Genomic DNA, 66469 nt, shown 5'->3' on the forward strand with positions numbered 1-66469 from the left:
ATCCAACATAGCAGCTGTGATTCCAAATTAGATAAACAGCACAATCAAAATGATTCATGAAAATTCCCAATCCAACAATATTCATTATTGAACAATCAGGGGGGGAAATGCTTTATAATTAATTATTCATTTATAATGGCTGCTAGAGGGAATGTTGTTGGTTCTGTTTATTTGATGTGTTTACTTGTTTTACGCTGCAGGGCAGCGCATAATATTGTCTCTAGGAGGACAATAAGTTTCAGTCCAATTCACCAACCCACTATGCAGAATAGCCCCCTCTCGAGTGTGTTAAGTATACTGCACTATTAATATTTATTTGCGCTTTTATTTCGGGCTTGCAATAGAATGTCTTCTTTAGTCTACTGTGGTATTACAGTACTGAAATAAAGATATTCTGTATTTTTTGAAGGACATAACTATTATAAGCGGAACCACATCAATGTCCACGATTTACCTGGGGAAATATTACACGCTTATTTCGAGGAGAGGACAACAAAAACTCTACTACACAAAAGCGCGATATGCCAGAGATACAAAGTCACTTCGTGACTGTCTAAAAGTAAACCACGTGTAAAGACGTTCGCATGGTTGTAAGACACTCCAGAGTAAAGACAGAGGAGGAACTCGAGAAATACTAAACAAAGAAGTCCAACCAAAAACCAAGAAGTAGATCGTCACAGAATCTGCCCATTCCCGCATAATCTCGCCTCTCATTGGTCAGGACTCAGCGGCCGTTCACGCCAATTGGCGAGCTCGGCCGTCGTTCAGGACGCTTCTTGGCCGTCCAGGGTTCCGCTGCGACGGGATCAGAAGACGCAAATCAAGTGAAAGAAATCTTCTGACAGGAGAAAAGTTCATGCTGGAGTTCTCAAAGACCTCCGAGGGCCTCATGAAGGTAAGAAGTCACGCTGACAGCGTTTTCTGTGTTTGCGGTATGAAGTTGTACACGATAGTTTGCAGTTTTGCACCGAGACTTTTTGTCTAAAGAAGGGAAAAAAGAAAAAAAAAACCATAAAGCTTCAGCAGAGAGGGTACAGGCCGAGCCGTTTGACGTGTTTCCATTTGTGAAAAAAAAGTTTAAGACTAAATATTTTTCCTAAAAAACAAAACAAAACAAACGACTTTTCAGCTCGTCATCATCATCTTGAGCTTCAGATGACCGACTGATCTTTGATAATGCTGCTCTCTGTTGCAGCGGCTCCAGTTGTTAAACGACTCTTAAATCACAGAAGAGCATACGCCGGTCTTACAACACACAGCTGCTTAACTCGATGTAGTTCTTATTTTAAAACTATATCACCGCATGCAGGGAGGAAGCTAAGTGAGGAAGGAAGCTAAGTGGCCTGTGCAGAAATTAGGTTGGCTAACAAATCCAATTTAGTATCTAGACATGCTGCAGGAAATTCAGGAGACCTCTCGAGCTTTATTTCCCTCTAGCTGACCTCCATCTCACGTTAGTTTGTGTGGTTTCAGACTGCAAGTAGGAATCTATGCGAAACTTTTATCTTTGACTAAGTATGAAATCATCTGTCAGATGAGGTTGAGTGGCTTTTGATCTGACTTCGTGTAGTTTCATGTAAAATAAATTGCTGTCTGGCATACTTTGGATAGTGTCAGTATGACAACTGGGATTTGGAAGCTTAGAAATCCTTCTTGGATTTAAAAAAAAAAAAGAAAAAAAGGGGGTATTTAAAGAACTTTGGCTACTAGGGTGAAAGAGGGTTTTTTCGCCCTATATACTACATACAAAAACACAAGAAGATACAAAACAAAGGCCTCTTTGCTCCAATGTTTGTTTGCAGCGAAAGTAACTGTGTGTTTTAACGAGTTTACAGTGTTGCAGACGAGGCACATGGCTATCCTGGCTTAAAACAACCACGGATAAAAAGATTATGGACACAGGGCTTTCGTCATCGGAAGTAGAGCAAGGAGAACTTGTGGGAATATTTGCATTTCCCATGCTACCACCCTTTGTTTGTATACACTAATAATTGCCAACTGTAGCTCAGGGGGATTAGGCAGAACAATTTTAAAATGTTGAGGGTCTAGAAAAGTACAGTGGCACATGCAGGCTCCTGTTGGTCCAGACTCTTCTCATAACACAGTGCACACACTTCTCACAGTGATTATGGTGGCCTGTGAAATTAGCAAGCGGGCCTGTAAACCAAAACCGAGGGAGATGTGTGTGCTGTAGTTTAATTAGCTTTTTACCCATGTGGTTAGGCCACAGGCCATGAGTTCTTCTAACGGCACAACTAAAACACTGTGCCTTCTTTGTGCGAGGACGCTGCTGCAGACGGTAAATGCAGTTCAGCAGGGTCATTTCGTTTTAATTTCTGCATACTTGTTCTCCTGTTAGGCGTCGTGTAAATGCTAAGGTTTCAAGAATGCTATTCATCTTCAGGCTTCTGTGCAACTTGCGCTGTAGAAGACTGGGAAATATTGTGGCTTTTTCCCCCCTTTTTTTAAGATATCTCGTGATGACTTTGTGATGTGGGATGGTGTGGTGACCACAAACTGCTCAGATCAGAGTGAATGCTTGTTCAGGTGTTGATTACAGTCTGGTGACAGCAAAGAGTGAGATTTTTTTAGATGCTTCAGCCACTTAACAGAAAGAATATTTCAGTTATTCAAGCTTGAGCGTGCATGACTGTTATTAGGTAGTCAGTTGGTGGAGTGTTCATCCATCCCAGACGTCCCATGTGATGATTCTGGTCTATAAAGGATCGTCAGTGCAGTGCCATCAACAGCTTTGATCTCATTTCAAAGAGAGGCCTGCTTGCATTCACTTGGGCAGAGCGTGGTTGGATGTTTGAGATGTGGACACCGCAGGGCTTGTCAGCAGTACCAACACAGCTGTGAGAACAGAGACACTACAAAGAGACCACATAACTTTAACAACAAAAAAATAACCAACTGCCATAATGTCCAATTATGATGGGAACACACAGCTGGGAAACAAAGTGATGTGAAAGTTAAGTTACTCTGAGATTATCTGGTCTCTATCTACGGTCTCTTATTTGAGATCCGTGTGCTCTGATCAACACGTCCATGTTAGTGAGCAACCTTAGAAACACAGAAATTGCGCTGTTGCTAAATATTTATTGCATTTTACTAGAGAAAGTCACTGTACCTTTAAGCTATATCCAAACTAATGATCGGGTTTCCTCAAATATAAGACCGAAAAGATTTTGTATATGTTTTGCACACTAAGTCTGCTTTGTAAAATGACCCTATCCCAATATAATCACCACTAATCCACAGAAAGCTCATAAATCAGTGGGTTAGATCAGATGGCTGTCTGGATCTCTGATTTTGGGAGAATTGGAAAACATTAAGCTTTATTTGACAATGAAATGAAAGACCGAGTAACTGCAGTATTGTTATGGGAAAAAAGCAAGATTAATACTTTCCATGTGATTTTTCTTCAGTAGTAGAGTAATAATTACGCAATGTATAAATCACAATGAGCAACAAAAAACAGGCTTTCTCTTTTTATGTCTTGCCTTTACAGTCCAAACTGAACATGGAGAGTCTGAGCAAGCCAGAGTTGTTGATGCTTTTCAGCATCCTGGAGGGAGAGCTGGAGGCCCGGGATCTTGTCATTGAAGCCCTAAAGGTACCCGTCATCAGAGCTGGGAACGTTGTCGTGTTATTATAAATTCTCTGCACAAAATGTCTTTTTAATGTAAAACATTCACACCCGAGGCTGAAAAGTGGCTATTCAACGCTCGTGGTTTTGGCAGTAAATCAGTGTTCAGAATGAATTCAGCAATGACAGGCTTTCACAGCAGCAATTAATTTATCCATAGAAATATCTCAAATAACTCCTGCATGCAGCCATCGCTGTTCATTTATACTGTCTGCTTAAAGGGTCATTTTGGTTTTATTTCTAACCGGTGTATTTATCCATTCATCTGGATATTATGGATCTTGGATCATGCTAAGTTTTCACTTTTGACCTTGGTGTAGAGACGTGGAAACATGAGGAGTAGCACGTATATTACCACAGCGTTCATGCATTAGAAATCTTCATCCAGAATAATGTTATAACTATAAACCCATTATAATAACCACTGTTCAAGGCTCTAGATATTAATCTGTTGATACGTAGTTGGGGTGTGACTCATTTCCATTTCCCCGTCTTTGTTTGTTATTTAGAAAAACTACTACTAAAATCTTTCTACTACAGACAGGAGGACTTGATCCAAATTAGGTTGTCACAAAAAATGTGAGTGCATTTTTAGTTCAGTCTTTACCTGAACGATCTTTAAACATTAACGCTTTCATCAGATTAGCAAAAGCTGATTAGCATGAGCAAGTACTTCAAGTACAATTAAATAATGAACTGATATAATGAGCTGGCTCTGCAGTGAGTCTCTTATCCTACAAATGAACTCCAAGTAAAACTTCACTAATTTATTCTCATGCTTGTCTGTGCAGACCCCTAAAAGTCAAAATCAGAATCTTAAAGTGGAGTGACGTTAATGGGGAGCCATTGCAAATGAACTACCAATGATGTGATATGCTAATACTTAGAAGACGTAATCATGATGTCCTGCATAACCTGCAGACGTTCCAGGGAAGCTTTGTTAAGACAAGTGAGCAATGAATTGCACTAATCCAGATGTTATGAAATATAAGCATGAATAACAATTTCCAGTTCAGAGCATGACACAATGGAACTCAACTTGGCAATATTTCTTAAGCGATAAAACTAAGAGCAAAACAGAAATGAATGCGAGAATTCCAGAGTGAAAAAGGAGTCAAAGTTACCCCACGGTTCCTAAATGAAAATTCAGCGATAGTGACAAGGAAATCTAGAGTTTCCATTACTTTAGACACATTCTGTCCAGCGCACAATCAAGAACTTCTGTTCTTTCTTCATTAAGTTGGAGAAAATTGTCATCAGCCATCCAACTTTTAATAGAATTCTAAGTACATATGCAAGATCATAACATTAGATATATCTTATGCCTTAAAAGAGTTAAACAGCAGAATGTCATCTGTGTAGAAGTGATAAGAAATATCCTTAAAAGTGATCAAAATGTGGTGAAGAGGGAGGAGATGTAACAGAAAAAGGAAAGATCAGGACTTTGTGGTACGCTGTAGGCAGGATGAATGGAAGAGAATCTGACCTTAGAAGTGGCCTCTGAAAAGGATGGTAAAGACAGATAGCAAGAGAAGCACTCCAAAGCATGCCCTGATATATCCATCCAGTATCTCAGCCTATCTTTATTTATCAGCAAATCATCTTTCAAAAGAGGAGAGAGGGATTTGTCCATTAGTTAATGTACATAAGTGGTAGCCCAAGTAAAGAGTTATATGTAGCCTACAAAACATTTCTCCTTGCATGTCATCTAGATTTTTAGTAGCATACAGTTTGCTGTACAAGGCTATTTTCTGTGACCGTTAAGCTAAACCTTCTGAGTTTGCCTAATCTGAGAACTACTCTCTGTGTCTGAGAGAATGGACTAAATCTTTCCGGGCATTGTTTACGTATACCATACACTGGAGTGAATAGATGAACCAGTGAACAGTGCACATGCACTCACTTTGAACTTGCTGTTGCAGAGTTTAGACTGTCAGTTTGACGCAGAGCCACCAGCTCGGACGTTAAAATGCCTTAGGCTGGCCAATCCTTTCAATTAAAGGATTGGCAGGCTATTTTCCCCATTCTGTGTCCTTTTGCTGTACCAGCAGGCTCACATGCTTTCTCATGCTTTCTGTAAATTTTTATGTTATATTAAGGATCTATTGTATTTTATTTAGATATATTTTTTAAATATAATAATAAGTGTTGTTTTTGACGCAAAATCACAAATGCATGATAAATAGCGGTTAAGCAACTTCATGATGCAACATTTCTGCAAAAGATGGCTTTGCCTTTTTCAAATTTTTTAATGCTTTGCATACTTCATTCCTGCCAGTAATGTTTGCGTCTTACAGCCCTTACGCACTTGGAATTCTAGTCATTTTCGTGTTGTAAAATGTGCCATTGAAAGAACAAACTTGAGAGGAGGCAGCTTGTGGAACACTGCTGAATGTTCATGTGTTGTGTCTAGACCACATTCCTACATCTCCTCAGGGATCTGGCCATCTAAGGCAAGAAGAGTTACAGCACACTGGGTGCCTGATGACTCACTGTGAGCATGAGTAGGAGTGAACAAATAAACATTGGCCTTAACTGGAGGGAGCTTGAAGTGAATATGGCTATGCTGCCCTCATCTACACAAATTCTTAACCCATTCATCCCTTCAGTTGGACCAGTCTGACAGTTTTATGGTACTTTAATAATTATGCGATCACTAAGTTATGGGTAAAAAAAATTTGTTTTTTCAAGGAAAAAAATCAGTATTAGTCACGCAGCCTTTAATTCCAGTCATATGCAGTTAGGATTTTTAATCATCCAGCGCTGCAGGGTTCTAGTTTTTCTAAATGAGTTTGCTAAAGTGAAAACACAAGTTCATACCTTTCTTTTGTTCTGCTCTTGAAACATGGCACCTTGGGTCTTGTCCTAACATGAAAAGCGGATTGTTATCAGAGAAATAGCACCCCCATAACCAGATCTTCCATTGTTGTTGCATGGATTTATGAATGGCAGTTTGTCTGTTAGATAAATGTTGTAACTGCCGTTGAAGGGACTGTCATAAACAACAAAAAAACACCCAAAAGTTATGTGCAAAGTTCTCAGGCATTTAATTCTCTCATTTTATCTACATAAACGAGGTTGACATTTTGGGCTTTTGCTTGTCCACTGTGGATAGATTGCAACAAAATGTGATTCCCCATAAAAATTGAGTTTGAGTTTGTCTAATATTTGTACTTTATAAGAGTAACTTGTATCCATTGCTCGTTGCAGATATTAGCAAGTCTGCCAGCAGTAATTGGAGAAGTAAGGCCACTCATGTTGGTTTTATCTGATGTGTCAGTGCCACACTGTCACCGTCATGTGAGAGGTGTTTAGCTTTAACACAATTTTCCATAGTAATAAAACAGACGCAGATAAACTGTATCACATGCGTGATAAACTCTTCACATATTTGCTTTTAAAAGTATAAAAACTGTCAAGTTTCATCTGTTGTCTACTTTCTCTGTGTTTTTTCCAAATCTTTTATCAGTGATTTTCTACAGGACATTGTATTGTATGGCAAGTACAGGATGTGAGGTTAATGGCGTGTTTCTTCTGTGGTACTCTATATTTAATTATGCAGAACTATCAGTGGCATTCTAACTATCTGCTGCATTTTTCCCCTTGTGACTCACTTTTGCAGCTGCTCACACTGTGGCTTTCAAAAGGAAGTGAGTCTCTGGCAACGCTTATATTTGGCACACAAAACCCTGCAGTGATCCAGTAGTCCCTTTGGTTTGGGAAAGGAATATGAGTCTTTATGTTCAAAAGGGACTCGGATATGGAAATTAGCCTTTAATTAACTGTCAGGTTCACATGGCGTGGCAGACAAGAGCTTCCAAATGAAGCTACTTCAAAATCTTACCTTGTGCTGTGTTTAGGTGCTGAAATAGGAAAGAGCACTTTTGTTTGTTGGGCTGCGATGCATCAGCTGATTAGATTCGCTATCAGATAACATAACATATTTTGCACTTCAGTGATGGATAGTGGTTTTAGATAGCCTTTTCCTTACCATAGAATGCTAATGACATGCATTAACAACATCTGACATACAGTATACAGGATTCCAGGGTGGAAAGTTATTCATAACTTTTTATTTTATCAATCTTGTCACTAACACTGCATAGCAGAAAGACTTGAGGCATATGTCAGCAAAAGATAAGCTGGATTTGAACCAACGTAGCCATGGCAAAAAGACAGCTTCCCAAGAAAAAGCACCCACAGGTTGCCAGGAACTGTTGCCAACTGACAAAGGCGTAAATAATGAAACTAGACTGTGATGCATAACAACCATGCCCTGAGTGTTTATGGGTGTTGTACATGTACTGTATGATGCGATGAATACTGTGGTAGGTGTGGGCGCTAAGTATGAAGTAGCATGAGGAATTGGGTTTTTTTCCCTTTACAGAGAAGCGATGCAGAGGAAAACAAACTCTCTCTGTGCTGAGGAAGTACACATCTGTCTGTGCACTGAAGGGCTGTGGAGGGAGAGAGAGAAGCACAGTCTGTGTTTATGAGTAAACATTTGTGTAACGAGGGGGTGCTGAGAATTTATCAAAAAAAAAAATCCTGACAATTTAAAGGCCCGTTATCCACGTATATTAAAGTGTAAACAGTGCAGGCTGAATAATTAGACATAAACAAGGAAAGAAATGAAAACTTTTTTTTAGTTATGTATATGTTTCTAAGTAGCTTTCTCCTCTGTAAGGAATGACTTATAAATCTAGTCTTATTTTCCCTTTAAGTGTCATTTTATATGACTGACTTAGGCAAGAATGGAAACTCCCATATAAGGTTTTTTTAGTCTTGGCCTGTAAAGTGACACATCAGAGCAGACAGTCACTGACGGGAACAGGAGTGGGCTGTGGGCCAGCTCTGCAGACAGATTTCGCTTTTCAGACTTCTCTTTAAAATTAGGTGATGTATGTTATTTTTAGCCCCAGTATAAACATTATTTGCTCCCTATAATATAGTCGGTACAAGAACAACAGAGTAGATGTCCTGCATAGCACAAAAGTCTGCTTCTGAGTTCCTGAATGGTGATTGGGCTTTCGATAGTGCCCACATTTGAGAGGCATTTTTGAATTCTCTCGGGCAACCCGTGTTTTCCTGTTTCACCCTCCATTCTGTTTGATCCGCCTTCACACCGTCCTCAGCGGACTAGATCAAATAACAGCTGCGAAGCCTCGCAGCCTTGTCCTGCTCGCTTTGTGCCAAATGAGCCAACATTGAGGATTGAGAAAACGATAGCCGTAAAGCTTCTGATCTCTCGTGAAATTATGTTTGAACTTTGATTTTCTGTCTAAAGCCATTGGTGAACACTCCCGGTGTTTTTCTGGAAACAACTAAGTGAACTTGAAGAACTTCCTAAAAGCAGTTAGAGTTTGATCTGACACTGTCATTTTAGTTCTATAGAATTGAGTACAGCATTATAAAGGATCTTGGTGTTTTTCAGCTCACGTTTTCTCCCCGCTCGATTAGCAAATGTCTATTTTGTTTTGTGAAATTTCATTTATGGCAGAATCTCTCCACAACTACTAATGGCTAATGGCACTTTTGTATCAATTATATTCTGCCCGAGGAAGCTTATGATGTGCTCATGCAATAGTCAATTTATTAAGCTCGGTAGTTATCCACCATGATGGCTAATCTGTCAGCCACAGTGGGCTTTTTATACCACGGGACTCCTTAATAAATGCTGCCAGTGAACTGCAGCAAGATGCAAAGATTTTAATTACTTATTTTGCTTTTCTTACAGGCTTTGTAAAAGAATGGATGACTATTGCTCTGCAGGCCTTTCCACACTTTGACAACACTTTAAACCTTTCAAGTAATCTTGGTATCAGTCTTCAGGAGCTCTGTCCTCACCCTGCCAGAGCTGATACCGCTTTCTTTAATCTCTTCATCCTCTTTTGTTGAAACCTCACTAAGACACTGCTGGCTCTGCTACAGCCCTCCTCTCCCGCTCTCTCTTTTTCACTTACTTTCTCTCTCTACCTCCCTCTGCAGTACCTCTTCAGGGCAGGCCTAAAGACATCTTCTAAACCTGAAATGTGTGGCTGCTATTGTTCCTCCTTTGTCATGAGTTAAACAGAACAGGTCTCCCTTGGCCGAGGCCCAGTCTGGTGCAGCTGTCCTGCTAAAGATAGACCGACACGCGGACCATCTGTTGCTCTTTTTCCTGTTAGTGTTTTGTTTTTTAAACATCTCCTTCTCCATCTCTCTTTTTCTCTCTTCCCCTAAGTACTGCTTCTTTACATCTTTACCATCAGTATTAGAAATGATAATCATGGTGTGCTGAAAACGGCGTTTGATTTCCTCTTTTCATGGAAGGGAAGAGATAGCAGCATGTGTTAATGTCATAGCTGCCAGAGATTAAAGCTATTAAATCATTTCATAATCACACTCTGTGCTGTGGATTGATACTGTCTGCTTAAATTAATTGAGATATCTTTTTTACCGACCAAGAGAAGCATTATATACTACAGTGGAATTCTGTTCATGAGATTGTTCTTTAGTACGGAGGCATTTTGACGCAACCAGGTAAAATGCACGAAGATTAATATTCATTCAATTTTGCAAGTATTTATTCATAAACAGAACTATTTTGACGTGATGATGGTACTAGATGAACATCAACCCCATGGTGGGTCTATTGGAGAACTTAAGAAACCGTTCATGAACACAAGAGATGTCAGCTGATAAAATTGGCTATCATATAGGGCTGTGCGATATGACCAAAATCTCATATCCCGATATAAGAATTCTATCGTCGATAACTATATAAATCACAAAAATGTAACATTTTCTTTAAATTATGTGAATCTCGGGCAGCTCGACTTGCGGGAAGTGTTTCCAGCTGCGCGTCATGTAGCTGGAGTCGAGTGTTTTAACCGATGCATGAAACGATACATTTTTAGGCATAAGTTGTAACGGCCGCCGTTTTCTTTGTGAGTATTTATTACACGGCGTGCTGCGGGGAAAAGCCTGTTCTAACGTTTGAGTCTAAGGTTTATTTTTTAGCACCTGGTGGCTCTTTTCTTTTTTACTTCTCATCCGTAAATAATCTGCTCTTTCATGTGATTCAGTTTATTTTGAAAAGTCTCAACAGGATCTTGAGCTTTATTGTGAAAGGTTTATGTGGAACATAAACAAGCGCACACGCGATGCTTTTACCGTCGTTGTTGCTAACCACAACACATAAAAACAGGCACTTGTCCATCTGTAGTGTGGTTATATTAAATATAAGAGAAAGAGAGAACTTTAAGAAATTAATATAGCCACTACAGTGACCATCAAAACGATGAAAAAATATTGCCGTTAAGTTTATTGTGTGACACCACGAAACAAACGATAGCGTAAAATGAACCATACACGTTTTTATATCGTCATTGGATATATATCGTTATATGAACAGCCCTACTGTCATACATATTCTGGTGTTGGCATATGTGTCATCCAGTATCATATAGCCTAATGCAGAAGTAGTGCTCAGGGTCAAGTGAATATCTTACGATACAGCGGTGCAGAGTCAGATATTATCTTCACAGTAGGTTAATGACTCTTGTTAAATACATGCCTGGACAGTTAAAGAATAACTTATAAAGAATAATCTATACTCTGTACGTCCTGTGTGCATATCAAGTTCAGGTTTTATTGATCACTTCAAAAGACCTGTTGCCACTAGTGTTTCAATCTTTTCTCCCTGCTTCTCTTCCTTAAAAATGGTTTCTTGACAGCCACCTTTCCTTTGAGACTTTTCTGATGAGATTTCGGCGAACAATAGATGGATCAACTTAAAGGCCAGATGCGTCTCTTAGATTATGTGTCAGGTCTCTTGTCTTTTTTTTCTTCCTCCAAATGTCTTAAGGACATGACTTTCAGATATTTGGTGTAGATAGTTTTTTAGGCCTGTTGCTTCTTTCTTTGTCATCCAATCGTTCAGTCTCCACAAATCTTTAAAGGAAACACTGCACGAAAACCCGAGATATGCTACATTTTCTGATAATGGCGCTTTGGTTAATATCGTTAATATTGTTGGCACAAAAACACAGTTTTATGCCTGTAAAACTGTTATCTTTGGCATTTTTTGCACATTCATTTAAAGTGGTGGTAACAAATGTTTGTGTTTTTGTGACAGTCTGCTAATAACGGAGGGCCTAAAGATACAATTTAAAATTCGTTCTTTGTTAATTTGTCTGTTATGCATACATGGAGCACTGGCTCATTACTTCAGTTAGGTTCCCTTGGAATGATTCATAGGTTAATTCAATTCAATTTTATTTATATAGCACCAAATCACAACAAAAGTTGCCTCAAGGTGCTTCATAGATACAGAGAAAAACCCAACAATCATATGACCCCCTATGAGCAAGCTCTTTGGCAACAGTGGGAAGGAAAAACTCCCTTTTAAAAGGAAGAAACCTCCAGCAGGACCAGGCTCAGGGAGGGGCGGGGCCATCTACTGCAACCGGTTGGGGTGAGAGAAGGAAGACAAGATAAAGACATGCTGTGGAAGAGAGACAGGGATTAATAACAGATATGATTCAATGCAGAGAGGTCTATTAATACATAGTGAGTGAGAAAGGTGACTGGAAAGGAAAAACTCAATGCATCATGGGAATCCCCCGGCAGCCTACGTCTATTGCAGCATAACTAAGGGAGGATTCAGGGTCACCTGGTCCAGCCCTAACTATATGCTTTAGCAAAAAGGAAAGTTTTAAGCCTAATCTTAAAAGTAGAGATAGTGTCTGTCTCCTGAATCCAAACTGGAAGCTGGTTCCACAGAAGAGGGGCCTGAAAACTGAAGGCTCTGCCTCCCATTCTACTTTTAAATACTCTAGGAACAACAACATGTACCAAGTTTCGTTGCCCTCCATTCTAAAAAGGCAATAATAGCTAAGATTCTGATCAGTCTGAGAAGCCAGAAAACTGATACAGTTGCTACAGCCCAGTTACAAACATTGTGTGGAAAAAGGCTGACTCCTCTCTCTCTCTCTCTCCGCCCCCCCTGCAGGCACAGCGTAAAGAGCTATTCATTCAGGAGCGCTATGGAAGGTACAACCTCAGTGACCCCTTCCAGGCTTTGCAGAGAGACAGTGAGGCTGTGGGGGGCCAGGACAAAGAGGCTGGCTGTTCTTCCTCCACCTCCAACCCTCTAGTGGTCCTCAAACTGGTGGTGAGCCACTGCAGGAGAATGCAGGAGAAGATGCTGGCCCAGCTGGCTGCAGCTGAGAGCAGGCACAGAAGGGTGGGTGGACATGTCGTCCTTAATCAGAAGCGCTGGTAATGAGATGATTTGGAGGGGAAAAAAGTTAAAAGTAATCCTCAGCGTTTGAGAAAGAAAACATAAATGAGGCAGTAGCCAGTGAAGTGCTGGCTTGTAATGCACTGTGAATAAAGAGGGTTTTTAAAATAGCTTTTTATGAGTTTTTGTGACTTTTCATAATGCAAATATTCAGTCAAATGATTTATATTTATATTATTTATTATATTTACTGTTGTTTATTATTTATTTATAACTAAAAAAGTTGCATATTCAAAAGATTTTATTTTTCTGTAAAATACCGCGTATGCAGTACCTCCAAAGCCCACCAGGCCAGGAGGCCGCTGCCCCATTTAACTTGTTTAACTGTTTTAGAGATAATCAGTATTAATGTTATTTTTTAGCAGGCCAAACTCAGATTTTGTCTCCCTGCTGTGTTTCCTTCAGGTCATTGCAGACCTGGAGGAGGAAAAGAGGAAGCATGCAGAGGATACAGCGGAGGGAGATGATGTCACTTATATCCTGGAAAAGGAGAGGGAGCGCTTACAACAACAGGTGCCTTCTCACTGATGACTCATCAAATATTTGTCCAAAATGTGCTAAATCAGTAATTTTCAGATGTTTAAGCAGCCATAGTGTGTTTATGAAAATCAGTGTATTTTCAGATTTTTTTTTTTTAATTTATTTTTTCTTCTTTGTGTTGCTAGCTGGAATTTGAGAGGAGTCAGGTCCGCCGGCTGGAGAAAGAACAGCGGCGCATTACTGACCAGTTAGAGGACGAGCGGGCTCAGCACAAACAGCTCTCCTGTGCTTTGGCCAAAGAGTGCAAGTGGGCCAGTGCCAGAGCTCTGGAGGAGGGACACCGACTGAGCGAACTGAGCCGTAAACTCGAAAAGGTATAAAAACATTTGGAACCCCATCATTGCCTAGCACCTGTATGTGCTTAGGCATATTCGATTTTTGATTTTCTTTTTCTGATGTAGGAAAAAGAGACTTGTCAGTCTCTTAGAAAAGAACTGGAGGATGAGAAGACAAAAGCTCTGAGGATGGAGGCGAGAGTGGAGGAGCAGCTGGCTGAGTTTGACACAGAGCGTGAACAGCTCCGCTCACGACTGAAGAAGGAGGAAGCTCACTGTTGTCAGCTACAGCATCAGGTTTGCACAGTCATCACTATGGAGGATGCACATTTGGCAAAATTTCTAATTTCATATAAACTTACTCCAGCAGGGGAATCTTAGTGCAGAGTCACATTTCTGCATATCTTTTTATTTTTCTTGTAATCAGGTAGAAGAGCTCAAGAGGAAGCTGGAGGAAGTGAACACAATGAAGGAAACTAGAGGAGCCATTACAGCTCCAACTGAGCCAGGAGAAAAGGAGTGGGCCACAAACGTTCCTCCGGGAAAGTCATTAGTAGACTCTGTTAAGGTTGAGGACATAGAGGAGGACAGAAACAAGCCACCTTCACAGGCAAACGGTCATCATTGTCCAGCAGAGACTAACGGGCATCATGACCCACAGAATGGAAATGAAAATCCTCCAATTCAGACCCAAACATCGTTCTCTCCCTCCACTGCTGTTTCTCCAACTCTTCCTTGTTCCTCCCCCTGCGCCTCACCCGTTCTTGCCAAACGGCCACCAACCAGCCCAAATCAAGAAAGCTTTCAGTCTCCCTACCAAGCCGGGATCAATCAACGTTTCCATGCTGCTCGCCACAAGTTTCAGGGTACCCCTGACCCAGAGCCGCAGTCCCAGGCTGTGCAGCCTGCTCTTCCTCTCTTGCCGAAGGACCCCTTTCCTGCGGCCGTCACCTCGTCGCCAGAGGCCAACCCGGTCAAGCAGATTGCCCGCAGCACAGTTACTCAAGTCCTGTCACGTTTCACCACCGCCCAGCAAAGTGCTACGGCGAAGCTCGCCACATCGAACAACTCACCCTTTGGTACAGACTACCGCAGCCTGGCAGCACCTTTGTCTCCAATCATTGGAAGGGCTGCAGGGATGGTTCCCCAAGGAATAAAATCGCCCACCATTCCCAGGGCAGAGCGGGGCAACCCTCCACCAATCCCTCCTAAGAAGCCTGGTCTAGCCCAGGCCCCTTCTTCTCCAGCTGCAGTGCCCAGGTCTCCCAGCCATTTCTCTGATAGTCCCCTCGCAGGAAGCTGTGGCCTCACCTCCAGCCAGGAAGGAGTTAAAGAACTGGACATGGTGGTTTCATCTAATTAACCGATCTGCTTGTGGCAACATTCACATTTCATAATAAGATATAGGTTTGTATATAACCAGAGTTTTATCATTTCCTTTTTTTAAACAAATGACCCCTCAAACACTGTTATGCTGTTTGTATTTATTAGATTTATTTGAAATACGTGCGAGGGCACTATTGTAGGAAGTAGATGAAGAGCTGGTAGTAATGAACAATTACAGCTGAGTTTAAGTTTCATAAGGTGCATATTATGTTGTTACGATGTATAATTTTTTAATAGTGTCTTTCTACTTATTTTGTCTCAAGTATGTCGCTTTTTATTGTAAGAATAATCATCAGTAACTTAACCTTTGACCAGTGTAGGCTACAGAGTCGTTTTAGTTTGCACTAGTGTTCTTTTTTTTTTTTTTTAATTAAAAACCCAGTAGTCCTTACTTATTACTGCATCTTATTTTAACACAACAAATAATCTGATTAGTGCCGTAATGTCATGTCATGTTTTGTTGTCTATTAATTTAATGATGTAGTTACAATAACTATGTAGACTCTGATGGTTATATGCAGGTGCTGTTGTAAAAACTGTTCTGATCATCATGTCTTTGTCCTTTATAACAAATCACTATAAGAAAAAAATGTAGCCAATCATAGCTTTGATTAATATCGCATCCTGCCATGCTGGGTATTCCTCTGTTTTTAATTATATTTTTTACAGTACTTTTTTGTTAGGCTGGAAAGTGGTATCTTTAATAAATATATCCTAAATTTTGTCATGCATTCATCTGTTTATTAGCCCTCCTACAGGAATTATAGTGTTTTAGGTATTATTGCCAATAACTTGTTTAAATAACATAAAAAAGGACATTCAGTTTGGTGTTTTATATATATATGATAAATCGTATTAATTCCTCACTTTTGATAAGGAAAAACCAGTGAGGTCAGATTTACTTAAGAAACAACTATAGCCTGTGGATATCATGGAGTCCAAAGTGTACCAAGAAAATAACCCTACACCCTTGCACCACCACCGGTCGCCTGAACTATTGATACAAGACAGGACGGTCCATTCTTTCATGTTGGTTAAGCCAAACTCTGACCGTACCACCCAAATGCTGCAGTACAAATTGGGACTCATCAGACCAGGCAATTTTTTTCCCAGTCTTCTACTGTACAATTTGGGTTAGCCAGAGTGTGAATTGTAATCTCAGTTTCCTGTGGTTAGCATGTAACAGGAGTGTTGCATGCTGTGGCCCTCTAATGCCATAGCCCTTCTGCTTCAAGATGTGACGCGCTGTGCAACCAAAGAATGCTTTTCCACATACCTTGGATGTAACAGATATTTCTTTCTTTTTTTTCCCAGACAATTATCTGAAAACTCTAGAGATGCATGTGTGGGAAATTGTAACCATTCAAACTCCCTCAAATCACCTTTCTTCCTCATTCTGATGCTCAGTTTGAACTTCAGCAAGCTGTACTGACCATGTCTACAAGCACTAGGTTGTTGCCATGTTATTGGCTGTTTATACTTATATTTGCATTAATTAGCACCGGTATACCAAACAAAGTAGTGAATGGATACTATATAAAACAAAAAAAATCCAAAATTGGACATGCGCTGCAACATAAAGCAGTACATAAAACACGATGCACCTCTTAAAAAAGCAGTTGTTGCAAAAATTGTTCAGGAACAGCCTGAGAAAAATGACATTGAGCCCAAGGTGCTGACCTGACCTCTAAATCCCTGAGATCCCAATCCAATCAGGCTTCATGCATACAGGCCCCACCCTGCCAAACCCCGAGGATCCGCTCCCAACATCTCAGTGTCAGGCAGCTCGCGTGACTGTGCACCAAGGGGTCAACTGTTTCAAAATTACATTTACAAGCTGCTGTCTGTGTTGACAATGCATGTAGCAAACCTTTAGTCCGATTAAACTACTTTAATAAACAGAGTTTTTAATGTCTATTTCCCATAAGACACTCGTCTGTATCAGTGCATCTTTATGTCTGTTATCTTTTTGATCATTCTGTTATTTGCTCTGTTGTTCTGTTGTCTTGAAGAAACGCGAGTGTGTTGTCTTGAGCAGGAAAAGAGGAAAAAATGTTGTTTTGTTTTGGGAATGATGTGCTTGAGAGCAAGCAAACATTGCATCAAATCAACTCTGAAAAACACAGTCTAACAATCCAACACAGTCCATCACAGTGAATAGAATTACTGGACTTAACTTCATATCATACAATATTACACAGGTAATTTTAAACGTTGTGGCTTCTTTTTATGTTTTCAATATTGTACTGCCAAACAGTGTCCACCAGAGGTCAGTGCTTGATAAGAAGCCACAGGTGCCTTTGCTGAGTTGTGAATGGAATCAGATTTTTAAATCAATTTCTATATTGTACTTTTACATAAATATGGCTGTAAAAAGCAAGTGTGTTTATCTGTGCATCTGTTTGTAATTTTACAGACTGAAAAATTGTTATTTCTCTACATGCATTAGAAATGACAGAAACCTCTGCGTGAAGGCCTTACATGCAAAATTTATCAAGTAAGTTCTGTGCTGACAATGAGAGTGAATCCATTAACATAAGATATTAGGTTAGTGTATTATTTGCTTCTTTTTTAAAAAAAATTTAGTCAGAGCAAGAAGCACCCATATCTTATGGAAATATATCTTAGATTGAAGGAAGGGTGTACTAAGAAGAGGATTTTTATATTTTGCTTTTGTTCCATTTCAAAAATGAATATGAGATCTTTGAATTAACTCAGCTGGTTGGTTTTTGTGCTCCTTGTTAAGAGAGTCAGTTAAGAGCAAGAAGCTAGATTGTTGCAATGACCTTTTATTAACCTTTTTTTTTATTATAAGTCCACACAAAATACAGAAAGAGGAGAAGCAGCAGACTAATAAATTGACAAGGTGTGCATTCTCTCTGACTCGATCACATTCTTAGTCCGAGTGTCCTAACAGTGAACACTCGCTAACTCGGCTCTTTTGATACACTAAATTACCCTCCTGGTTGCGGGCAAAGCAATGGGCGGTTAACAGGACAGGTCACCTCTCTTTTTTTTCAGTTCACCTAATTAACATTCCAGTGTAGGACAGCATAGCTGTACTCCACTTCTAACACAGACATGCACAGACACAGCAAAGCCCCATCCTTCTCCGCCTCCATAAACACGGGCTCAGGTTGATGAGCTGTGAGGGGTCACAGCTCATCAGCAGTCCGGGAAGCCATGCTGGCTGCTCACTCTGTCTCATACGCCACTGATGCCTTCAGCAGCAGGGCACAGAGTTCAAGAAATAGTCAGTAATTGAAAACGTTATGTGAGGACCCTGAAAATCTTGGTATTTAGCAAAATAAATATCAGTTACATTGTTTTGTAGTCTAGGTATGATAACTTCTAAAGTGAGTTTTCAGCAAGGTTATGCAGTTTTACCGATGTTAAGCCACAAAGGCAAAATATCAGCCTACCGAACTGATATTCAGGGACCAACTTGGTAGTCAGATTAACTGGGCTAGATACTGCACACTCTGCAAAATATACACTCTATTTCACTATATATAAATAAATGAACTTGAACTTGAAAAAGGATTGCTGCCAGCACATGCCTCTCCCTGGCATGCTTTATTACAATTTCAGACTAGGCATATGGTTGCAGTGTCATGTCGTGTGAATGAGATGATGAAACGGAGGTCAAGGAGGGAGCGCATAACCTGTCAGGAGCTAAACCACAAATTTACAGCCTCCTCATCTTGGAGTCAGACGTGTTCCAAGAAAGCACAGTACAACTGTCTGGCCGTTCATTTTATCGTCTGTATCGACGATGAGTGACAGCATTGGACCCCCCAAAATGTTGTAATCATTACGATCTACACACTCATCTGTGGTTGCAGTGGCCCAGTCACTTTCTCATTCTCCTGTTCCTTTTCTTTTCTTGATCTCATTTTCTCCATCCAAAATTATCCCGGGCCACGACACGAGCTGAGAATAGGAGCTCAAGCCCCCATATTGAGCCCCTTAAAGACCACAGCTGGAGCTGGCTCAAAGCGAGACAGGGGTAGAGGGAGGCCTGGATGATGAATGTTATCGCCACCATCACCTGCTCCCTGTAAAGCAATTTGTTATGGAGTTGTCACTGTAAAATAGCCTGTCCTGTGGTAAAGAAAGACAGGGTTACATGTAATGAGGATCATAGTATGGCCCTAAGGCCAGGTATGACATAACTGAAGGACAAACAGCTGGCCTATATGTTTGTCTATGACATAGGACGAGAAGAGAAAATGTGCAGTAATAGACGAGCCAGAGATTTTAAGCCTTCATTACTAAATTATTATTGTAAAGAATGCAATGTTATATCAGTAAAATTTATAATTACATACTTATACAATGATAAATAGTACTTTTAAGAAAAAACTTGGTAAATTCCCAGCTGAAAAACAGTTTGCATTCACATGTAAAACACACTATTACATTTCCTCTCTGTGCTGTGGTATTTTTAGGCAGCAGCATTGTTATTGACCTTTACTTACATCCCTAAATAACACCCTGGATTTGCACTGATTAAAATGACTTCACACACTCATACACATGACATCTTGGTCTGCCTACCTGCTGGATACACAAGACACTGATTTACTCACCTAAGTCGAAGGGATACAAGCCAGAAATGTCCTTGAGGTGGGTCAGATGTTTCCACATTACCCAGCTGATATTGGATCAGGACTGCTGGTATGAGCTGAACTACAAACATGCGCTCCAGAGGAATTACAAAGGGAGTTTCAAATGCTTGTACCAAAAAAGAACATTTTATTCTCCCACTGGGTTGCATGGCACAGAGGAAACTTTAGTAATTTATTAATCATTTTTCAGCAGAAGGGAATTATACTGAGCACTATGCCAAATTTTGGATAAACCGCAGAATACTGCAGGACGTGACAGTTCTAAAAATTGTTCAAGATCGACAATAAATCTACTTTTATTCACGTGGAGCTCAAATTAATAAAGAAGGAAATTTTTATTCTACATGTTCAGTTGTAACTGGAGGGAACTCTTGCAGCATCTGGGCTTTCAGTGTCTAAACGTATACTGGTGCATCTTTCATCCATGTGTACGCCTCTTACATGACCTTTGTTGTAAAAAAAAAAAAGGAGACGGGGAGGCAGAAGAGATATTTATCTGTGATTACTAAGAGAAACAAAAAGAATCAAAAATGACAAACATGAGGGAAGCCAAACAGTTCAACAATCAAATGTGTTCCTCTTCACAGGGAAGGCGTAGGTGGCCACAAACACACAGGCCACACGCTTTCAATACAAAGACACTCTAGCACTGGGGTTTTACTCTCCATCACCTTAAGTATTTCCAGGCCTAATTGCTGAGTGGAGTCAACTTTTAGCAGTTTGATTCAGTTTTATTTATACAGCACTAATTCGCAATAACAGTCACTTCAAGGCCCATTATATTGCAACATAGTGACCCTACAATATTAGAGAGAAAACAGCAACAATCAGATGATCCCGACTGAGCAAGCATTTGGATATAGTGGAAAAGACGAACAGAAGAAAACGCAAAATACACACAAACAGCAAAAGCACTGCTTGGGTGGTTCAGATCAGGTTTGGTGTAGATTGCAAGCTTGATGTCTTCTCTTATATGTATATATTATACACATACATGCATACAGTTTATTAAAACATATGCATAGGAGTGGCTTCGTGCAACGTACAGTAAACAAACAAAACAGAAGAATAAGAGCAAAATCTGGACCGGATCAGTATTGTGTAATCATCCTTTGCCTTTTACCTTATGAGTTCATACCTTTGCATGCATCTATTGGATTCTCTATTTGGGGAACTCTCTCCTCTGTTCTATAGATGCTGTTAAAGGTTATATTTACTGTAAAGCCAGATTTGCAAAGAGTTTTGCTGAACGTAATAAACAAACTGGCCACTTAATGACAAGTTTAATTTTGGACTGAAACTTCTGCATGTCAGCGATTGTAAATCTGTTTAAACATGTGTTCCTTTGCCAGGGACCACACAACCTAAAATCTTAAAAAAGATGAGACCAGTTACATTAGAGGAGCAGATGCAATGAGCCCTGGGAAGGATTATGTATTTCTGATCATGTGTAAACGCTTACACACTTGCATCATTACTGAGATCTGATTTTTCCAAACTAAACTTTCTCTCATATGACAGAAAGAGAAAACAGAGACAACCTTCTTACCGACCTTTTAATTAAATGAGCTAACGAACTGTGATGCAGGTGTAAATTAAAGAGTGGATTAATTGATTTGCCGGGAGAAGTCAGGCAGAACCTCCTTTCCTTCTGTCTGCAGATCTGCATACCGGTCTCTGTAATTTTTTGACAAAGGGCATTGGTGTGGTGAGAAGGGAGGGAGGGGAGGCGCAGACAGCTGACGCACTGAAGAGGAAAGCGCAGCGTTTCGGTGCGCATCTTCATTATCGGCAAGTGGGATGAAAGGTGAGCAGCGCCTGTCCCATCCACGCAGACACTTTTCCTATGTCAGGATCTGATTCGAGTGGCTTTTATCAGTTACGAAACTGATCATCGGCATTGGATTTTATAGTTTGCAACTTCTCACAGATTTAGTGAAGCCAGATTCGGAGCGCAACAGCTGAGGAGAAGACGTGAATCTACGCAAGATTGTCTGAAACGAAGGACTCATCCCGCTCACTTAAGTGCAATGTCCAAAGCTTATGGATGTAATGCTAGAAAATCAAGGCTGCATTATGACAGCGAATAACTGAGGGGTCTCAAAAGCACTTTTCCTCTTTCCTAACTTTTATTTCCACCAGATGATGGAGGACGCGCAGGCGTCAAGGACTTTCACGCCTTATTGCACAGCCAATACATGAAAAGAAGAAACATGATGACATCTACGGGCTTGTCGGAGAAAGCAATGAGGATCAGAAATGGGGCAGGAAACCACCATCACTCCAAACCCATCTCTAAAATATACTTCATCTTTATTTTGCTCCTGCTCATATTCACACCGATAGTGGATTCATCGTGGTGGTAAGTTTCACCACTGAGAGGAATTTGATGGTTCGTCCGATTGGTTGGTGTCACATACCAATCGAATATAAAGTACGACTTACAACAACGACAACAAGGGCAAAATTTCACCCAGAAAATATAGATAACGATTAGTTTTAATTAATTAAGTTTGCAGTTGAAAAAGTTATCTTACAGTGGATTTTATTGTTTAACCCTATGTATCCTTGTCCTTGGAGCTGTTACAGATTTAAAGATGAGAAATCCGTCTGTTTATATGTAATTTACACCTGCTTACTTCTCAGATTTTCTAGTAAAAGATCTACTTTGCTCACATGAACATCCACATCCATAAACGAAAAGAGCAGGCTGTGTATCCAAAGTTCATGAAGATTAATGATGTTGATGTGTGTGTTTGGGTGTGTGTGTATGGGGGGAAGGGGGCGTCTCCCCTATCCATCTATTTTGCCCAGAGTACACGGCAGGTGCAGGCGTTGGTGCATGAATAAATGCCCCTTGATGATTTCTCTTGAGGTTTTCAAGACCTAAAACATGCTGGAGACCCCCCACCCCCAGTCTCTCTCACCTGACATTGTTGTTCTCATATTTCAGGTGACACTTAACAGAAAACCTATTAAATGACTTTACATTTAACTAGCCAAGGGAAACCCCCCATTTTAAGATCTTACCCTACACTTCATAACAGTTAAGATCTAATTTATGAATTTATTTAAAGCTAAAACGCACCCATTGTAAATAATGCTATGTCTGGTAATTTCCCAAGAGAGCCGAAAGCACATATCATCCAATTTGCTCTTGAGTTTCCCTTTCAGGCAAATTCAGAGTAAACTGTGAATAAATCGTTGAGAAATTCCAAAGAAAAACGTAATTGATTCCTGCTTTTTTTAAAAAATCTTCCTTTGAATTGTTTAGGCCTATTTTTAACTATTGTAATAATTTATATAAGCACTGTGCGCCTTGCTGCACTTCTCTCTTCTTCTGTGTGTGTCCTCTTGGAGAGTCAGGGGTCCTTTGGCACAGCTGGTTTGTACAACACACAGTAAACACAAGCAGTGCTTCTGTTCTGCTATACTGCTCAGGCAGATAGTTGCATCTAGAATGGGACTGGGACAGCCATAAGAGGAGTGGAAACTACCTGCTATATCTGTTTCTGTCTCAGTGGCCAGGCAACACAAATGCGGCTGCGATTAGGGACTATAATGATATCCGGATGGAGAATAGAGTGTGTAGGCTTATAGATGGACTGGGGGGGGGGGAGTGCTCATTTGTACTGTAGATGACGGCCATGTCCTGTTGATAAGAGAACCCCCAGAGTCACAATGCAATCAGCATGTGATCACCCTTCTTAAGAGTTGTTACAAAGTTGGGGATTATTTGAAGAAAGCAGGAAGCAAATGCATTTCACTGAACGAGAGGAATGTAATAATCTCTTCAACATCCTGAATATCTGAGTCTTAAGAAGACAATGGGGATGAATGTGAAGAAAAGTAGGAACAGTATCAATAATTTAGATTCATCGAAAAACATTTTACACGGGGAGAAAAGTAGTAATAGTAAAGTTAACTGGCACAGAAGACAGAAAAAGAAAAACAGTTTGTCCTCTCTTTGTCTGAAGGCAATACAATCCACTTAGCAGCTTTACTATAGCTTACTTGATGTTTAATGTTCCATAAAACAAACCAAAGAACTGCTTTTGTCCTGGGGCAGTCTCGTGGTTTGCTTAGATACAACTTTGCAAAACTAAGACATGCTGCCTTGTCTTTTTAGAGAAGAGCCTTTCTCCTGGCAACTTTTCCAAACAAGCCATAATTTACTTGCTTTATTATTATTTATTTATCTGTAATTTCTTTGAGTATTGCACATGACATTGTGTTAACACAAACCTGAATGCTTCAGACCACACCTGCTAGGAGCACCTGGCTGTTTAATCTTTTAAATTTGTCAGTTTGTTAAATTTATGCTGGTAATTGTTTTCTTTTCTTTTTTATCTATTTCTTTTGCTAGTTTAAAATTCTCCATTAGTGGGAGAGCCTTTCCTATTTTTACACTAGCCACATTTGGGAATATTAAAACATTTTTTTTAAATATATAATGAATATTTTCTACCATACTGCTGTACCTCACTGAATGGCAACTGAATTAAATGTTGCTCAGGGGTTGCTCCTAGACTGCAGGCTGCACTTGAGAACCCTGTGATTACAAAGAAGGAGCACTGAGTACAGATGTCTGATAGTTAAAGGGCTTTTTTTAACATGAAAGCAGCAGTGATCAGTAGCAAGCTCCTTTGAGTCCATAGAATTTAATGAGCTCTTAAATGTTGGTTACCCATAATATAACCCAAAGATTTTTTGGGGGACCCTCTATATCTGGTAAACACTGGAATCTTCTTCACTCAGAGTTCCCAATTTCCCAATTTTTTACACATTTGATTAGAAATGTGAATTGTTTGAAGATGTAGTCAGACCAGATTTCACGCTGACAGCTTACATGTGTTGGCATTTAAAACAAGTGGCACACCAAAGGCCATGTAGGGTGGGCTTCACCCCATTACCCTAAATGCAGCAAACATACGTCTCTGTTATTTGTACTATTTCCACTATTTGTATATTTCTTGAAAATCAGATTGGACCTTAACCTCTTGCAAATCAGCTAGCTCAGCTAGCTACACAATTTTTTCTGTTTTTGTCTCGATGAAAACAGGAAGGCAAATTTGAAAGTAAACTCACTGGAAAAAGAAATCCTGGCACACAGTCTAGTGACAGCTGCAGGTGCACTACCACAGAGTGCGCTTTCAGTGGAATTGTCCTTGAATTTACCAACACTGTGTTCGATGGATCTGTGCGCAGGTACATCGGAGCTCTGGGTGCGCGGGTGATATGCGACAACATTCCCGGTCTTGTGAACAAGCAACGGCAGCTCTGCCAGCGGCACCCAGACCTGATGCAGTCCATCAGCGAGGGAGCCAAAGAGTGGATCAAAGAGTGCCAACATCAGTTCAGACACCACCGCTGGAACTGCAGCACGCTGGACCGGGACCACACTGTTTTTGGCAGGGTGATGCTCCGAAGTGAGTCTGAACATACATGGCTAAGGCTTCTATCTGTGTGGTTCTTTGTGCGTGACAGTGGTTGTTTATATCAGTGACACTCAAGTTAATCATCCTCATAAATGTCTCCTCTGTTATCAGATAAGCAGGGAATTAATAGGTGTCTTATTAAATCAACTTTACCCCGGAATGCAAACAGAAAGAGAAATTGTTGTGGGTTTTTTACCTTCTCAGGAATGAAGGAACATTGGGAAAGTGGATGTTCTCTGAAAACAAGTAGCAGATTGAGAGATCCACACTGGTGATGTATAAACAGTAATAGGAGATGTAAATATTTGGGTAGATGTTTCTGGCAGCCAGACAAAGCTTTACTCCCTGACATCTCGCCTGTGTTCTGCTTCATTGCGTGAGCAGGAATGAGAACAGGAGGAGGGTGGGACAGCCAGACCAAATAACCTCCAAAATCTCCTCTCATCTAAAATGAAAACACTGCTCAATGACTTAGAAAGCTGCCATCTGTGCAAATTAATAGGTGAAAGGAGAGTCGGCTGGTCTAATGTTATAGCTGACATGCTGCTACCACTGTCTGGACCATCCACCATAGATGGACTGATCTTGGTATGCCTACCTTGTAGAATTTGCAGAGAGATGACTGCTTTACTCACCAATAACACATGGCTCTGGGCACTAGAAGAACAGCTGAGAAAAACAAGTGCTATGACAACTTTTGAATAATGTCACATGTCAGATATAGGCAACATTAGGTCTCTCTTTACCAACAGTCGTAAGTTACTTCTTTAAATGATTGCAATTGCAACGCTCCCTTCCCCGTCTATCCAGGCAGCAGAGAGGCAGCATTTGTGTACGCCATCTCTTCAGCAGGAGTGGTCTACGCCATTACCAGGGCCTGCAGTCAGGGGGAAATGAAGATCTGCACCTGTGACAGTCAAAAACGAGGGCAAGACAGTGACGACAAAGGCAATTTTGACTGGGGCGGATGCAGCGACAACATCAACTATGGCATAAAATTTGCCAAAGCTTTCGTCGACGCCCGTGAGAGGATGGTGAAAGATGCTCGAGCCCTGATGAATCTGCACAACAACCGATGCGGTCGGATGGTCAGTGGAAACGTTTTTTATATTAATGTTTAAGCTTTATCTCTTAATGGAATTGTAAATTTAGACATATTTAGGAAGTAACAATGAAAACAACAGGCTTTTCAGGAACATTTTCAGGGGACGCTTTTATTGTTGTTTTTGTTAAACGTAACATTGACCTACAAATTTATTCAAACATAAAAAGGCACCCAACTCAAGCGATGAACCCTTTTTGTGTCTGCACACAAGAGATAGCTTAACAAAGACCCAATGAAGAAAAAAAAAAAGTAGAAATAAAAACCAAAAAAAGACGTGTCACAAAACCTGAGAGATACACATGGCCCTTCAACTCATCCGTCTTCTGTGAGTCATAGATTGGTCTCTCCAAGCTTAAAGTTGGTCATAATAAACATCGACTCTTAAAATCATTAGAAATTCTTTTTTGCCTAAAGATGTCTTCAACTACTAGGCTAGTTGACTTACTTGACTAGGAAGTAAATCTCTTAAGACTAAGAATCTGTTTATTGAGAATATTCCGCATTATCCCAGCATCTATTGATGATCCAGCATAATGCATATTAATATGATAACTCCATATGAGGGTCCCATAGCATTAAATTCTGCACTGTTCAAGTTATTGACATGGCTTTTTCAGTAAAGACGTCTCTGAAGGATAATGACGTAAAAGCTGTTACATTAAGAATATTTAGCTAACCGTTATGCTAGGAGAGCTTATTACACCTACATCTTCTCTTGTACAACATTGTTGGCTTGACACTGTGTCACCTTTGATCTCTGCTCCAGGCAGTGAAGCGCTTTATGAAGCTGGAGTGCAAGTGTCACGGGGTCAGTGGTTCCTGTTCTCTCAGAACCTGTTGGCTGGCTATGTCTGACTTCAGGCGAACTGGAGACTATCTTCGCAAGAAGTACAACACAGCCGTCGAGGTAACCATGAACCAAGATGGGACAGGATTTATTGTGGCTGACAAGGACTTTAAGGGAAGCACCAAGAATGAGTTAGTCTTTGTTGAGAACTCTCCAGATTACTGTCTCATGGACCGTGCAGCAGGTGAGACACACAAATAAGCTACAAAAATAAAACCCCTTGCTTTATATTGTGTACATCCACAGTCCTCAGTCAGAACAGCTTTGACTAGTTGAGGGATGGACAAGAGATCTCTGAGGGTGTTCATTGGTATTTGGCACCAGCATGTTGGCAGCAGATCATTTGGGTCCTGCAATTGCAGCAGGTGGGGGTTTCCGTGGATCTACTCTTCCCAGCATATTCAACAAATGTTCGATTACACTGTGGTGTCTGGAGGCCTGGTCAACACCCTGAGCTTTTTTCCAACACCAGCAGCTTTTGTAGTGTAGTGGGAAACACTGTCCTGCTGAAGGAGGCCACTGTCTTTGGGAAAACAACGTTTAGGCAGGTGATATGTGCCACTAGTGAGACTAGTGAAGTTTAAAAGAAGGGTTTTTATTATTATTATTGGCCAATGCTGATAATTCTTAAATAACTTGCTTGTGCTAACCTGCTAATTCTGTTTTTAACATGTCAAACTTTAGTAAAGTGCCACTGTTACACAAGAGTAATATTATTATGACAATCATTTATTATTACAGTAAAGAAATTGCCTTAAGGAGGGTCCTTTTAACTTCTGAGGAGTAGCATATTGATATGTTGTGTTTGTGGAAAACATCAGCAACTCACATTCTGAGATTCAGTGAAGTCCTTTTGAAGTTGTGCTTAAACAGTTTAATCATTTTTGTGTAAAATACTGTTATTATTATTTAATTTAAAATCATGAGTATGTTGTTATGGGATGGGGCAAATAGGACTGACTGCTTAACAAAATCTATGAGAATCAGAGACTCATTGACTGCAGGCTTGCATTCCTTCACAGCTTAAAGTTCAGTGATTTGACCTTTAACATCTCCTTTAATACCTAATGTTTGCTTTGCCTTGTTAGGCTCATCTCTTTCCTAAAGTCCAGCTCCTTCAGTAGAGCGTGAAGAACTTTGCTAACTCACTGTTAATATGTTAGGGACGATGGCATGTGCAGGGGACACGTTGGTTCTAACTTAACAGATTCTGTCACTCCTACCTGCGGTTAGCTTGGCCGCACCTTGACAACTGAGATGCAATGAAGGTGTGTTTGCTCAAAGGAAAAGCTGCCTTTCCTTGTTAAAAGGTGATCTTAAAAAGTAGCCGATGACCCTCCTCACCACTAATCTTCATTGTATAGGAATTCACAGCCTAAGGATACATGCAGGCTTATTTTTCAAATCTTTCCTTTGGTCAGCATTAAGCTCCACTCCCTAGAGCCTGAGGGGAAGATCTCCTCTTATCCTTTGTTCTCTAGACTTCTGGGATGCTTTGTTAATGGACCTGGCACCTGATCTTAGGCTTGGATTTTACACCTGAGTACATGAACACAATTGCATTTAGGTCTGAGACTATTCTGTTGGGAAGCTTATAGCCTGCTGAAGAGTGAGGGAAAGTGATATTTTGCTTTGGCAAAACAGTTTCAGTTTTCAGCATCAACATGAACATTGCCAATAATAACTTCTGCCAGCTTTCACTCCTGGGCATCCACGTAATCATGGAAAATTTTCAAAATGCTATTAAGCTGAGTTGGATGGCACAGTGCAGTGGATCTGTGTCTACCCCAGCTTCCTTCTGAGCACTGAGACATGCCTCTTAGGTTAAATTGGGATTCTAAATGGGTTTTAGGTGTGAACGCACAGGAGATAAAACACTTAGGTATATTGAAAAAAGTGCTCTATGGATACATGCGAAAAGGTGAATGTAGCTTATGGTGGAAAGACATTTGAGCGGTCAGTCAGACTATTTATTTGTGGTATAAATCGTTCAGTTCCCCAAGGGAATGCATAGACAGGAAACCCAGTATAGTTACTGGATGTGCACAATTAAAGTTCTATATTATGCCTACTTTAAAATAAGAAGCAACTTCTAATCAAGGAGCTGTACTTATCAGTGATTTAATAATGAAAGCACACAGAGGTATCACCCCTCTCTGTAGCTCTACAGGACACATCTTTGTTTCATGTTGATCAGCATCATTTCTGTCAGCAGCAGGTATTTCTGTTCCCTTAAATCTAATTGAATCTGCTGCATATTATCAGTCCAAATCAATTGTTTTTTCTAAAACAAAAAATAAAAGAGTCCCTGACCTTTAAAACTTTAACATATTACAGAAGTGTCATGAAATCCACTGCTTGTGTTAAGTTAAATTTTATATTAGCTGTTTAATATATGTAAACAAAAGTATCATACGTATAACAAACATTTGATTTCTTTCATCCTAACCTGTATTTCTTATAGTGATAACTATTTATTTTAATAGTCTGGCAGGGCGTGCACAGATGGCTGTCTTCTAATAAACTAACCCTTTTCCTGTCAGTTGCAGTACCAATATTCGTTGTATGCCAAAACAACATCTCTGGTCCTTTATTCTCATTATAGGCTCCTTGGGCACAGCAGGCAGAGTGTGCAACAAGTCCTCAAGAGGCATAGATGGCTGTGAAGTCATGTGCTGTGGGCGTGGCTACGACACCATGCGAGTCAAACGTGTCACTAAGTGTGAGTGCAAGTTCAAGTGGTGCTGCGCTGTGGAGTGCAAAGACTGTGAAAACGTAGTGGACGTTCACACCTGCAAACCCCACAAGCGACCCGACTGGCTGGACGTAACCTAGGAAGGAGAGCGGACAAATCAAACGTGCACCTGACTCATTAGCCTGTGCACTAATGACTCCATTCTAGTTGGGATCTTTTAACTATAATACCTCTGGCTTTTGATGCTTTTATACTTCACAAACATTTGTTAGGTGATAGTAAACTGGAAATTAGAACCAGTTACTGATCATGTGCTGCTTTAAAAAGTGTTTTAAAAAATAATGTGCGGAGCGTTTTTGAATCAGACTTTGAAACTTTGATGCAAAATGGCTTAATATTATATTCTGTTGTAAATGTACCCTTGGTTGAGGCAGATATATGAGCTACTGCCTGCTTCTTGTTTTATAGTATGTAAAAACTGTGTGCACATAAGAGATGAAAGAGATAATCACAGTAGTACTTTGTCTGCCGATCGCTCCTTCAAGGTTGCCTTGTACACCTCTGGACTGATTCCCATTCTATTAGAACACTCCCTTTTAGTGCACTCACACTCCACAGTGGCAAAACAGTGACCTTTAAATTTTTTAGTTAATTTTATGAAAAAAGATCCAAGTTGTTTAGAACCAAATCTAATGGGTAGGGTGAGTGGTCCAGATGTTACAGCAGACCTCTGCACATGATTACTTGGAAACTGGTGTTAGCCTGTGGTTTTTGCTTTTCCAAAACTTCCAAAACTTTTTTGATCCCACCGTGCACCCGAAACCACTGCTGCTAATTTGTGCAGCTATCACACTAAATAAATATAGCGCTTTCCAAGAGGTCTTTCTTAATTAAAGCCAGGTAATCACATTGTAAGGTCAAAGGAGCCACAAACAGAAGAGCAAGCAAAGACTTATCATTTACAGTGACAGCTCACTTTGTATACAAGGATTGTGGACACACCAACACATCAAAATAGCCTCACAAATTTTGGTCTGTTGTTTGAAAGATACTTGTACAGTATGCTAATATTTGACTGTAACAGATCTAACAAATCATTCAGCTTCATGGAAAAAAATTGTAATTTCTACCTCCGGTTCTTTGTTTTTGCTTCCATTACTACTGTGAACTTTAAACAAATTCCATAGGCCATGCTAATGCAGACAAGTGCACAGTAAAAAGAGAAATACAAAGCTTCTTTATTTTGGACGTAGTGACCCTCCAAAATTGTAAATTGCAGTGTCATACAACTGCATTATAATGAATACAAACTATTAAACCGGCCTTCCTGATATGTCACTGGAGCTGCAAATATTTTCAAAACTCAATATTAGTTTCCAGACTGATTTATCTTAAATAGAGCTTTTGTTTAACATTTGCCTTATCCTTATTACAAAGGCCAAAACAGCATATTTGTTCAGCCATCATATTGTGACAGAACATATTTATAATGCAATCTTATGCAACTGTGCTTTCAGTTCTTTGTGGACACACTCACTGGCTCTGGCCGGTTTTTAAGAAGTGAATTATTTCATGAAACAAAGCCAAGCCATTGCAAAAAGAGCACTGAAGTAGCTACAGACCTTGCATTTGGCTTTCTAACATCTGGCAGTGCAGCCAGACATAGTGTTAAGCCATTGGAGACACAACCCTCAGAGGAGTTTATAGATCTAAATGAATCTGACAACAAGCTGTGAAATGCTAAGAGTCAACAAATTGTTTCAACTCCACGTAATGAGAGGCACAGCCAAAATAAAGTGCTTTGGACAACAGCAAATGACACCAAGTCAAAAGTTAATTGCAAGCAAGAAAAAAAAACAGAAAAAAGCCAGTTTTGAATGTAAATGAAGAGTAATTTAGCTGTTTTTGAAAGATAAGAGGAAAACTGTTTCAGATTGTGGGCTCAGGCCTGGACCTGTGCTGTTCTGTTCATACTTTTAATTCCCAAGTTCTTTATAAGTTTTAACATGCTATATTCAATCCTACATCTGTAACCACAGGAGTTTCACTGATTTGGATTTATGGAGCGCCAGTGTCATAATTATGAGTTCATTTGGTTCTGTTCGGTCTACTATTAAAAGATGTCAACTTCCAGATGTTTTTCTTTTTCTTTTTTTTAATTCCAGGCAGAAAAACAGTAATAATAATCTTCTCAATTAAGCCTAAGGGCCTATAACCCACATGTATATATTTGGGTTTTAGGTATTCCCCTGGTCTCCTATTACAGTTATCATTACCTTAGCTATGGCGTGGACGGGATAAAAACAATGCAAATGACCAGTTTGGTTTTTTTTTTAAAGTTCATTGTTCAGTGTTAGACAAATATTTTTTTATTAGCATAACAAGACTGATGGTAGTCTTAGATAGCGTGATAAAAAGAATCACAAAATATCTTTAAATTGAAATATAACAATTTATTTAGTTTTTTTTTTTAAGTAATTTCTTGATCGACCAACTATTAAGCTGTATAAACAAAGAAATTTCTATTAATATATTGTTGATCTTCAAATTAGTCATAGTATCTGTGCTACTTTGTCCTCCAGTGTGGGTCACCCAGTTGAAGTCTGTAAAAATAAAAGGAGTGGCATTGCAGGCATTCACTGCCATCGCAGTGATATCAAATGGTTTAACAACATTTCAGAGCTAAAATGGTCTCAGGGGACAGTGTGGTCCACATGGATGCTTCACATTCATGGGAAGCAGAAGAAAGAAATTCCATAATCCGTACTCACAAACTGTAATGACTCAAGAACAATTTATTGCTATGCCACTTTTAAACCAAACATGTTTATTTTAGCCTTGCTTGACAAGTACTCCAGTCTAAGTCGTTGCACTCCGATCACATATACATCTGTGACTTGCCTATAGTAATATGAGAAACATGCTGATACGCATGCATGCTGAAACCGTTGCACTGTAGAGCGCTTTGGAAATGAAAATTATTTTTTAAATGAAATGTCCCAACAGTTTCAGTGTTGTTCTTGGAAAAGAAGATCACCCTTATGACCCCATCAGGAGTAATTAAGGGTTTTATGTGGACATGAAATTGGACTCGACTGTAGCTGCTATAGTTTATTACTTGCCAAGTGATATCTTACAGATTTGTTACTGGTAAAAGGAGTAAAATTTAGATATAAATCAAAATGTATGCATGTAAAGGCCAAGGAACAGACTCTTTAAAACACTTAGCCTTATTTCAAGTATCTACTTCACCACCAAATCTATAGTAACAAGCAAAAAACCAAACATTTCAGATTTTAGTGCCATTTTCAAGAAAACTTGAGTTGGGCAGCAGCTGTTACTGCAGCAGGAAGAGCCTGTGAATATTTTATAGCTGATGTGACACTTTTTTCCTCACAAAATACAATTTATCTTTTGGAACGAGTAAATCCACCATTAACCTGAATCAGCATTCACGATGCAAACAGTGCAAACAATGTCATCTTACATCCCAATCATACACTGCAGGCCATGGATAAATTGTTGAGGAGGTGCAGGAGGAGTATAAGCAGCAGTAAAGATTTAGGGTGAGGACATTCACATTCAATATGTGTGACAAAACCAGGTTTGCAATAAGACAAGTTTACTCTTGTAAAGCAAATAACATTAAACTAGTCTGATTTAAGTGTTATCTTTAGACCTCAGCATGCATTGCCATGTCAATTTCAGCATCGCCAGCAACCAATAATTAGCAAACAGCAAAAAAGCTGCGCTACTCTTAAGCAAATAACCATAGCAATACACATGAAAACAGTCAGTGGTTACTTATTTTGCCAATCAAAGAGACATAACCCGAAGGGTAAAGAAGGAACGGGATTACATGCTATTCGTCCAAGTGAAATTTTGAAAGATACGTATGTTAGGAAACACAGCAGTGCACTTACATTGGCTGAAGAAGTCCTCAGGAAACATCCCTTCCAGTTTTAACTGAATTCTGATATGGAACGCCAGGACTAAGGCCAGTCGATGAAACTGATAAATATCAGTTACTGCGGCAACATAGGATCAGATAGATTGAGCTAACAGTCAAATCATGTAATAAAAATCTAGATCACAGTTGTTTTCAGCAGAGCAAACCAGTGTGAAGTGTGACAGATGAAGTATATACTGTAATCAGTTATAGTCTATCACACGTGAGTGACAGGTTATGTCAAATGCAATGGACACGTTAGAATATTGGACCAATAGAACTGTTAGCGCTGTGCCATGTTGCTTATATAAACGCACTGGGTGGTCATGATGAAATATGCAAAACACCTCATAATGTCAGAATTTATAAGTTACAAAACCACATTTCACTTGGTGCTTTTTTGGAAAGGGTCGATGTGAACACAGTGAAACAGACCCATGGACAGACAAAACACATAAACTGTTGTGAGCAGTATGTTCTTTCACTCCCAGAAGCAGATTTTCAAGAGTCTTCAGTCCAACACATACTGTATGCAGCCTTCAGGGACATGCTTGGACTTGGCACAGATCCCACTCCACAAGAGTTTGTTCATTTATCATGCCGGTGACCTTACTAGATTGATAGTGGGGTATTAAAAACTCTTATTTAGTGGGTCAACTGTTTAAGGTATGCACTAAGGTCATGCATCACCACCATAAATGTATTCATTAAACAGTTTTCCACATGGATTTACCCCCCTCATTCAAGTTTTTAATTTTGTACTAACCGTACCGACTGTGGTCATAAATGTAAATGTTTCAACACAAATGCATTTTCCTTTTTTCTTTCTTACATATTTTTCCTGTCATCTTGACCTTGAATGGCTCTGCCACGAAGGTCCGTGAGCAATTCAAGTTTCGACATGCAGCATGAAACCACACTCTGGCACTCTGAGCAAACACTTGAGGTCCAGTCAACAGTCCTCAACAGACTTATTCATTACTGCTGCAAACCACTTAAGCGCGAGTGTATGGAGTATGATTATGGCATCAAAGGTTCAGCAGGAACATGCCACATTAAAGCATCTGCTGATGGTGGCAGAGTAGTATAATCATAATGCTGCGCAAAATGGCTCTTGGCTAAATATAGCAGTAGCTGGATGCCAGAGTAAGTGTCTTTCAATAAGACACTAGAGATTTAAAAAGATGGAGGAAAATGACATCAGCTGTGCAAAGGACCGCATTTATGTCTCATTTGATCAGCTAAGCCATTGGCCGTGCCTCTGTAAGCCGTTTTCAACAAATCATCAAAAAATAAAGCTTGCTTATAGAAAACACCGACTTTGCCTTGAACAGGGTAAATCTGGGGCCTTTTGCAACAAACTCAAATCAGAAATATGACAAAAGCACAGAAAGGTCAATGAAAGACTAATTTATTTTGTTTTGCTTTCAAACTCATCCACGCGTAGTTACAGTTGTTCACAGATCCTCCTGTCTTCAGCATACTGTTAAATTTCAGCTGCACACTAAAGATCCTTTGTGTGTCACACATTTAAATAGACAAATACTTAAGATCAAGGTAAAACACAGAATGCAGTCTAAGTAGTCAGAGTTTGGAGTAGGTCTGAATGATGTGTTTGTGTGTTCCCTTGCATAATAACCAGCATGCCCTTTTTTTGCTTTTGTTTTTCATTGTTATACTGATTCCATATAACATTTCTATAAAAATGACCCTTTAAGCATTTTTTTCCCAAACTGAGTCTATCATACTGCAGGTGTAATAAATACCAAACAGGCTTTTAATCACTACACAGTAGTTTAGCTATGTAATGATCTAAAAGGCACTTTTTAAAATTATTATAACATTTTCTTTCACGTAAGGTGGAAAGCTGTCACCGTGATGTCAGGATATCTGAGAAAAAACTGATACCTGAGATTTAAGAAAATTATTTAAGCAAATTTGTGGTTTTTAAAACTTTCTATATTACCTGTATACGTTTTCTATGAATTAAAAACAGGTACATTTGTTTCCTGTTGTTATGTTTCAATAAGATCTTTCAATGTTTAGCTCTAATAGAGCATATTTAATTTAATACAAAATAACAACCTTTCACAGAAGAAAACATTAGCTTAATTATACCAATTCAGACAGTCATCAAAATTTTAGTAAAATAAGGAAAAGGAAATTCTGCCCACTCTAAATGCATATCAGCAGGCAGTTGAAGTGACCAACTTGACATGTTTGCCTAATGATAGATCGTGAGGGTTATTGCCCCAAGTTGACCTTACACAGCATATTTAGAATTATTTTAATTTTTGTTATTGAAGATGTTAAATTGCCTATGCTGTGTGATTTTAAGTATGATTGCTGACCGCTGATGATCCTATTTACATTTTGATGATGCAGTGGTTACCCCAGAGATGTAGTGCTGAGATATTCAGCCTTAGCGACAATAGTTGAACTGCACAGGCATTGTATACACTGCAGTCCCTCTGAGGTTATAAATCCTGCCTCTGTTTTAGGAGGCCTCAGACGTTTAAATCTGCCCTGCTAGATGTATGTGAGGGTCAATATAGCCCACTGAAATGGCATCTTTTTGATTACACAAAGAAAAAGAATATGTTTTGTTTGCAAATGGGCAGGAGACCCTTTATGTACACATTTTTTCTTCCATACACAGGCAAAACCAAATTTTAATCTTTCTTTTTTTTAATCTGAATTTACTCAGGAGCTCCTCTCACCGAGGCATTCTGGATTATTGAAAAATGCTGGATTTCCCCATGCTAACAAAAGTGAATGACCCTATGAAACTGTTGCAAATGGTATTCACCAAATGTGTTCTTGGAAAAACTGACTATTGGAAGAGTGTGGGAGAGCATCTTAGAAGTAGTATTACTGTGTTGATACAACTTCAGCCAACATACGGTAATCAGTAACAATGCAGCAAGTGGGCACTAATGCTGAAGACAGGAGAGAAAACACTTTTTGTTCAAGGGTTTGGAGTGATATTGGTGTGTGTGTATGCATTGTGTCTGTGTTAGACGGGGTCAGATCCGAGTCAGCTGGTGCCAAAAACTGGACGGCATGAAGCTTTCCATCTTGTCTGCGAAGAAACCCAGGGGTGCAAAGAGTGTGCTGAAGAACTGAAAGTAAGAAAAGGCAGAATTGACTTCCGGTCAACGGTTTGTGAAATTTCTTCCATTTCAAATTAATATTACTACTTCATAACATATCTTTTTGAATTCCATTTAACATTGGACTTCAAAACTTTAAAAAAAAATGTATTATGTGTTTTTTTATATATACTTTGAGTTACATTCATTTAGAAAAGATTACAAAGTACTGCTGTTACACACAGTGAGAAAAGTACACAGATTTAAATAAAGTAAATAGAAACTACTGTCCTCTAGCTCACCCCTTTTAAAATGGCAACCTAACATAAAAAGAAAAGAAAAGAAAATTATATAAGAATTCTCCACAAGCCTGACTTTTATATGCTGGGATGTACAGTTGACTGCTTAGCTTTTTTTTCTCCCTATAAATCAAGCTGAAGTCATTCAGTGCTGCAAATGCAAAGCACAGCTTACAGTTTGGTGCAGTCAGAGTCAAAGGCGGAACATATTTGTACATTTCCTCAAGAAAGCAGCATCATCCAAGATTGATCATTTTACAAACTGCATTCGTGGAAAGATCACAGATGCATCACTACATTTAAGCAGTTTCTCTATAAACTTTATATTATCCATGATTTATGAGAGACACTTTCGGACAGCAGTATCAACAACAGTCACTCTTACAGCTTCACCATCTTCAAGTGAAAAAATGAAAAAAGTAAATAAACTACAGTATTTATTGCCGCTGGGAAAAGCTGCAGACTTACCCATAAAAAGTAAATAAAAGATTCTTAATAACCTTTGATAGTATGATTTGAGCAATAACAACAAAAGGCAAACGATAATAAAAAGCTACAATCAGAATTTATTATAATATAGAGATAAGACTGCAGAAATAATAACCTCTTTTAAGTATATTTTTTGGTGGCAGCTTTGAACCTTTATTGTTATAGGACAGTAGTGAGAAGACAGAAAGCTGAGGAGAGAGAACAGAGGGAAGGTATGCATTAAATGGCTCAGGGTGGATTCGAACCAGGGCTACTAAATGTACACTGACCACGTCCATCTCTTTATGACCACAGGTTATCCATCTTCCGATGGCTGCTTCCAGCAGCTTAATGCGCTATTTCACAAACCTCAAATCATGTCAAACTTTAATATCACAATGAGGTCTCAGTACTAAAATAGCCTCCACAGTCACCGGATCTCAGTCCAGTAGAGCACCTTTGGGATGTAGCTGAGAATCAGATCACGAATGTGCAGCCAACAAATCTGCAAAAACTGTGAGATCTTATCATCTCATCACGGACCACAATCTCTGAGGAATGTTTCAGGCACCTTGTTGAATCTATGCCACAAAGAATTACGTTATGATGCAATTTAAATGCTAGCTAATAATAATAGTTAGATGTCCTCTGAAATATTACAATATGAGGTCGTGCTAAAAGTGTGTTTGATACACTTAAAATCCAATTAGTAAAAGTGGGCGATCCACAGGTAAGAAAAACACGCGGACTGTCACGACCACCAAAATCCGCCGCGTTTTCCTGCTTTTAAGAGCAGCAGATTCATAGAAATCTGTTTTTCCTCAGAAGGCAGTGAGTACCTCTGTGTTCCTCCCTCATTGGTTTTCATGCACTCTATCTGAACATCTGAACATTACACAAACCAGACTAGCCGGACTGGCTGTAAAAGTCCAATCTGCACCCAATCTTTCCCATAACAAAAGGAACAGAACTAGATGTTCTCAGAGACTCGCTTCAAGACTAAAAGGCCCTAATAAACAGGCTGACCATAAACAAAAGATTAGCCAAAGTAAGAAGTTTGCCAAACTGGCTAAAACACATAACACAACACTTCTATAATACACAAACACAAAATGAAGCAGTGCAAGCATCCATACGTTCTAACCTTTAAGGCTGCATGTTTGCTGTGGCTTTAAACTTGTATTTTTCAGCTCTTCCCACTGATAGCTAAAGTTAGACTATAACTTGTTATCATAAACACTGACTTTACAAGCCTTCGACTCCCATGAGCCTCCAGTGTTGCTGACAGTGATAGAAGGCAGCAATTACCAAAGGAACTTAGAGGTTCGGGTTACCAATAACACCCATTAAAAAATGAGACCCAATGGTCAAAGCTAAAACTGGTCAGCCAATAACCCTGAAATCTGAGTCAAACTCATGATAACATTAAAAATTTCAGTGATAAGAAATCTATAAATTCAAACCAAACGTGTTTGAGATGAAACTGGGAAGTCAAGCAATACCACTTACTGCTTTGGCAAAGACACCCATTAGTTCAGGAAACTGATGTGTGAGCATGGCCAGCATGGCAGTGAAAGAGCAAAGGCCTGCTGTGAAGAGGATGAAGAAGGGAAGCTCTTTCTTTGGGTACACAGACACCTCGTGGAAAGCTGGAGAAAATCGAGACAAAAAGAGAAACAGTATCACAAGCAGGGCAGATGAACTTTTGTTTTAAAGAGACGAGGTTTTGAGTAGATTTAATGTACTTACAGGGCAGTAGTTCCCTATCTGCTGTTTCTGTGCATCCTGGGTACGGGTAAAAAAGGTGACCCTTCTCCAGTGGGTAGGGAATTATTCGGAAAGCTGCAGAATACAGTCGAAGGGGAAAAGCGGGACATTAAATCTGGATGAGTAACACACCACAAACTATGCTTAAGTGCAGCTATTTAAAACACAAATACGGAGCAATTTTCGGTAAACCATTTAAGTTGGATACAAGATACTGACATCCAGATAAAATATAACAATAATATTCTTCTTGTGATGATCTCATCCACTTATAGCAATGCGTATTTGTGGGTGTACTGTGAATACATGACTTATGACACAATGATAAAAAGAAAAAAAAAAAGACAGGGCAGCTGACTAGTAAAGCTTTACACCTGCAAGGCTGTAGGTTCAAAACCAAAAAGAGAAGTAGCTTTTCTAGTATAGTGTTTTCAAAGTACAGGCTAGGTTGGGTGACAGCTTACTAACATGAAAGAAAGCAAATGAGAACCTAAAACATTTATATCTGAAAAAATAACCATAAAAAGAAAGGTACATACTGCCCTCCCAGGTGCAGTGTAGTAGGTTTAAGGCTCCTTCTGCCCTCTTCCAGTGCTGCAGATGGAAGAAAGCGTATGCTACTGCCTCACTGTCACCCCTCTTCAAGATGTGCTCTGGAGGCAGGATCAAGCTCTTCATCTCTAATAAGTACTACAAATAGGAAGTGGAAAAAATACAGGACTTCTGTTCAGTATCTGGTCTTTTTGGTACCTTTATATCTTCATTTCTCATCCTTCACTCAGCTGTACTGTTTAGTTTAAATTTATTGTCATACTGTGATCAGTTGCACAAACAACATGAACTCAAACGAGCACATTGCACATTATGTTTAGTCAGTGATTCAGATTTCCACCTTTTTTTTTACATTAGGATTTACTCAGCCATAACAAATGAAAACGCGTTTTTCAAATAGCTTTAAATGCCAAAAAATTGCATAGATTTCTGATCCACAATGTAAGACTGACACTTTTTTTCTTCTATGGGAACTAACTGTACATAGTCACGCTCATAAAAGACCATTCTGAGCAAAAAAAGATCCTGAATTTGTTCAGTTACCGACTTCTTTTAGTATATTTTTGAATAAGAGCAAGAATAATAAAGCAGTTAAAACAATTTCTATTCTGATAGATGGTAAGATAATGACCTGAAATTGAATGACAATTTGACAAATCAGCAGACAACTGTTTACTGAATCACAGTCTGGGTGTTGTCTGAGGAAGGCACTGTGGACATTGGACAACATTTTGGGACTTTCGATGCAGCCGGCACACATGTCTATGACAGCAGACACAGCAGATTTATGACGCACCTTAGATGTAAGCTGATGGTTCTGAGATTGCATTTGGACAAATGGACTATTAACAACATGCAACCAAAGTCTGCTCAAAAGTACAACTACTGGAAACAGAAACCAGGAAAATTAAAGTAAATAAAATCTTATCCAGTGCCCACAAACACTGATGACTGTTTGGGTTTTAAAAAAAAAGATTCCTTGTGGTCCCAAATAACTTCATGCAGCTTCAATGTTGTCATTCATATTTTCTCGTCATTTCTCAATGAGTACTTTTTGCTCTATTGTGCAAATCCCCCAGGCTAACTCCCTGTGGAATGTAATCATATTCTGTACATGTGAGGTATTTATCTAGAACCTTATTTTGCAATTGTTCAAGGTGGAAGGGAAAAGTTTTCCAAAGGTCTCACTCTCTCTATATACGCGAGTCAGTGTATGTGTGTTATTGTTACAGTACAGTAACATCATTCCATGAATGTGTAACATGCCCAACTTGCTTCTATTCTCTTGGCCTACTGCATAAGTTTGTCCCAGTGAGTCAGTTGGTTCACTGAGCTGACAAATCCCAGAGTTACAACCTATAGAACTTCCTCTCTCTCACTCTGAAATAGAAGAAATCTAGCTTTTAGAGTACATACATCAATATATTGTGCAGAGCTTTTTCTGGGGGGGCGGGGGGCAATAAATGTTTTTAAAGGTCTATATCCGTCAGCATAGAAGTCCTTAATGTATACCTATTGACGCCGATGAATGTGACAATCTATGCATTTCATGTCTGTGGTGCCCAGTGTGGCAGGGGTCTGTTTTAAACAAAATCCAAGTGCAGTGCTGGGGCCCCCTGGGCTGGATTCCCGAGCGGCCAGCTTTGCAGTGCTTTGGATCTCACACTGACACTTTGGGAAGGTTACCCCACAGCTAATCCTGTCTAATCCCTTCCATGGTCACAGGTTCAGTCATCCATCCATCCATCTAGCCAGTCAGACCATGCAGCTTCACCATCCCTGACCCTGTCCCCTACCCCCATCCCCATAATCACTTACTACCAAGGCTCATCATTGTCTTTCTCCAATTTGTCTTTACATATGTTCAAGGCCCTATAACTGCTACCTGTGTCACCCATTTTTCCTACTGCCTGTAGCTGCACATCATTTTCTCTCTTTCTCAGTTGACATGTAGATTCTTACATTTTTCATCACATGTTATTTTTAGACACCTATACATAGCTGTACAAAAAACTTGCAAATTTACACCTATGTTACCTCTGTCCTTCTCATCTCTCATACCTCTCAGCTTCACGGATAAAGGCTCAATTAAGCAGGTTACCATCATAAAGCAACACTTAAGTAATCATCTGTATTTCACAGGATTTTAGTGGACTGTACTGTCTTGCAGTTTTTCTCCATCCATCCTGACATTTTCTCTAACAGCAATCGGCAGCCAAGAGACAACCAGAAGGTGCTTGTTTGCCCTTCTCACTTATCCTGTCTGACTTACTTACATCAGCTCTACTCGGTTCAGCCAAGGCACTTGACTGTCTTCATCTTCTTCCTTCCTTTATTCTCAGCACAAACATTTCACCATGCTCTATTCCCTCTCAGAGGAGAGGCAGCTAGCCAGCTCGACCACCACAGACAAAACCTATCACTGGTTTATTGTGGTGGATTATAAAACCTCCCTAACTGCTATAATAATTCACATTAATTTTATGCAACACAACAAAGGATAGCATAAAATAGAAGAAAGAACTTAGTGAGTATGGAAGCAAGCTTTAATTCAGACCATTTATCAGCAAGAAAGCCAAGTCGTTCATTCAGTAAAACAGGTTGTTTTTTCGATTATTATTATTTCCTGTATTTCAATATATTTGAACTTAAAACATCAGCTGATTTTATAAAAAAAATCAGACACTAAGAACCCTATAAAATATACAGGGATATTATACTTAAAATGTATTAATTGAGGACAGGCATTCAATTTTCTTTAGGTGTAGGTGGCATCAATAATCCTAAAGGTGAACTTTTAAGGAAAAGCAGCTCATGCAGCAATACAATGACATAAGCATAGATGTTCTTCTACAAAAGAACAGTAAAGAAGAACAAAGGTGGGGTTTTAGAAGAGTTAAGTCAAAATCCTGACTAATAATCGTGATGGAAGGATCTAAAGCAAGCAGTTCATGTAAGAAACACCACCAACATCCCACAGTACCTCGTAATGTTGCTATAGTAAAGATTCACAAACTTTTAACGATCCTGTTCCTTGTAAATATTTCTGTCTAATTTTTTAACTGGGTTAACCGCAAGTATTTTTAGGTATTCCGAGAAAATGTGATGATATTTTGGTCGATATTCATTCAGAAATTAGGACAATTCTAAAGGATTCACAAACTTTCAAGCACCACTGTATCTATACATATTTTTTAGTAAAACCTGAATATTTTTGCATGCATTTTTATCTCTGTTGTTAATAATGAGTGGACAGTACATGGCACACATATGTCTGGGTGTTTCTATGTTTTAAGACTAACCATTTAGAGTGGCTGGCTGCTCAGCTGTCCTTCCTTGCATGCCATGGCATTAGAACTGGTGACACCTCAGTCACACCCCCACCTCCCTGTTCTGCAGCCTTCCTCTGCACTCCCTGTCGCCTCTTTGATGAAGGGATTGAATTTCATGTGTTCTCCTTTCATCCCTGGGCAGTCATAAGCTCAGAGCATAACTCATAAGCTTCCTTTTGATTCTAATCTGCGGCACTTTGCCGCACACAATGAAGCACAGAGGCAACATTGCCATCAACCCTGTAGTTGTTTATAATTTTTGTTTTTTAAAATATGTAAAATATATAATTTTAACAAACATTGACACTAGCTACTTCATCTTGTGCCACAGGTAAGGGAACTTATATTTGTCCCCAAGTGGGCGAAACTTAAGCCACAGTCCAATTCCTGTAACTACCCCATTTTTGTCATCTGGATGAAACCTCGTCCATCTTAATTCAGAACAAACTCAAATGCTCCTATTCCGTCTCAATTTACAAACCAAACAGCCAATTTCAGTGATACACTAAGAAAAAAACTCTGGTTTTCTGAGCCTTGACAGGCAATCTAGAGGAGAGAATGTCATTGAGAATTGGGTGAGATAAAAAACTGCCATTTAAAGTGGGGTAAACTAGCAAAGTAAATAGGCCTGGGTCGCTTTGAGCGCTTCAGATTGAATGCATGTTAGCAAAAATGGTAGTAAAAATAAATGTAAAGCAGATTTAGCAAGCAGGGACATTTGATCAGTTATCCAAGCATCTGGGAAACTGTCAGTTTCTTAACCACTGGCTGCTAGAGAGGATAACTGGAATGGACAGGCAGATGTAGAAATGAGTGGAGGATAAATAGAAGAGGACAAGAAGATGAGGAGGAGAAGAAAATAGAAGGGAGCAAAAGAGAAGAGGAGGAAATTAGATGGATGAAGAGCTGGTGAGGAGAAGGGGCTGAGCGAGAGCACTGAACCAGCTGTGCAAATGAAGTGTGTGTGTGTGTCTGTATATGTAGATTTTTGTGTGTGCATAGCCTTTTAAGCAGTCTGAATGAACTCATGTGATGTAGCCTGGTATTATATTCATATATAATCTGCTTGGCATGCTTGATAACACACTCGCCACTTAATGCTTGGCCCAACAATGCTCCTTCAGTATTCCAAATCTGTGTGTGTACACCACAGGCTACTGCACTGTTTTTATTGTTTGACTGTACGGATGGTAACGACAGTCTGACTAAAGTCAGTTTGGACAGAAATGAAAGCATGATCATAACGTTTGGCACATCTTCTCATTATACAGAGAATAAATTCTGCGGACTTTGACTTCTTCGAGGAGTGCCAGTAGTTCAATGTTTATTATATTTGTTTTTGAGAAGTAGCTTGAAAATCCAAAGGACTGCAATGGTGGTGATCTCATCTATCAACCTAGGATGATGATCTTTTGGCTGCAGTGAGAAATACTAAAGTATGCTATATCAAGACCTACACAAATATATTTTAAGTCCTCAAAGCACAAGTTGTTATACTATACTTACTTAATTCTTCACCTACTGCCATTAATTGTTTTCCAGTGCTCTGGAAAAAAGAATTTATGGCTAGCACCCTTAATCAATTGTAGCCTCACAAAGTCACAAGCATGACTGTAAACTATGAATTAGTTTGGTTTGTTGCTACTACTTGAGGTTTAACACATCACTCAGCTGCTGGAGGCTTATGATGTATCCTGTGCTCACCTCAGGTGTTGCTGTTAGATTTTTTTTTTCTTATGTAGGAAGAAATTGGTTACTTATTCTTTTGCTCAATGATTTCTCTAAACTTTGGATCACAACAGCCAAAGCCCCTCTACTCTGCTTGCACCGGTTGAATGCAATACTATCTGTTCTGGAGTCTTTACAGTAACAAAAACATACTCCCCTTCTCTTATCAAGCCAACTATAATGCATCTTCTGTGGTCTCATGCTTTAGTTTATTGCTTCTTTTTTTAGTGCGTTTAATGTTGTCTGAAGTTTATCTGAAATGTGTAGATGCTTTGGTAGGACTAAAACATTAGATGTAATGTGGAAAGATCATTAAAAAAACATTAAATCTGTACTGAAACCAATTACTATAAAAAAAGAGAAATGACTCTGATAACCATAAAACCACTTTCAGTTCAAATGGGCAGATGTTGATTGTTTTGAGACTTTGTCTTTGAAACAGTTCAGAAATTTTCATCAGCTGATGGAAACACGATGGTGTGATCTGGCCTGTATAGTTCTTGTATTAGAAACTTTGCCAAAGCAACAGTAGTCCTACAGCTGAGGAAACTAAACTCAGATGTTCTTTTTTTTTTAAGCCTCATGCACCAAATCTGCTTTTGGTGACAACAAGCCCGCCCATTTAAAGAGGCCAAAGGAGTCGCAGGTGCACTCATCTCTTAGACATGCCAGACAACACAAAGCAACACCCCCTCCTTCCCTACTGTTGCATTTCCATACCCAGTGCTCTGCTATGAGAGCACTGAGTATGCACCAGATTCCACAGTCAAATGCTGAAAGACGAGCTGTCCAATAATCCTCCATGAAAGGTGTGTTAAAATTTCATAATGTCATTTAGCCATTCACCTAAATTCAAAGAAGTCATTTTGACAAAGTTGGCAGTGTGACATTCAGACTGTCTGTTTGGCTCAAACAAGGGATGAGGGGATAAGGGAACATGAGAGGATAAGAAACAGGATGAGGGTATGTGATGAGAGGAAAGAGGACGGCTGCCTCTGGGCAGAATGGGAAGGGAGCAGTTGGAGAGATATTGAAGATGAGGGCCCTCACTTTAAAATCAAAGGCTGGATCAAAGTGCTGGCTGATGTTTCCCCCTCCATGCATGCAAACACACAGCTTCTCTTTCTCTCTCTCAGAATAGGAGTCTGTGAAATGAAATAACACCACACTACAAAGGCTGAACTGGGACAAAACTCTGCTGCATCTGGTTGTGTATCAATCTGTGCGCATATGGACGTGTGACATCTAAACCTGTGGGAACTGATGTGAAAAGAGATATGCAGCTAGAGTCCCATATTCTCCTGGTCCAGCTGTAGACAGAGCTGTGATAATATGACCAACTGATCACCAAGTTAAAAAATATTCAGTGCACTAAAACACTGGTAAAAACAATATAGACTTGATACCAAAAATAGTGTTCTGACTTAAGAAAATGAAATATGCTGATCAAATTTGTATACGTTGTATAATAACTACAACAATAATAAAGATATATAAATATTAATATAATAACAATCAAAGTGAATGGCATACTGTAGAAGAATTTTAAATGTGGATAAAATCCACGATCTAGAGATGACACTACCAGTGAGAAAATAACCTTTACTGACATCTCCTGGTGAGCCAGCAGCACAGAACGAATGGAATGAAAGCTGCTGTATTTGCACCACCTATTACAGTCAAAATAACTCACTTGTGATTGACTGACTGTTTACTTTACTGTCTGCTTTTCCTGTTTGCCCTGAATGGGACCTTTACGAATGGCAGCCATGTGAGTATTGCGTGATTAGACCAGATAGAGGCAGTAATATTTAAAGTAACGTCAAGCTAAATTTCTGCCTTTTGTTTGTATGCCTCCCCTTACAGGTAAAGTTGCAGTTTACGTCCATGTCTGTGCAGACTCATGTAAGATATGAACTCAAGACTCTGAAATAATTTAATATCTGGGCAACAAACACTAGTATCACAAACTGAGTATCCATTCAATTGTGAAATCTGGTCAGAATTTCCTCTTTAGTTCATTAGCTGAAAAAGCTGTTTTTTCAGAATATTAAGGTGTCACAGTGAAGCTGTCCTTTGACCTTTTGCCTCTAAAATGCCAGTTTTTCATCATTTTCATCTACATAAGGCAATGGTGAAATTTTGCAATAGAAAGTGACCAAAAAACATTTTTTGTGAGGTTAGAGTGACTTTTGACTTTCATCACCTCTTACTTAATACTCATACTTCCAATTCCAAACGATGTTGTGTCCAGTAAAACGTGATGGATAAACAGAACTATCCATCCAATAAAAAAAGAAGAAAAAAAAAAACAATCCACCAAACCACTTGTGGCACACGGATGAAGGGCGTGAACTGACAGTGTTACAATGACACAAGACCGTTTGTTCAAAAACAAACGTTTTCTCAGTGTAAAGACGCTTATTATTATTTTAACAGTACATCTCAGTTTTTATATATGATAAGAAATGTTGCTGTAGTACAGAGAACTCCATCAGCACCAAAAATGTCTAAAATTACAATATTTAACATACCCCCCTCAACCCGATCCAAAGAAATTTCCATAGTAGATAGTGAAAGAGAGTTGAGAAAAAAAAAAACATACAAGAAATGTTTTGTTTTCGGTGTTATTGTTTATCTAATTAGGGTGGCGATCTTTACCAGTAGAAAAGCTGTAAAACCAATGAAAATACAGTGAAAAGTGGGCACCACTTTATCTCAGGAGGTGAGCAGGCGACCACATGCCGCACGGCAGCGGCCCAGGTTTGAGTCGTACCTGCGACCCTTTGCTGAGTGTCTTCCCCCTCTCTTTCTACCCAAATTCCTGTCCTGTATAAACTATCCAATAAAAGCCGGAAATGTAAAACAAATGCAAATAAACCCCAAAACAGTTAAAAATGCAAAATCTATGCCCTCCTTCAGATTTTCCAAAGCCGTCCAGTGGGTTGGAATGGAGTCTCTGGTGGGGCAATTCTGGCCCCGGGCTTTGTGTTTGACAGCCTGGTTTAAAGATCATCTGGTCACTAATGTATGTTTTCATTCAGGATGAAGACCTATGTTTGCTGTCAGATAAATGACTGACCTTTGGCACGTGGGGATTGAACTCAACGGCTCTGTGTATGGCCTCCACAGCATTCATCTCTGCTGTGCTTAGCCCCCGCCTGGATGCTGCCTCTGGTGAAAACCTAAGAAATCACATCTCACATTCGTGACAAAGTTAGGGCAATCACATACAACAACTGAAGCTAACAGAAAAAATAACTTACTTATCTGAGACAGCCCGTGCTTTCAGCAGCGCAGATGTATAGCATATAGTAGCGGATTTTGGCAAACTGATATCTAAAGTAGAAGCAGAAGTTGTGTTTATGTGACTGGGCATGCAACTCAAATGACTGACCTACTTTGTGCAAAATCATGGTATGTTGATATTCAAAAGTAATTAAATATTTGTTGAGTTTAGTCTTACCGTCATATTTTGCAAGGACTGCTTGCACATCAGCATATGCCTGAAGCTCTAGAAGAGCCTCAAGGAGGTTTTCGTGTATATTTAACATTCCCAACAATGGGAACTCCTTCATTAACTGTACAGAGATAAAACATATTAAGGTTCACAGTTTTAGGTACAGTAAACATGTCGACTTAGTAACATACTTTCTGTGACAAAACAATAAAGCAGTAAACATGTTTAAAGGTGATACTCACATCTCTCATCATTTTTACTGCTTCTTTAATTCGCCCCAACTTGCGTGCACACATTGCCAATCTGCGTTTAATATATACTAGTAGGTTGATATCTTTTCCTGCTGTATTGCAAAGAGAAAATATTTCACTGCAAAGCAAAATAACCATGAGTTTAAAAAACAAAACAAATTAAAACTGTATTGTATATGAATATCACGCTACATTTTGTGGTCCAATGTAGAGCACTCATGTTATCTTGGAGCTGTAATTCTTCCATCATGAGAGGGAGTGTAAAACAAATAATACACTTTGCTGTATTATATCTATCTGTGGCATATTGAGAGGTCCACACTGAAGTACTAAACTGCACAATGTGGGTAAGGGCATGCAGCACAAGCAGGATAAATATACAGTGTTGAGTTACTCTTCATCTACTGAGCTTTCTTTGTACTACTATGCCCTAGAGTACTTTATTGTAGTGCATTAAAAACCATCCTTACCAATACTTAGAGCTTTTTTAAAAAGGCGTTCGGCTTCTGTGATAGTTGTTGCTTCTTCCTCTGCTAGAAGCACATAGGCTGCAGCACATCTACACAAATATACACAAGAAATTAATGTATTTATAAATAGCAATCCAAGCTGTTTTTTATAGTGCACAAGAAAATATTTATATTTACTCACAAATAAAAAATAAGAGATGATGTCATAACAAAGACAAAACTTGAGAATGGTAGCACCCTTAAAGACGCTAATATACTGTATATAAACATTATCATTGAAATATATTAATGCATTTAAACAAAAGTCAGCACAATAAAGACTCTTCAAAGATTATTTAATTATTACAAGTACCATACAAAGCTGTCTGAATTTACTTGTACTCTAAACTCTAAGTTCTCTAAATCTAAGATTCTAAACAGCAGCACCAACCTCAACCTCTTTTTCTCATTAATGTAATGGCAATATAACTGTAATACAGTCTCACTTTAATGAAGCCTAACACTGAGCATCTTGAGGTGCAAGGCGTCTAGAAATATGTATGGAGAGGTTCACTGTGTATGAGTAGAACTCACTGGTGGTTTATCTCTATGGCCTGATAAGCTGCTCTGATCCTGGCTTGAGGATTTCTCTCTCTCCAGGCCTTCTGCATCACTGTAAGAAGATGATCATCTAGGCTTACTGCAATATAGATGTGAGTTTATGGTACTGGTATACAAACCCGTAGTGCTTCACATCATAAAAAAAGGAATTTCTGGCATGTATTGCATGTATGCATTGATTGCATAGATTTGAGCAATTTGCCTCATCTTTGTATAACTCACCAGCATCCTCTGGCCTTAACTGCTGAGTGTCTCCTGTGAAGAAGGTCTGATGATCTTGAGCAGATAGGTTCATATCATAATATGTTAAGGGTTCCTTCCCAGTCACCCAGGTGTACCTGTGGTACACAGAGTAAAAATAATAGCTTCCATTTTATGGTTCAGTGAATCAAATGAAAAAAATAATACTTCTGCACTAAAGACAAAAAGTAGGTTTAAATCGTTACAAATCTTTAGAAAAATTCAGATATTATGAATTACTCATTTTAAAAGGTTATTTAACAGAAAAAAATAATGTTCATATACATAGCAGCAGGCACTGGTTCGTGAAAGCCGCCATGTTGCCTCCTTGTCTTGAATACAGTGGCTAACATGGACATTGCCATTGTTCCTGATAAGTTTCATATATTTAGCCAAAGATTGGCCAGTATCAAGATAGTGCAGTATATCTTATAACATTCTTTTGATCTAAAAATCACAAATAGCTCTTTCAAACTATAAATGTCCATTTAATATTTGTATATTTTTCTCCTCCTCCACCACTGCTCCATCAATTAAGCTGACTGCAATCTGCAATCTACTGACATCAAGTGGTGAGATTTTACACACTTAACCTTTATGAAATTTAAATGTGTTTGAACCACATAATTATCTGAATAAAATCTTAAACAAACACATACCTGTTATATTCAGCTCCTCTAAAAAGATTCAAAGGATTTCGCCAGACCTTGCATTCTACAAACAGAGGTTGTTGTTACTGTTTACATAAATATGAATAATAATGCTATGATCGGCTGCATCATGTATATTTTTTTTTACCAGAAACACTGGGCCTAGGCTCTGCATCTCCATTAACTGATGAGAACAGACCAGTTGTGGAGCTGCTTTCCACTCCACCAAGCAAAGGACGCAGGTGGCTCACCGATACTTGTTCAATAAACGAAGTCCCATATTTACGAAAATACCACCATTCAAATATCTGTAATAAAAACATAAACGGTTAATATGCTTTTATTAATATGTGCCATTATACAGCCTGAACATTTGTATTGGTATTTGTCGCTGATTTTGTGCTAAATGAATCTTTAAATTGAGAGTGATGAAGAGCTAAAACACTTAAAAAGCTAAAAACAATAATAATAATAATTAAAGGGTTTATGATGATTTTTTTTGGTTCCTTCTGAACATAAGAAGGAATGAAAAATTATATATATATATTTTTTAAAACATCTGAAAAGAATTATTGCTATCTGCATCATATAGCATAATGCACTCTAAACCAAAACCTACGTTACAACTGAATGTATTAAAATGTGTTACGGTTAAAACGTAATTTATGGTGATAAAGAAATTAACTCACAAGGATGAGTCCAGAGATAAGAGAGGAGGTTCCAGTGAGAGCCACGTAAAATTTGGGTGTCAGTGTGTTTAAAAACACTGAAGCTGAAAGAAGAAAATAAAGGAGACACTTACGCCCAACAGTAGTTTTAATAAAAACCTTGAAAATATTCAACTTCGATGGTCTTTACCAGGTGACATTTAGCTCACAGTAGCAAACTTGGTAACACAAATCATCAACTACTTAATTTCGACTGCATTCAGTGTGATCTACGGTAGGAGAAAATGCAAAATGTGTCTGCCAATTAATATCTAAATAGAAGCTTTACTTTTAACCAGACAGTCGCCACTGTTCGTGTCTCGATAACTCAGACAGCGAGCTGTCAAACCACAGCTTTCGCTAAAGCTATACACCCGTAGGCTAACAATAGCTAGCTAGAATCTGCCTTAATTCACCTGAGGTAAGAGTTTCCTGAAGTTTCAGCGGACTCCACAGGACGTATATCATTATCAGCACCATCCCGAACCAAAGGAAGCACACATAAGTCCATGACCAAGAGAGCCAAGACTTCAGTTTCTCTGTGAATCCGGGAGACTGGGGATTACTGCCAGTGCTGTCCTCCATGTTTCTCCGGATGTCTGTAAACAGAGGAGTCACGTGACTACGGAGCACCAAGACTTCTACTTCGAAATCGTTGCAAGAAAAATGTTTCCCGAGGCTACAGAAAAACGTGTATGTATTTTTTTCCACACATATACACGCTATTTACTCCTCATCTAAACCAAAGAAACTATTATCACTATTAGAACGTATACTTTGCATACAAACGTCTTGCGACTGAATTTATTAATACTTACTATAAACAGCTTTATATTTTAAATACCAAAATACTGAAACTATTAATAAGCACTTCAAGAGCGCAAAACTCACCTCAGCTCACTCTGGCCAGTATTTAACTGTTAGAGAAAAGTGTTGTATTTTGTATATATTCATTAAAAAAATTTTTTTTGTTCTTTTTAAACGTACTCGAAGAAGTCTATAGTGCAGTAAAAATCAGATAAGGGTAGCATGACATATGTGTACTTTGATTACACAAACATTATGTAGGAGCAGGTGGTATTGATTTGTAAATAACTGGATACAAATATTTTCAGCTTTTGAAAAAAAATTTTTTTTATCTTGTCTTGTCTGGCAGCGTTAGCAAACAGAATTATGATCTGAATGCACTCGCAATTCTCATAATCGTAATTCTGATTGCAAAAGCTACTACAGTATATTTTTAACTAACTATGCACAGAAAGCAATGTGATTAGTAATGCAATATTTAGAATCTCCAAATATCATTACCTATGTGGTCAATACAGTCAATAGCAGTAAGAAACATAGTTTTATCACTTTCAGATCAATCAATTAATCTTGAAGGGAAGGTCAGAGGTCAAATGTTAATACAGCTTATGAGTTCTGTATGTGGGCAATGCACACCACACTTCCAAAAAAATCATAGTTATAAGGCTTTATAGTTACAGAGAGAATGACACACACACAAACTAAGCCAGCTTCCTTACCGGAGGTAAAACTATGGTTAAACAAAAAGGATACATTACATAACTACTAGAGCTTTAGCTAACAAACATTTACATAAGTATTTGTTTATTTTACTCAGATTGTAAAAGCAATGGGCTATGAGCAATGGGTAATGATGATTTCTTTTGCTAACTAATAATGAGGCCATTAAATATTATTTTATGGAAATATGCTTAGCAGTTATTTTGTTAATAAAACTCCTGTAGACCTTAATAAACCACTTTCTTGGTAGATACGGTGCTTAAGCTGTTATGAATATTTGCTGACGATAATTATCTTGGCCATTAAATGTAGCAAAACTGCAGGCAATCATTTCCCAGTTAATTTCCCTGCCCATACTGTCTGTTCCTATTCGTGGTCAGCAAGTGGGGCTATTACACCACCAACCCATTGACTTTTGTTTCCATCATTGTACTGCAGGTGGAGACAATGTTCCGTTTTGCTGGGCTCCTTTCAGTCTCTGGTTTCACTACAATGTTTTAGAAATTCATGTCGTCCTGCATGAAGGTGTTCTCTTTCAACTCTTTCACCTAATAGATTCTGTAAATTAGTTTCCAACCATTTTTGCGCTCCTTATTTCTGGTGAAGAGTTGGATTCAAATGCTGACAGTCACTGTCAGTTAGTATCCTATTCATTTACATAACCAAAATGCATACGGACAAAAATGCATAACTCAAAGAGATTATTGACACAAGAAAGAAATATATTTTTGGATACATACTTTCAGCACCACTTCCCACCTTGTGTGATTGATTCACATCTCCTAACCGGGCGGGAATAAATGTGATTTGTTGGAGTTCATTCTAGTTGGAGGTTACAGGTACTGAATGGCAGAGAACCAGATTTGGTCCTACTCACACATGCCCTTGGGTGTTTTTCTGCCTGATGCTGATGGACAAGAACACGCAGGGTTAAAGGCCTGTCATATAAATCAGGTACAATCACTTTAGAGGTGAAAACATGCATGATGCTGCTGACAGGGAGAAATAGAGGGGGAAATGAAAAAGAGACTAAGAGGAAGGAAAGAGGAGCAAGACAGGCTTGCAGAAGTTATCTGGAGTGTATAGTATGACCTACATGTCTGAATGTATTTTCAGATGAAATGATATTTCCAAATGACCTCGTCTCAGTGAGTCATTCGCTGATTAGACATGCATGTAGCCTCCAAGACAGCATAAAACAGTGCAGTTACACTGATGCACTTTTAATAGATATCAACAGGAGAATATGTATAATGTCATGTCTTACATGTAGTTGCGTTATCAGAACAAGGATCATTTCAGAATTGTCACAAAAATGCACAAAGTAATTAATTTGAAATGCTCAAATAAAATATTGATTTTAGGGAAAAACAACTTGTATAGTAAACTCGAAATATAAAACACAAACACTGACTCAAAAATTGCGATCCAGTTTTTGTGTCCTTACTACCTTGGTACTGAGGTAGCATAACCTGTGCACAGTTCAGTGTCCAGCCACGCAGAAGCAATATCTCTCATCATTCTGCAGTCACCTGTATACTTAAGGTTCATTTACAATTTCACATCTGGTATCCATCCAGCCATTCTGGACTTCGTGTTCTGTTTATGTACTTTCTTTCTTTTCTCTGCCCAAAGCTTTTAAGAGTCTTCTAATCATACATAATTAATTGAGGTTTTCACTTAAATGCACTGCATTTCTCACTCTCATTATTAGTTAAGAGGCTGCTCTTTAGGACTTAAAAATACCTGGCATTCTCTCGATCAGATTGTTCATGAAGCTTGCTGTTAAAACAAATGAAGACATATCGGGTATATGAGTGATAGAGTGAGTAAAAAAAAAAAGCCTTTGCATACTGTCATGCGCTGTAAATGTACAAGCTCTTTGACTGATCGTCTGTCAAGTCTGCATTTGGTGGTCCCTCCTGATGGAAACTTCAAACTTTGTGAAACTGGTTCTTGTCTCCCACTCTGCTTTCTCTCTGTGAGTTTACATTACTTGTCTCCATTAAGGGACTCTCCCTCCCTCACTCATTTCTCTCAAAACACTTCATTTTCTGAAAATGTCTGTTCTTTTTTTTGCATCAGGAGACCATGCAGTTTGACCACATCTGAAGGCAATGGTGCCGCAGAAAAATGACTTCCTCCATGACAGGCTTGGAGGCCACTGAGCTGCATTTCACAATGTTACTTTGTAAATATATGAGGGCAAGTGAATACCTACCAATCAAGCTGCAGCAGGGAAGATGCATGCCATGTACTGTAGGGCTTTTGAGTAGCCTGATGTGGCCTCTTTTTAGTAGAATGATCCTTTTTAATCCTTTTTTATGTTTAGTATATGTTACGGCTCGCTCTTTTTAATACAAAGGAATCCAATTAATCTGTGTTGTGAAGTTTTAATTGTTTGCTTCAAAGTCAAATAAAGCCTACAAAACATAAAGCGCAAACTGCATGGAAATGAAAACATAAAGCATGCAGTAACAGCATGAGTGCAGCATGTTCTCATCCAGCGTATAGCTTACAACTCTGGCCAACTGTAAGTTCAAATGGAAGAGGCAGAAATGAATAATACATAGCGACTACATTTATGCAGTCAGGGTGTTCATTTTTAGCAAAATCAAAGGCAAGGTGCACAGATAAAACTGCAGCAATTGAGAGTAAATACTGTAAAATATCTGAAGAAACATGTGCTACATTATGAAAAACAAACAAGCAAGCAAAGTAATAGCACGGTTTTGCACCAAAGATTAAAGCTGCACAAACAGAGCCTTATTCATATTAACAAGGTTGCTTGTGTTTGTATCGTGAAAATACATGTCTGATACTGTATCATCGTAAGTTGCTAGAAAAGTGTTGACATTCTTTCTTTTGTTTCCAGTATTTTCTGTCAAAAGGAGATTTGTCAGTGTTGAGAAAGTAGATATGGGCCAGTAATGAAAGCTGCAGTCCATGATTACAATACAAACAAAGCAAAGCAGAAATACACAAATCAAAAGCAAAACATAATACATACATTTTTACCCATATTGAATTATGCTGTGTTATTGGTCACTGTGTTAATGTAAAACATTCTGATAGCAAAATTTAAAAAGAGACCTTTGTGATGAGTCTGTAGACGTTACACACAACTGTAATGTTGATGGAAAAAGAAACAGGTGAGACTTTTATGAGTCATTTTGAAACCATTTTGATAACACCATACAAATCCAGCAAGATTGCTTACCAGATTTAAATATGAATCATATCACAATAGTGGTTACACTTTGCTGAACTTAGTAATGTTTCTGTAAGCTACATACGGGTAAAAGAAATAAGCAACCATAAAAATCAGAAAAATATAGACCAATGGTGGTTAGTGTGTAGTACTCCATGCTAAATGCTAAGACGTGCAGTGCAATGTGCATTGCTAGCATGCTTGGGTGGTAGTCAGCCATGTTAGTACAGAAACGCAGCCCAGTTATGCTAGTAACGTATTGCATGTCTTTTAACCAAAACAATGGAGAATTTACATTTTTGCTGCAATAATTGCCAAATGTTAATAATTAAGGAATCGTCATATTTTGATTGCAATTTGACTTTAAGGGATACACATGAAATTTCATGGTAATCAGTCCAACGGTCTTGTTACTCTGTAATGATACTCAAAACCACAAATGTCATTGTGGCATAAGACAAAAAGTCAGAGCAAAAGGCATTAAAAGTCATCGCCTGCAAGACCAAGCATGCGTATAAATGTCAAAGCAAACCACTGAATAGTTGTGAAGATATTTTAGTCAAGACCACCAGCCGTGTGATACAATAATAATGCCATGCAAAGAGGGATGCCATGTTAAAAGGGATATTTATTTGTGTTTATGTATGATTTAGTAGACATAAAAAAGTACCAAAGGATGATGGTTATATTAGGTCTCTGACTAATAAACCTTCATTACAAATCACCATTTCACTGAAAACACAACCTGGTGAGGTTTGACTGAAAGCATGTGAAAGAACAAGACAGCACTTGGGTCTCTGTGGTTTAAGTCCTCCACCATAGCCAACAGGCCTTGATTGCAGCTACATCCTTTGAGAATCATGCAACCTTTATGGGATGGTTTCAAAGATGACTCACAAACAAGCTAATTTTAGAGAGCTTTGTGCTTTAGATTGACCTTGCAGTATATAATTATAAAACATGAAACAAAGTGACACAGATAGAGAAAGAGGCACTCTCAGCTGGTGCACACAATACTTGCATGTTCAGTCTCCGTGGTAAAAGAAAGGAAGAGAAAATCAGCCCTTGAATATAGAAATGTGGTTTTAATATTCAGATTTGCTTGATGTGATTTAAAAACAGCCACAGTTCTTTAGTTTTCAGGGGTTCTACACCATTTTTTGTTAATAGCTTATGCAAAATATGGAATTCTTTGATTTTGGTAGATGTGTGTGGGCAGTAGTGACAGTAAATTTAAGAGAGATGTGTACTGCCCGGTTGCACGTGGCAAGCAGAAGGGAACTGAAATGAAACAGCAATATGGAAACTGAAGTGAACACTTTGAATAATTCAAATTTACTAATGTCATTAACTAACAACCTCTGTTTAACAAGCATGACCGGTTGCTCTGGTTCTGTATATATATTTCTGAACTTTATCTTGTCTTTGTTGGGATTTTTGATCCGTTTGCCAAATTTATTAGCAGTACATCATCCCAGATCACAAGACAGCACTTTACCAAATCTGAAGACTAAACTCAGGTGCAGGACATGGAATAAAATGTGCGCTTGAACTGAGTCAAATAATTCAAATAAAGATTTAAAAGAGATGTTTTAAAGTGATGGTATTATTTTTGTTGTATTGACTCTGCTCTGTAAAATAACATTTTAAGGCTAACAGTCCAAAATGTGAAATGAACTTTGGATTCAAACTATCATTACATTGTTGTATTATACCGGGCTGACCTTTATTAAAGTGCCAATTAATGTGACATTGTCTGTGGGCTGCAATAACTCCTCTGTTCTAGAAACAAAGAAGAAGGAAGACAGGAATTATTGGATTGCTAATAATATTTTCAAATTGTATCTAGAGCTATATGAGCTTAAGTTAAGTCGCTATAGTTACATTAAAACCCAATCTTCTCTGACACTCCATTTCCAGCCCAGCGGACATGAGAAAAAAAGCATTACAATACTGGCGGAAAACAAAATACCAAATTGAACCACAGCTAGTTCCACTACTGTGTGCCTGACCTTTAGAGCAAAATGAGACAAGTTAGTGTCACGGGAAAAAAGACTGCTGATTAACACGGCTATTCCCCTGTTCCTGACGTCACTACAAATCAGCATTACCTGGCCACTGGTATTTGTGGTCGAAGCGTAAATCGGGCGTCAGGAACAACCAGATTCAGAAAGACAGCAGGAGGGAGAGTGGTTGCCTTTCATATTTGTGGGAGTCTTTTTTACTTGAAATTAAAATCTGGGGCACAGTAAAGATCACGCTCTTTAAGTTCAGTGATAAAATCTTTGTGAAGTGTGTGTGAACTTATTGTGTTTTGTTTTTTCTTCTCCTGCTTGCTGGCAATTGACATGTGCAGACCACAATGAAAAGCGTTCCTTCTTAAGATGTTGGCCATAAAGTAACAACACATTTTTGTGTTTGTTTTTTTAACTAAGATGTCTCTTATTAGCCAGTAGTGCAAGTATATGAATGAGAACTGTCAGTGTATTGCCAGTTAGTTTTAATTTTATGTCTGGACAAACCCCTAGAAAGACCTGATCATAATGAACATTGTAATTGTCCTAGAATGGTCTCTAGAACCTCCAATATAATGTGATCTCTGGTCACGACTGCTGACAATACTGATCAGATAAATTGAGCTTCATAAAGTTGATAGAGAACATATTCCTGTTCAAAAAAAAAATCCATAGATTCTGCATTTGAAGTTTGAAGTGCACACTTTGTGGTTCACAGAAGCTGTGCATTTCTGAATTCTTTGCCATCTGTGTAAATGTGATACCTCTCCTTAGTACAATGAACTGGAAATGGAAGCTGTGTTTCATATAATCCCCAAATCCATCCAACTCTCACATCCTATCATGCAAATTTGGTGCAGTTTGAAGAGAATCCGGTCTCCCAACCATATGCCTGAGCTGCGTAAAAGATACAACAATTTATTATGCATGCATTGCACCAGGCTTATGGTAATAAGGTATTAAATTAGTGTTGGACATTATTGCTCTTCTACATCACTTGTGCTCAAAAGACTTTCATATAAGTCATAAAATACAGAGAAAGGAGGAGATTGAAAATCAGATTTCTGTACAATCAATACTTGGTTTGAATATGATTTGATCATCTAGATAAAATTTGCTGAAGGCTCCCAATTAGATAGTTGTCCACATATGCCAGTGTTTATTTTTTTTTACGCAGTGATTTAGAAAAAACAAACCCAAAAATTTGCAGAAATGAGTCAGGAATGTAAGGAGTACTATATACTTTTTTCCATTCAGAGAATAAACTGTACGTGCACTAAACATATTTCATGCTTCTATAACATTAACTGAAGAAAGGCAAGACCAAATGACAGATAGTTGACCTGTTCAGGGTGTTCCCCTGCCCAAAGTCAGCTGGGATGGGCTCCAGCTTGCATTAGCTGCAACAACCTCATACAGTACTACAACGGAAATAAATAACGGAAACACATAAGGCCGCTCCCTCGCTAATGATGATTGAACAGAATATTAACTTCATTATGTTAAGCATCAGTAAAAACGAACAGATGCATATTAAAACACACAACAATCTTTGCCTTGAATAGTAATTAATGCCTGGTTGTGTACTGATATAAAAAGTACAGTATAACGTAATAAAATATGAACAGAAAACCACCTTCATGACAGCTTCATGATGTCTGAAGAATGCTCACCCTCTTACTCTGAAACTGTGCTGATATGCTAATAATTGTGTTTTTCACTTTATCTGAAAATTTGAGTGAACTTTAAACAGCATTATTAACTTCATCTTTGAATGAGCTTGATGGGGCAAATTGCTTCACACTTAAAATTAGGAGAAGTCAGTTCTTTCTGCGCTCTTGTGGAAGGGAAGCTTCAAGGTATAGATTTACTGTAACTTGCAAAACCTTTGCAGATGCAATATGTTTAAACATATAGCATTGCACACACAGGTTTTCCGTTACATACTGTAAATCTGCAAGCCAAATATCATCAAAACCTGTCAGTGTGGGAAAATATTTCCTCTGCCATATAGTAGAAAAGTGGCAAAAAAAAAACCTGTTGATATATTTGGGTTTAAGCCACCAAACATCCACAATACTGAAACTGTTATACCGTGTTTACTGAAGTGTGATTTTTCTAAGTTTCACAATTCGCCTCTAACTCTCAGTTTTTCATTGGGCTTGCTTATTGGGGTGTTTCCCCTGGAACAAAGCAACAAGCTCGTAACTCTTAAATCAGAGAGAGAGAAAGAATTGGGGGGGGGGGGTGTTTAGAAAGAAAAACATACACGAGATTAAAAAGCATTTTTTGAGCTACATCGAAAATATAGTCGCAAACCTTGATCTGCAACAGAGTGATATGGTGCTGTGATCAGCCCTGAACAACTATTTATACATGCGTGCCTGCAGATTTTTTTACAGGCCAAGGTGTTGCTCGATGTGAAGCCACTCTGTGTTATTTTATTGCATCAGTGTGCAAAATGTGAGGAAACACCCACACGCTCCTCACTGCCCATAACGTACCTGCTTGTTTTCTCATCAGCATAAACAACTGCCCTGCAGCTGTCATTTCCCATGGTTTACATAGCATGTGAAGTACTGTCACGCAATGCTGTTATTACATATGCCATATACCATTATAAATGCTGCCACAGCTAAATCGCCATTAGTTGCTGGTGCTGCAACTGTTGGTACTGTTGTTGATTCTTTTATTGCAAATTTCTTTTCTTTTTTCTTTTCTTTTTCTAATGCATCATCTTCAGGCCATAAATCTTATACAGGATTACTGTGTATAAGTCGCTTGTATGGTCTTGACTCATCAATCAGAGTGGGAATGTTTGTGTTACAACTGCCACTTTGTATGACGGATGAAGATGGGTGTTTTCCAACAGTACAATAGCTTTGGTAAGAGACGGAGGTTGTCTGTGTGTGCATGTTTGAGCGAGCACAGCGTAAGCAGTGACATTCATTATTTCATCTGCAGCTAAGAGTGATTGAACACGCTACTTATTAACTGTCTTTTTCTCCTAATCCCATTGTGTTCTGCTAGATTAAATTTGAACACTAATAAACGTTTTTTATGACTAATTAATGTTTCGCACCTTGCCAAGAATCATCTTCTTCCTCTACTAATTCTAATTGGTCCAATTAATCATGCAAAAGGTAATTAGCATAGTTTGATGTGCAGTAAAGCCACTCCAGAGCCCATGGGGAGATTCGAAGAGCTTTTGTTTCTTGATACAAACAGAAAATTAGTCAAGGGTGGTATTCGCTTGATGCTGAAGCACAATGCAATACAACAATAATGAGTGTGTTTTATTGTGATGGTCTTCATGGGACTGACAGCCATATTCATACCAAAGGCAGATGTGTTTGAAAGTGAATGAAGACCACTGGCTGTGGCTGAGAGATCTATGCAATATGTTGAAGATTTATATTACGAAAGGACATTCTTAACACAGAGACGCATTAAAGAACACAGCTTATTTATGTATATGCAGATTTTTCAAAGGTCTCCTACTGTAGTATTCAATATAACAGACAAGTGGTGATCTAGCGTAGATATTCTTTCTAAATTCATAATGCTGTTCACTTAAAACCCTTTTCTGTGTTAGGAATTTCAGAACTGACTAACCTTTAGAAGATTTTAGAGATTTACTTTTATTATAAAGTACTGTGACAATATTATTTGCAGTAAAATGTTATGGGATGTTTTCATCTTTCTAAAAGCCTAAAAGTTTTTATAAATGAAGTGCACTTGACTGAAGTTGGGGAAAAAAAAGATCTGTGGTGCAGCAGATACTGTCATAGTGAGAGAAATTTTGGAATAATGCTACTAAAGAAACAACTTCCAAATGTGTCAACCTAACACCAAAACTCCAAACTCAAATCTGGAACCTAGTACCACTGCCAAACTGACTGACATTTTGTATACATAACAAATGTGCAAACTGGAACTGAAAGTGGTTCTTCACAGTGAAGCTTTAGAAAAAAAAAAACACTTCAAAAAAGTGTCTGGGAGAATTTTAGTGATGTGAAAAATAAAGTTTTCACAGGGTTCTATGCAATTCTTGTAAAAAAACTAAGTACACACTTACTGCTTCCACAGGAATTAAAAGAGTATGTAGCAGCCAGATGCTGCTAATTGAAAACACAGGATTAAATGATCATCAGTATAGTGTGAGCGCCTCTATAAAAGCAAATGTTTTGGCACTTTGTTGGTCAGGAGTATTCAGGAGTGTATTAGCACAGTCTTCCTGGGAATGAACATCACATCAAATGCACCCTAAGTTCAGGCCATGCATTGCCCAAAGAAATTGCAAAACATCTAAGGCCTACATCTCAGACTCCACAGGCCTCAGTTAGCATGTTAAAGGTCAAAGTTAGGAAGTTAGAAAAAAAGACTAAATGGGTATGGATTGTTTTTAAGGATTGCCAGGAGAAAACCTCTTTGCTTAAAAATAAACATGGCAGCATTGCGGTCTGCAACGCTAAATCTGAACAAACTACAACACATCTGGAACAATGTCCTTTAGACAGAAAAGACCACAGCTGAGATGTTTGGAGGTAATTCACAGTGCCCCATTTGATAAAAAACAAATCCAGCATATCAGATAAAAAAACACCTCACAGCAACACAGACGTGGATTGGTGTTGATTGTGGTTCATTTTGCAGCCACATTGCAGTGAGTTGACCATAAACTTCTCTGTATACCAAAGTATTCTATAGTCAGATGTCAGGCCATCTGTCCGACGGCTAAAGTTTAGCTGAAATTGTTTTGTGCAACAACAACCAGATCTACAACAGAATAAAAAAGTATCAAGGTGTTGCAATGAAACAAAGCTCAGACCCTAACCAAACTGAAATGCTGTGGGGGGACCTTTAAAAAGCTCTGTATAAATGAATGATTGCAAAATTCAATGAACCAAAGTAACACTGTGTAGCAGAATGGACTAAAATCTTCCACAAAGAAATGGGACAGGTAAAGTCATACAAAAAATTATTACTTAAAGTTATCATAGCTAAAGATGCTACAGGCTAAAGAATCATGGGGTTGGTACTTAGGTTGCAAAGAGTCCAGTATATAAATATTGGTTAATAAAGAGGGAAGAAAGGGTGCAGTATATTATCTAAAATCTGAAATTTCTTTAAACAGCAAAACTCTCCCATAAACAAAGCATACAATTAAAAGTACAACTGATAAAAATAAACATTCTACAAACAGGTATGCATTCATGTAAATACATCCAGATGTGTATTGAAACATGTTGCATATGAAAATTAAATACATATAAAGAAACTCAATAACAGTCACAAAAATAACACCATCACAGAATTGCTTATAGTGGTCTCTGAACAGGGTATAAACATAGTGACCTACATTTTGAAAGGTCAGTTCAATGAAATCAAAGTTGTCGATGGCGTATGCCTATTTGCTTTTTGCATCTAGAACAAAGACAAAGTATTCATTCAAAGTAAGCAAAATCCTCAGGAATTAAAGAATTAACAAACCAAATGTTGGAGAAAGATATCTAGTAAATAATAAATCATGATAAATAACTTGGGAACAAGTTAATAATGAGTCGCTGTTAAATCAGAACAAAACTCATCAGGTTGACCTCCTTAATGTCCATAAATCTCCTTCTGCCCAATAGAAGACGCAATTAGCACCAACCAAAATCTAATTAGTTACTACTTACTTTGTCTCCTTAGGTTAATGGGTGCTTTATTCTGATGTGAATTCAAGAATCTCATTATTTCCGTAAGTTCACCATTTCCTTTTTGGGTATACTAAAAAAAATCAGGCCACTAGTCCACGTGTCATGTGACTAGCTACTGTAGTGGTGTACATAAATCAGATCCTGAGATAAAAGGGACTGCATGATGATGTTTTGGGTTTTTCTGATATGTCAGCCGCATGGCTTCGGGTAATTCTGAGAAATCAGTTCATCCTACAGTTCATCCTACAGCAATAAAAACAAAGTGAGAAATCATAAGCTGTACTTTACCTGCTATGATTTATTCATTTAAGTGCAGATTTGGTTTATAATAAGCCCCACTTAAAAAAAAAGAGACTGTTGCAGAAATCTAAAACCCTGTCACCTTCTTTGAAGCTTTCGATTCCCTTTTTGACATATGGCCAGTGAGACAGAAAACGTGGAGGTTTTAGCAAAGCAACCACATCTATTAAAAAGATCCACAGGAAGACCAAGACTTCTGTTGGTTCATTAACTTGAGTGGCTTTGTTGTGGTTGCATAATTATATTTTATAGGAGTATAAGAAGCATATCAACATGCTGAGACAACATTTATTTTAGAGCGATAACCTTCTTGACAACATCTGGATTCAATTTGGCCTTGGTTAATGGGCGCCCTTTCAAACTTTAGTAGGACTCAGTTGATGGTTTGATGACAACTTATTTTGTCAAGTCTTTTACTTGAGACACATATGCTTATGTAATGAAGTTCTTCACCATCACTCATTACCCAGGCATCAAGCTCGTAGCAGATATTTGTGAGTTCGAATCAAAAGCTTCATTCTTTATTTTTTCTTTATTGCAGAATCTACAGTTCAGTCGCTGCATAAATCGTATCATCTTCCTTATCATCTGCGCCAAAAAAAGAAAAAAGGAGCAAAAGTGTCAGCGAAAATAGCCAGGCTTATAATATCACTCTATAAGCTGAGGCTGATTATGATAGTGAAATTGGCAGTAGAGCGTGGCATATCCCTCCGGTGGTTTTCCAACTCCAACTCATTTCACGGGCCATCTCTGGGTCCCGATCTCTGGGACTGGGTTCACTTGGCTCTGGCCTCTGTGCTACCGATGTCTTGATTGCTGTTTCATAGACTTTCACGTGTCAGTGCAGCAGTGCCGAAAGGGACCTGTGAGAAGGAAGTGATGCAACCACAAAGATATGTAAGAGCGGCTTGAAAACACTAACACTGTGGTTCGCTGACCTCAAAGGAAGGAAAGAAACAAAGAGATAGAGAGAAAGGCAGAAACACGAGAGCAACTGTTTAATAGGTGGTCAGAGGGTCTAAATGTCAAGTGGTGACAGTTTAGAGCATGAATGTCAAACTAGCATTGAATATATCTTTGCACGTACGTAGTTTCGTTTCTCATGCATCTGTCACATAACATTGTACACAATGCTCTACTTCCAGAGGATAAAGGGTTTTTTGTGTGTCTTTTTTAATGATTACAAACAAGATGAAGCTTTAATCAGATTAATGGCAGCTTAAAAATTCGAACCTAAACAGTGACAATCTAATTGCTGCTGCCAAAATGTTTGATTTTAAGTAAATTAGATGAGTGGCTAAAAAAACAGTCTTGTTTAATGGAGCTTTATCTGTAAGTCAGGGCCATTAGCAGCCCTAGTTTGAGTTGCCTTGGGCTCTGTAATTAACTCCGCTCAAGCGCAGCTAAACATTTTTGACATTTTTCCTAGTCCAAAATTAACTGTCACAGCAGAGGGAGAAAGTAACCATCTTGTCACATTGAGTTTATCTGAGGATTGTGGAACATTGTCCTCTTCTGTTTCCAACACTCTCTCTGTGCCTTTCTCCCCTCATGTCTCATTCACGTTTTCTCTCCTGCAACCTGGATCTTATTTCAGTATTGTTTCTTGATAAATGAGATGATGGAAAGTGTGACTGCACCTAATGTTTCTGAATGTTTGGGTGACACCATCCTCAGGTTACATTACACTGCTAATTATGAGGCAAAATGCATTCTTCTTACTTGTATATTTGCAAGACAGTTCTGGAGCTCATTTAGATGATGTTACATGACACAAATAAAAACATTTTTATGGAAACGTTCTATAAACCTATAAACCGTTATATCTATAAACCACCACTAACTGGCTTTATATTGCCACGCGCACTCACACCCACACAAACACACACATGTGCGGTACAGAGGTTGTGTGGAGCAGCAGATCCACCTGATTGGTTTAGCTTAGAAACAGAGAAATGAGAGGGCTGATGCGAATGGAAAGGCCCAAAGTACCGTAAACATGTACCATGCAGTGTGTTTACTCCCAAGCCATCAAGGAACCGCCTGGTTTCCAGTAAATAATTATTTTTGTGTCGCCACAATGTGTTAGTGTTTCATCTACAGTTTATCATAAACAAGGCATTACTGTGGTGTAGTGAAGGTAATCCCACACACATAAAGTTCCGTAACATTTTGTTTATTTTAATTAACTAAGAAAAAAATAGGTAAGCGCTTAATCTTATGCTTTACGTTTTAAAAAGAAGAAAACGGAAAAGATAAATATCAAAAAATATATATTTGTATAGATATGAAGA

The 66469-nt window shown here is 38.7% G+C and overlaps 3 protein-coding genes across 4 annotated transcripts; 2 read left to right on the forward strand and 1 right to left on the reverse strand.

Annotated features, from left to right (window-relative positions):
* Positions 1–771: 771 nt before the first annotated feature.
* LOC113021954 (CTTNBP2 N-terminal-like protein) lies at positions 772–15863 on the forward strand. The gene is made up of 7 exons (XM_026166859.1): positions 772–895; positions 3515–3619; positions 12648–12881; positions 13344–13451; positions 13604–13792; positions 13880–14050; positions 14181–15863. The coding sequence occupies exons 1-7, from the start codon at positions 857–859 to the stop codon at positions 15114–15116; spliced, it is 1782 nt and encodes a 593-aa protein (XP_026022644.1). The 5' UTR covers positions 772–856; the 3' UTR covers positions 15117–15863.
* Positions 15864–21527: 5664 nt separating this feature from the next.
* Positions 21528–31988, forward strand: LOC113021955 (protein Wnt-2b-A-like). The gene is made up of 5 exons (XM_026166860.1): positions 21528–22132; positions 24979–25199; positions 26019–26296; positions 27080–27344; positions 29766–31988. The coding sequence occupies exons 1-5, from the start codon at positions 21969–21971 to the stop codon at positions 29993–29995; spliced, it is 1158 nt and encodes a 385-aa protein (XP_026022645.1). The 5' UTR covers positions 21528–21968; the 3' UTR covers positions 29996–31988.
* A 3211-nt stretch (positions 31989–35199) lies between these two features.
* Positions 35200–52033, reverse strand: st7l (suppression of tumorigenicity 7 like). 2 transcript variants are annotated; one of them, XM_026166862.1, is made up of 15 exons: positions 51837–52033; positions 51403–51485; positions 50862–51021; positions 50723–50777; positions 50046–50161; positions 49797–49875; positions 49224–49312; positions 48745–48845; positions 48509–48623; positions 48309–48381; positions 48125–48227; positions 39970–40120; positions 39413–39505; positions 39173–39312; positions 35200–36926 (listed from the first exon to the last, which is right to left on the reverse strand). In XM_026166862.1, exons 1-15 carry the CDS (start codon positions 52003–52005, stop codon positions 36831–36833), a joined length of 1623 nt encoding a protein of 540 aa, XP_026022647.1. In that variant the 5' UTR covers positions 52006–52033; the 3' UTR covers positions 35200–36830. The 2 variants fall into 2 exon arrangements, with proteins under 2 accessions (XP_026022647.1, XP_026022646.1); XM_026166861.1 differs by having other exon boundaries at positions 49797–49902.
* Between the last annotated feature and the right edge of the window lie 14436 nt (positions 52034–66469).

Source organism: Astatotilapia calliptera, chromosome 5 (assembly GCF_900246225.1).
Source record: "Astatotilapia calliptera chromosome 5, fAstCal1.2, whole genome shotgun sequence".
Lineage (NCBI taxonomy): Eukaryota > Metazoa > Chordata > Actinopteri > Cichliformes > Cichlidae > Astatotilapia > Astatotilapia calliptera.

Coding starts and splice junctions, on each gene's coding strand:
- LOC113021954 (XM_026166859.1), top strand. CDS start 857: ATGCTGGAGTTCTCAAAGACCTCCGAGGGCCTCATGAAG. Junction 3,620..12,647: donor TTGTCATTGAAGCCCTAAAG/GTACCCGTCATC, acceptor CCCCCCCTGCAG/GCACAGCGTAAAGAGCTATT. Junction 12,882..13,343: donor CTGAGAGCAGGCACAGAAGG/GTGGGTGGACAT, acceptor TGTTTCCTTCAG/GTCATTGCAGACCTGGAGGA.
- LOC113021955 (XM_026166860.1), top strand. CDS start 21,969: ATGAAAAGAAGAAACATGATGACATCTACGGGCTTGTCGGAGAAAGCA. Junction 22,133..24,978: donor ATAGTGGATTCATCGTGGTG/GTAAGTTTCACC, acceptor ATCTGTGCGCAG/GTACATCGGAGCTCTGGGTG. Junction 25,200..26,018: donor TGGCAGGGTGATGCTCCGAA/GTGAGTCTGAAC, acceptor CCGTCTATCCAG/GCAGCAGAGAGGCAGCATTT.
- st7l (XM_026166861.1), bottom strand. CDS start 52,005: ATGGAGGACAGCACTGGCAGTAATCCCCAGTCTCCCGGATTCACAGAG. Junction 40,121..48,124: donor TCAATCCCCACGTGCCAAAG/GTCAGTCATTTA, acceptor TCCTATTTGTAG/TACTTATTAGAGATGAAGAG. Junction 39,506..39,969: donor ACACTGCACCTGGGAGGGCA/GTATGTACCTTT, acceptor TGTATTCTGCAG/CTTTCCGAATAATTCCCTAC.